The sequence below is a fragment of the Pipistrellus kuhlii genome, unplaced genomic scaffold, assembly GCF_014108245.1.
Source record: "Pipistrellus kuhlii isolate mPipKuh1 unplaced genomic scaffold, mPipKuh1.p scaffold_m20_p_2, whole genome shotgun sequence".
In the NCBI taxonomy this organism is placed as follows: Eukaryota; Metazoa; Chordata; class Mammalia; order Chiroptera; family Vespertilionidae; genus Pipistrellus; species Pipistrellus kuhlii.
In genome coordinates this window covers 171,044,530-171,113,926 of record NW_023425515.1, presented here as the reverse complement: position 1 = coordinate 171,113,926, position 69,397 = coordinate 171,044,530, and the positions used below count along the sequence as shown (strand labels likewise).

General features: G+C 52.2%; 2 protein-coding genes and 2 long non-coding RNA genes across 6 annotated transcripts; all 4 read right to left on the bottom strand.

Moving 5' to 3' along the window:
• Nucleotides 1–13,402: 13,402 nt before the first annotated feature.
• LOC123652731 lies at nucleotides 13,403–18,628 on the bottom strand. The gene is made up of 2 exons (XR_006742209.1): nucleotides 16,817–18,628; nucleotides 13,403–16,744 (listed from the first exon to the last, which is right to left on the bottom strand). It is a non-coding gene; the product is annotated as an uncharacterized LOC123652731 (long non-coding RNA).
• A 583-nt stretch (nucleotides 18,629–19,211) lies between these two features.
• Nucleotides 19,212–34,181, bottom strand: NT5C1A (5'-nucleotidase, cytosolic IA). Its single transcript, XM_036446930.2, is given in 7 exon segments — nucleotides 19,212–19,724; nucleotides 21,187–21,371; nucleotides 23,826–23,948; nucleotides 25,933–26,062; nucleotides 26,487–26,654; nucleotides 34,042–34,154; nucleotides 34,157–34,181. Coding segments are annotated over 7 exon segments (1,110 nt in total). The 3' UTR covers nucleotides 19,212–19,358.
• A 5,050-nt stretch (nucleotides 34,182–39,231) lies between these two features.
• On the bottom strand, nucleotides 39,232–50,211 carry HPCAL4 (hippocalcin like 4). 3 transcript variants are annotated; one of them, XM_045584812.1, is made up of 4 exons: nucleotides 50,059–50,211; nucleotides 44,362–44,567; nucleotides 43,999–44,214; nucleotides 39,232–43,191 (listed from the first exon to the last, which is right to left on the bottom strand). In XM_045584812.1, exons 2-4 carry the CDS (start codon nucleotides 44,521–44,523, stop codon nucleotides 42,994–42,996), a joined length of 576 nt encoding a protein of 191 aa, XP_045440768.1. In that variant the 5' UTR covers nucleotides 44,524–44,567; nucleotides 50,059–50,211; the 3' UTR covers nucleotides 39,232–42,993. The 3 variants fall into 3 exon arrangements, with proteins under 3 accessions (XP_045440768.1, XP_036302828.1, XP_045440769.1); XM_036446935.2 differs by having other exon boundaries at nucleotides 44,362–44,531; XM_045584813.1 differs by lacking the exon at nucleotides 50,059–50,211 and adding an exon at nucleotides 47,164–47,248 and having other exon boundaries at nucleotides 44,362–44,531.
• A 2,639-nt stretch (nucleotides 50,212–52,850) lies between these two features.
• On the bottom strand, nucleotides 52,851–64,611 carry LOC118724056. The gene is made up of 3 exons (XR_004989468.1): nucleotides 64,259–64,611; nucleotides 62,496–62,498; nucleotides 52,851–52,863 (listed from the first exon to the last, which is right to left on the bottom strand). It is a non-coding gene; the product is annotated as an uncharacterized LOC118724056 (long non-coding RNA).
• Between the last annotated feature and the right edge of the window lie 4,786 nt (nucleotides 64,612–69,397).

Sequence of the window (69,397 nt, the reverse complement as noted above, 5' to 3'; positions counted from 1 at the left end):
GCTCTCGGGTTCCATCCCGGGTCAAGGACATGTACCTTGGTTGCGGGTTTGCTCCCCACCCCAGATTGGGGTTCTGGTGGGAGGCAACCAGTCAATGTGTCTCTCACACATGGATGTTTCTCTCCCCGCCCCCCTCCCTTCCTTTCATTCTCTCTCTGAAAAGCAATGGGAAAAAATATCCTCGGGTGAGGATTAACAAAAATGAAATTTTTTTTTTTAAATGTCTCTAGTCTAGATCATACTAAACGTTCCCTGGGGGAGAAACCGCCTCTGTTGAGAATCACTAGTCCAGAGAAACAGGGAGATTGGGACACTGAGCAGAAGAGAGAGCTGGGAGAGGAGACGGGGAAGGAGCAGCCAGGGAGGTGGAGGGGAGAAGAGGGGGCGGGTGTTACCGGAGCCAGAAGAGTACTCGGTCATTATCCTTTACAGCGCCCGTCAGATCATGTCACTTCTTGCTTAGAACCATCTACAGGCTCCCATCATACGGAGCCCAGAATGTCCACTGCTTCCCATGGCCTGTGTGTGTGGGGGGTGGCTATACAGCTTATCATCGAAACCTGGGACGGCTTTGAAAGCGAAAGGAGGGATACTGATGACTGTGCTGGGGCAGTTCAGAGTGCACTGCTGCCTGGCCCTGCCCTGCCCGCTCACTCAGCCACGAGAGCCCTCCTGCCTTTCCAGTGGTTGGTGCGTTTGCTGTTCCTTCTCCCGGGAATCCTCTTCGGACGCTCGCTGCTTCAGCAGGACGTACGCAAACACCGGATCCTCTCCCCCAGATCTTCTCGGATTGTCTCAGGCCATGCCAGTCTTTGCTCAAATAGAACATCCTCAGTGAGAACTCTCTCTCTCTCTCTCTCTCTCTCTCTCTTTCTCTCTCTCTCTCTCTGCAGATTTTCATTGATTTCGCAGAGAAAGGGAGAGGGAACGAGAGAGAGATAGAAGCATCAGTGGTGAGAGAGAATCATGTCTCCTGCACATCCTCTACTGGGAATAAAGCCCGAAACCCAAGCATGTGCCCTTGGCTGGAATCGAACCTGGGACCTTTCAGTCCACAGGCTGACGCTCTTATCCACTGAGCCAAGCCAGCCAGGGCAACTCTTTTGACTCCCTATCTAAAAGAGCCACCAATTCCCCCAGTCACTCTGTCCCCCACCTCACTTTATCTCACCATGCAGCACTGGCACTATCGCTGATATTACGCATGTTGATGTAGTTGGTTCTTGTCCCTATCCCCTGGTTAGAGTCCTTTCTGTTCCCTGCCGACTCCCCAGCAGCAGCACAGCGCCTGGCAGGTAGCAGGTGTGCAATAGACATGCTGGCAGAATGAACTCATTTGAGAAGCTTGCCTGATGGACAGGCGCACCATGAGAATGGCTGGAGGGAGAAGTGGAGTCCAGGCTGTGTTTGCTTTTGCTCGGTTTCATTTTTAAGGTGGGGAAGAGCGGGGCATCGATCAAACACCAGGAAACCGCTCCATGGGGCTCTTGGGAAAGGCTTCCACATGGGCTGTGATGCTCTGTGTGTGTGTGGGGGGGGGGGGGGGCACAGTGGCGGGCGTTGGGCAGGAATCACTTTTGTTGCTCATTATTATGTCCCTTAGTGCCTAGCAAAGTGTCTAGTACAGAGTAAGCACTTAAAATGTTTGTGAAATACATAAATCAATAACACAAAAATAAAATTTGATGGCACTTACCATGTACCAGGCACAGTACTATTGGATATACATCTGTTTGTTTTTCTTATTAATACAGCATTTATCTGCCTTCCTCCTGTCAAACCCTGAGCCAGCCGCTCTCCCCAGGCTGCCTGAGGACGTATAGGAAAGGCACCTACGGGGCAGACAAGACATGGGAGAAAGCAGGATGGGGGTGGAGGCAGCTCCCGCAGCGGAAGAGGGTGAGAAAGGCCACCAGCAGGCAGAGGAGCCCAGGGCCTCTGAGAGGGCAGAGCCCAGAGGGCGCAGGAGAGCTGTTGCTTCAGAGCAGGGTTCCTGGCATAATCGGTGCAGAGGCTCCCAAACACAGTCCCAGGTCCAGCCCCAGAGCCTGCCCCCTCCTGTGGCAGCCCAGCCCCAAGGAGCGAGGCTGCTGTGTCCATGGCCCTTAAAAAGGCGCTGGTTTGGAAGCTGCGGCTAGAAATAAGCGCGGTCAGGGGACCCGGGCTGCCAAGCAGTGAGGCTCTCCCTGCCGGCAGCACCGCTGCAGGCAGTGACCACTGCACAGTGACCGCAGCAGACAGTGGCCGCTGCATACAGTGGCCGCTGCAGGCAGTGACCGCTGCACAGTGACCGCAGCAGACAGTGGCCGCTGCACAGTGACCGCAGCAGACAGTGGCCACTGCACACAGTGGCCGCTGCACAGTGACCGCAGCAGACAGTGACCGCTGCACACAGTGACCACTGCAGAGTGACCACTGCAGATAGTGGCCGCCGCAGACAGTGGCCGCTGCAGACAGTGACCGCTGCACACAGTGACCGCTGCACACAGTGACCGCTGCACACAGTGACCACTGCAGAGTGACCGCTGCAGATAGTGGCCGCCGCAGACAGTGGCCGCTGCAGACAGTGACCGCTGCACACAGTGACCACTGCAGAGTGACCGCTGCAGATAGTGGCCGCCGCAGACAGTGGCCGCTGCAGACAGTGACCGCTGCACACAGTGACCACTGCAGTGACCGCTGCACACAGTGGCCACTGCAGAGTGACCGCCGCAGACAGTGGCCGCCGCAGACAGTAGCCGCTGCAGGCAGTGACCGGTGCACACAGTGACCGCTGCAGAGTGACCGCTGCACACAGTGGCCGCTGCACACAGTGACCGCTGCAGACAGTGACCACTGCAGAGTGACCGCCGCAGACAGTGGCCGCCGCAGGCAGTGGCCGCTGCAGGCAGTGACCGGTGCAGGCAGTGACCGGTGCACACAGTGACCGCTGCAGAGTGACCGCTGCACACAGTGACCGCTGCAGGCAGTGACCGCTGCAGACAGTGGCCAGTGCAGTGACCGCTGCACACAGTGGCCGCTGCACACAGTGACTGCTACAGAGTGACCGCTGCAGGCAGTGGCCGTGACCGGCTCCCTGAGGCGCCCTCACCTGGAGGGGTGGAGACACACGGTGCAGGCACTCATTGTCAGAGGGTGAGGGGGCTGCGCCAGTGCAGAGAAGACAGCACATTAAAGCATTTAAATCTCACAACAACCTATTATTATTATTATTATTATTATCATCTTGTTTAATGAGACATAGGGAAGTTAAGTAACATACCAAGATGGCACAGCCAGTAAGTGGTAGAACAGGGACTCTAACCAGGCGGGTGGCCCCTGGATTCATGCTGGAAGCCCCTGCAGCATGCATTCGATCAGGACACTCATGCAAACAGCCAGGCGTGTGGGGCTCCTGCAGACGGGGTGAAGAGGGAACAGGTCCCAGTCACGCTGGGGGTCCTGTCTGGGTGACTGAGTGGGCGCAGGTGACAGGGTCAGTGGGAGACACAGCAGAGGGTGGCCATGGTGTTTGTGAGACCCAGGGCACACCCAGGAGGAGAACCCGGAGCGGCCGGGGCTGCAGCAGACATCGGGTGGCTGGGAGCTGAAGCCACCGGAACATGGAAGAGCACAGGGAGCTAGCACAGAGCAGGAAGGAGGACCCAGCGGAGAGCCTGGGAACAGCAGCCAGAGGCACTGGGAAGGAGGCGGGAACGCAGGGAGGACGGAGCACCAGGGCCCAGGCGGAGAAGGCCAAGAATAAGGGCTCCGAGAAGAAGGTGTCCAATGAGGAGGTCACAGAACCTCGGCATACACGGAGGAGGCAGAAGCGGGTCTGATCCCTGGATGAGGAGTGTCTGAGGGAGGTGGAGAAGCAGGATGAGGAGTGTCTGAGGGAGGTGGAGAAGCAGGATGAGGAGTGTCTGAGGGAGGTGGAGCAGCAGGATGGAGAAGGGGCAGGTAAATGAGAGGGGGCACAGAGGCAGCTCCAGAGGCCAGCGCGTCTCGGGGGATTCGTTTGCCGATGAGAGGGGGTAGAAGTAGGCAGAGGGGAGCCCAGAAGGGGCAGTCAGCCTCAGTCCAAAGGGAGGGAGGCAGAGAGGGAACCTCTTCCCATCCCCCAGCCCTGGATCTGAGCGAGCAGGAAGAGATTTTCAAGGGCAAGTTTCAACTACAGCGAACTTTCTCAACCCCTGGCTCCCACACTAGGTCACCCCCTGTCTTCCCTCGGGGCTGGTATTCACATGACTGCACTGACAGGACCTGGGCTCAAATGGCTGGGCTGCTTGTGGGCTGAATGCTGAGTCTGGCCTCTGCCAGGCCAGGCACTGAGCCTCTGCCTGCTGGGTGGTCCCAGAGGAGAAGGTGGTTGGCACAGAGAAGCTGGGCCGTGGCTGGCAGGCACTAACTGTGCGATCACTTCGTCTGTCTCTAGCACGCAAAGGCAGGAACCAGGCCAGCCTGGTTCATCGTCGTGTCCTCTGTGCCTAGCAGTTTCGGGCTCAGAGTAGCTGTTTGACAAATATTGACCAAGTGACTGTGAAAGGGAGGGGAGCTGGGGGCCTGCACAGGCCTCTACCTTCCCTGTGGAGGATGTGGTGCCTGACCCCCAGGCAAACAGTCACAGAGTCCTCCTCGGTACTAGCCTGGGGTTGGGGGGGGGGAGGCTGGAGCTGCTGGGGCCACTCCGCCTCCCCTCTGCAGAGCCTTGGTCCTCCCTTTGTCCTGGGGACACAGACCCAAAGAGGGACAGACACAGCCCTGGAGCCCCACAGTGAGGAAGGAGGTGAGCCAGAATAAGAGGCCTTTCTAGCCCTAGCCACTGAGCCAAACCAGTATTGTCCAGTTTGGCTCAGTGGATAGAGCATTGGCCTGCGGGCTGAGGGGTCCCAGGTTCGATTCTGGTCAAGGGCATGTACCTTGGTTGGGGGCACATCCCCAGTGGGGGGTGTGCAGGAGGCAGCTGATCGATGATTCTTTTTCTTTTACATATATATATATATATATATATATATTCAATATATATATATATATATATATATAATTTTTTTTTAAGAGAGGAAGAGAGAGGGATAGAAAGTTAGAAACATCGATGAGAGAGACACATTGATCTGCTTCTTGCACACCCCCTCCTGGGGATGTGCCTGCAACCAAGGTACATGCCCTTGACCGGAATCAAACCTGGGACCTTTCAGTCCGCAGCCAACGCTCTATCCACTGAGCCAAACCAGTTCTGGCTGATCAATGTTTCTAACTCTCTATCCCTCTCCCTTCTTCTCTGTAAAAAATCAATAAAAAAAAATTTTTTTTTAAATAAAAGGGTGATATTGCTTTAAAAAGAGAGAGAGGCCTTTCCCTGCCGCGGTTTTCTCACTGGTGAAATGTGCTAATAACAAATCTCACCCCGTGGGCTTGTGGGGATTGAATGAGGTAAGACGCACAGAGCGGTGCCTGCTGGTTAGTGCAGCGCGCGTTGGACTGAGCCTGTTTCCATGCATTTTCTCCTCAGAGCTGCAGCTGCTCCCATGGCCGCGCCTGTTCTCAGCCACCGATCCCCACATTTACACCTCCAACACAGGCCCTCTTTTCTGAGCTTTGGGCCCATATATTCAACTGCCCAGCATTTCTTCCCACACCTATGTGGGCCCAACTACGTGCCCCCACCCGGCCCGGGTGTGTGGGCTGGTCCCAGAACACCCCCACCCCCACCCCAGCCGCCTGCGCCTGCCAGCATCCGCAGGCTCCAGATGTCAGGCATCCCATCACCACGCTCCCTCCCGCTGGGCGTTGTATCCTGAGAACAGTCTCAGCCTCCTTTCCTCACCCCCTCCCTGACCCCTGCTCTCCCAGGCCCTCTGTCCTCCCCTTGCCCTCCTCCCGGCTCCCCTGGGGCCCATAGCGCTCACTCCCCACCTCCCCAGCTGCCACCACAGCTGGCCTCTGGCGGAATGTGCAGCTGCTGTGAGCCACATGTGATGAACAGGCGGTGCGCAGCCGCCCCGGGGCCCCCTGGGTGGGGGTGGGACCATCTGTCTGTGTCTGTTTGTCTGGCTGTCCCCTCTCCCCCCACCAGCACACACACCCTCCTGAGCGCCTTCTCTGGGAAGGTGGTGGACAATTCCGGTTCGGTCCCCTTCTCCATCCCTGGGCTCAGCGTTCGTGAGGGCCATGCTCCCCCTTTGGGGGTCGGGGGCCCCAGCTCAGGGCCCTGAGAGCAGGCTGGCTGGCTGGCCCCGCTGCTGCGATGCACACACACTCCTGTGCGCAGGCAGCGCCGCCCGCATTGCTGCTCAGGCTCAGAGCCTCCCTCCCTCGCTCTCCCAGGCCCGGGGTGGGGGTGGGGGCTGCGTGGAGGGAACCGGCGGCCGCAGACACATTCCAGGGCCCCCTTGGCAGCGCCAGCAGCATCTGCCCGGTTCCCACACTCTGGCCTCTCCGGAATCTCACAGATTTCTCCTCTGTGCACATGACGTCAGCGCAGACAAGGACACGGATGGAGGGGGGAGAGGGGCTGAGGAAGCCATGCTCACTGATGTCAGATGGCCGTGGGGAGGGGGCGAGGGGAGAGGAGAGGGCTGGGGATGGGAGGAAAAGGGGAGGGGGAGGGGAGGAAAAAGGGGGGAGGGGAGAAGAGTGGAAGAGGAGGAGAGGGGGAGGGGAGAGGAGAGAAAGCGGTAGGTAGGAGAGAGGAAGTGAAGGAGCTGAGGAAGCCATGCTGGCTGATGTCAGATGGCCATGGGGAGAGGGAAAGGGGAGGAGTAAGAAGAGGGGGAGGGGAGAGAAAGGAGGGGAAGGGTCTGTTCTTGGCATCGCACACTCAGTGAGAAGAGGACTTGGCCTCTGAGGTTAACCAGGTCCTGCACTGCCCTTTGCACTCCTGTCAGAGCCCCTCTCCACCTCTCAGGCCTCTCAGAGCAGCATCCACCTCCTACCTGTGACAGTGAAGCTGTAGCATCTTCACCTCGTTAGAGAGCCTTCAAGGTCTGGGCACAGCCCACCTCTCGCCATTCCCCATCTCCACCCTGGCCCTCCATTTCTCACACATTTTTAGGTCACACAGCAGAGGCTCTCGCTTCTGAGTCTGTATTCAGTCCGCCTTGAAAGTCCTTATCTGGAAAACTCCTACTCAGCCTGCAAAGCCCAAAACCAAAGTCCCTCTCTAGGAAGCCTGCCCAGACTCCCTCGGGTACTAGTTCTGCCTCATTATTTCCTCTAGAGTGGCCTGACCTCGACACCCTGCTATCCCTGCTCACCTCCCCTGACTGTGGTCCCCAGGCAACCGTCCTTCCTGGGGCTGATGGCCACTCTGAGGAGCCCAGGCACAGCACCCATAACCTGTGGTGTCCAAGCATAATCAGGATGTGGCTTTAGGCCTGGCCCTGCCCTCATACTGTCACGTGAGTGTCTCACCAGGTCTGGTCTTTTTTTAAAATACGTTTTTATTTATTTTTTTAGAGAGAGAGGAAAGGAGAGGGATAGAGAGATGGGAACATCAATATGAGAGAAATATCGGTCGGCCCCTGCACACCCCCTACTAGGAATTGAACCTGAAACCTGGGCATGTGCCCTGACTGGGAATTGAACCAGTGACCTCTTGGTTCATGGATTGATGCTCCCACCTCCCATTCATGCCCCCACCCACCCCCATTGTCTGTGTCAACCAGGTCTGGTCTTAACAGGCAGACAAAGTAGCTTACCAGCTGCCAAGGTATTTAAAACAAACAAACAAACAAACAAACAAACAAACGCCATAATCTCCCTTCTCCCACCCAGACCAACCCAGCCAAAGCCCCACTGCACAGATGGGGAAACTGAAGCCCAGAGAAGGGAAGTCAGAGGTAGAAACCAGACTGAACTCAGGGCTCTTCCCCTAGTCCAAGGCTCTGCGGCCCTTTCCCCTCTTGGGTGGAGGGTTCAGAAGCTGGGAACTGATCCTGGGCTGGAGACAGGGCACGGTTGGGTGGGAGCCCTGGATTGAGAAGCAGCCGCCCCGTGCCTCTGGCTCTGCTGGAAGTGGCTTGCACCCTGACCCTGGTGCTGAGAGGGAATCACACCCCTATGCACACTTAGTGATGAAGGGGAGTGGTGAGACCATTAGGCACAAGCTCTCCGAGGGGGCAAATGGCTGTGGGCCCCATGGCCCAGAGAGGGTCTGTGTGTCAGGTCTCAAGGACAGATGCTGCCAAGACGCCTTCAGACTGAAAGGTCCCAGGTTCGATTCCGGTCAGGGGCATGTACCTTGGTTACGGGCACATCCCCAGTGGGGAGTGTGCAGGGGGCAGCTGATCGATGGCTCTCCCTCATCGATGTTTCTAACTCTCTATCCCTCTACCTTCCTCTCTGTAAAAATCAATAAAATATATATTTTTTAAAAAATAGAAGACAGATGCTAAGGCCAATGAGAGGTGTAAGAGATTCATTGAGGAAGCTGCTCTCAGGATAAAGGGAGGGAGCTAGCGTAAACAGGAAGAGCCTTTGGATCACGATGGAGGTGGACACCCATCTTCAGAGGGAGATGGAAGGACGGACAGAAAGGGCCTCAAGCTGCAGTGCCGCTCTGAGAAAGTCTTGGTCAGGCCCAGAGTCAAGACTGCCCATTAGCGGAGCCCGGTGGAGGGCAGAAATAGCCTGGCGCCACGTCCCCACTGCGCCCAGGCCGCGGTGGGAAAACATGCTATCTTCGGATCTGAAGGGGCAGCAGCTGGAGGCCGTTGGCTAATGACAGTCCTAGCAGCTGGCTCCCTTGAAGGCAACTATGAGTAATGTGCCTCCTGGCAGCTGCACAGGATGTGTTTCGCAAGGTCACCCAGCCCAGCAAGCAGGTGACAAGTTCGCACCCTTGGGCTGTGGCTGCTCCGTGCTGGCACCGGGCAAGCTGGAACCACCAGAACTTCACAGGCTCCTGCGGGGACTTTGCCAGGGGAACGAGAGAGAAGATTCCGATGAAGTCAGGTGGAATGAGGTGTTTCAGAGGGAAGAGTGCCGAGTTTGGAGCAATACCCTGATATTAAATCTCTTTCTGCATCTACTAGTGTGTGTGCTCAGACAAGCGGCTTCTGCTCTCTATGGCTTGGTGTTCGCCATGGCAAGATGTGGGTGAGAATGCCTCACGCAGGCCTTCACCGCCCAGATCCAAAAGCAGTGGGATGAGGGGTACCAGTCTTCTGGTCCCTGGGAAGATGGCCCTGCTTCCTGTAGAGGCAGCCATTAAAAACCAAACTGCCTCCAAACGGCAGGAAATTACTTGTACTACCCTTAAGGATCAGGAGGACAGAGCAGAGTCTAAATTATGCTTAATGTAAGCTCACATTCTCTTATGTGTGTTTTATCTTAAAAACATACATGGCCCAGCCGGTGTGGCTCAGAGGTTGAGCATCGGCCTGTGATCCAGGAGTTCATGGTTCAATTCCCAGGTTGTGAGCATGATACCCAGTGGGGGTGTGCAGGAGGCAGATGATCAATGATTCTCTCTCTTCATTGATGTTTCTCTCTCTGAAATCAATAATACATACATATACATAGACATATACATTACATATATTATATATACATGAAAGAGTCAGTATAGTGTAGCATTTAAGATATATTGTACATTCTAGACCCTAACAACTTGATTTTAAATCAAGCCATGCAACTTACTAGCGATGGACCTTAGGTGAGGTACTTTATCTCTCTGGACCTCAGTTTTCTCATCTCTAAAATGGGAATAATAATAGTACCTACTTCATAAAGTTATTGTGAGAATTAAATGATTTGTATAAAGTGTTTAGAAAAAAAAATCTATTCTACTCACCGTTATGTGAATTTGTCATTTTATCCTTGAATTATCTGTTATAAAACTTTTTTTTTAATATATATTTTATTGATTTTGTACAGAGAGGAAGGGAGAGAGATAGAGAGTTAGAAACATCGATGAGAGAGCCTCTTGCATACTCCCCACTGGGGATATGCCCGCAACCAAGGCACATGCCCTTGACCGGAATCGAATCCAGGACCCTTCAGTCTCCAAGCCGACGCTCTATCTATTGAGCCAAACCGGTTTCGGCAGTTATAAAACTTTTAAATGACTTATTGGCAAGTAAAACTGACCAGTAATAAGCAAAAGAAAAGAAGGGAGGGCACAATTTCTGCATCCCAGCGCTCCAAGCCACAGTCCCATCTCTGCCAGGCTGAGGGGGTTCTGCTCCCAGATACAGTCCAAGGCCACGCCAGGAAGTAGAGGATTTGGCTGTGGCGCAGGAGACCTGGGCAGGAGAGGTGCTGCCACCACCCCTCCCATCGCCCCTCCTTCCGCCCCTGCCCTCTCCCTCACCTTAGACATGGTCCACTGGCTACGGACCAGTGTAAGCAGCTTCGGTTCCGCTGGCCTTTGGACATTGTAAAAACTCACATCGAAACTAAGACATCGCAGAACTCAAAGTTTCCATGACGTTCCCAAGTAGGTGACCTCAGGCCCCGAAAGAATCTGCTGGACAGGGGGTAGGAGAAAGGAGATGGATGTGGACTCATATTTCTTCTTATTCCTCGTGCCTGGATGGAAGGTGGAGGACTTCAGGTCAGATCATCAAGGAGGCACATTTTAAAATATATTTTTATTAATTTCAGAGCTGAAGGAAGAGGGAGAGAGAGACAGAAACATCAACGATGAGAGATCATTGATTGGCTGCCTCCTGCACGCCCCGTACTGGGGATCAAACCCGCAACCCAGCCACGTGCCCTTGACCGGAATCGAACCATGGACCCTTCAGTTCACAGGCCAACACTCTATCCACTGAGCCAAACTGGCTAGGCCTGGGTCTCAGACTGACTGGAGGCAGGGGAACGGGTAAGATAAACGTGGATAAGTTGTGCCAAGCTGGTAGGGGTATAATAATATGTAGGCGCCAACCTCCAAGATGACCTCTGATTAGCTCTACTGCCTGGGGCTCACATCTGTGTGTGTAGTCCCCTCCCATAGAGTATCAGGCTGGTCTGTGTGATCAATAGAATAAGGTAGAAGTGATGTAACATCACCTCCAAGGCAGGGTCATAAAAGACAGTTTTTAAAAGTAAGTTTGGTCGAAGCTGGTTTGGCTCAGAGGTAGAGCGTCAGTCTGCGGACTGAAAGGTCCCAGGTTCAATTCCGGTCAAGGGCATGCACCTTGGTTGTGGGGGGGGGGGTGTGTGTGTGTGCAAGAGGCAGCTGGTTGATGTTTCTCTCTCATCGACATTTCTAACTCTTTGTTCCTCTCAATTCCTTTCTGTGTAAAATCAATAAAATATATTAAAAGAAAAAAAAAAAAGTAAGTTTGCCTGCTTGTTCTTGGATTGCTCCAGGGAAGCCAAGAGCTACGTCACAAGGACACTCAGGCAACCCCGTGGCGAGGCACCGAGGCCGCCTGCCACCAGCGACGTGAGCGCGCCCTCTCGGAGGCAGGTCCTGCAGCCCCAGTCAAACCTTCAGATGCCTGCAGCCCCCGCTGACAGCTTAACAACCACCTCAGGAGAGTGAGCAAGAACCACCCAGCTCAGCTACTCCTGGATTCCCAGGCCACAGAGTCTGTGACATAATAAACATTTATTGTTTTAAGTTGCTAACTATCGGGGTAATTCATCACACGGCCACAGATAACTAAGACTCCCATGCCTTTGGCTTTTCCACCCAAATAGGCCACAGGGGACTCTTGGGTGATCTTTTCAGGAAAGATATGCAAAATATTTTTACAATATTGCTCAGAATGACAGCTCTGCAATGACATTGGCCGCAAAGAGCTGACCCAATCCCATCCGCCTGGATTCAGTCATTCCGTTACAGGCACAGTTATGGGCGGTAGGGCTGGGGGACACTGAAATGAAATTGGAGATGCTCCTTCGGGCTATGGGAGAAAGATCATGGACCTACAGATTGCTCAAGGGAGGAAATGATCTCATGATACCGGGAATGTTGAGGGAGCCTCGCTGAGGAAGTGGTGTTTGAGATGCTCCCTGACAGGCCTCAGCGGGTGGAGGGGGAGGGGGTGACAGGAGATATGTGGCCGTGGACAGGTGGGCGTGGACACACTGGCTCTAGGTTGAGTGGGCTACGGAGGGGGCTGTCAGGCAGGAAGAAGGATTATGTGAGAGCTGAGGCTGGAATCTGAGTCACCCTCTTCCTCCTCCATCTCGCCTCCTTTTTTTGCTCCTCTTCTTCCCACTCCAACCCCCCACCTTGGTAGGTCCAGACAGGGACTTAGAGTCCTCGCCGAGAGCACTGCTGGGGGAGCTTGTCTTCTGATGGGCTCAGACTGCCATCCACCATGGAACCTCCCCTCAGGGTACTCTTCATGTGGGGCAAGCGGTCTGCAGAGAGACACTGGCACCCATGGATGGAACTCATCTCCGCCTGCTCACTCTGTGTGTCCCCATTGGCATGTCTTGAGGGGACCATAACCATAAGCCAGTCTGGGAACACAGTTGTAAAGGGAAAAACAAGACAATGGATGTTTCTTTTCAATGTCTTCTGTTTATTTGAATGGCTTTGAAGAAGCAGAAGCCCATGTTGTAAAATTAAGATCTAGAACAAGCGTGAGGAGTGAGAGGGATCCACACTGACAAGCACATAGCACCCTTTATCATGTGACCATGTGACCAGGAAAGTGCAGCGGGGCCAGACCTAGCTGGGGGCTGGGGACGGCACAGTGGGCCAAGGCGCAAAGCTGGGCAGGTGTGAGCAGTCTCACCCAGACTCAGGCAAGGGAAGGCCCACAGATGAAGAAGCATGCGCTCCAGCTGCTTACGGAGGCACTTAGGAGGTGGGCCATAAAAAGCGACCCAAGGAGGTCAGCTTAGAAGGAAGACCAGGAGGTCAGCTTAGAAAGGAAGACCAGGAGGTCAGCTTAGAAGGAAGACCAGGAGGTCAGCTTAGAAGGAAGACCAGGGAAGCTCAGATTTGCAAAAGATAGAGGTAGAGCTGCCATTAAGCAAATGGTATAAAATAGGGCTTCTGACAAATAGATACAAACACACCACCTATAGAGGCTTCATTTTAAATCTTGCTCTGAATTGGGGGTGCTGAGATGCTTTTAAGTAGAAAACTGGGAGCTGATTATATGTATGTCATTAAGTTAATAAAGAAGTTTGTATGTTCACAGTTTCAAACACACAGGGATGAACTAGGTTATCTCTCAGGTCTCTTAAATGTCCCAAACTCTGTGAGTCTGAGTGTAATATCCTTACGCTCAGTTACTCGGTTGTGAAAAAAGCATTTCACTGGGCCTGAGCCAGAGGGTGCTAACTGAAGGGCCAGATTTAGCTTACAAGGTCTGTTTTATTTGGTTGCACACTTAAAAGTCCAGATTTGTAGCTCTACTTGAAAAATGGGGAAAAATACCCGGCAACACCAGCCCACAGGCAGTAGCCATGTCAGACAGAGTGTGTGCTCTCCGTTTCACCAAAGACCCTGCCTGCCTAGTCCTCTTTGCTCATTTTCGTTTCCTGCCTGGCCCTTGGAGGCATCGGGTTTGGGACGTGGCCCGGGCATCCCGTCTGTGGTGATGTCCTGATTTTCTATTTAGTGGCAGCTGTCCTTCTGGCCCCGAGGCCTTTACCCTAACTCCTCAGCAGACCCATCTTATCAGTTGGCCCATGAAGGCCAGGAGTGTGGGAGTCAGTGACTCCAGGCTGCTGAGCTTCGGTTTGCCTCACAGATGAGTAACTGAAACGTGGCCAGCCATATTTCACTTTCATAAACGGAGTCCCAGAGGCCTCTGAGGGATGGCCCGTCAGGGAGGTGCTTCCTGACCGAGGTCCAGGGTAAGTGACTTCTGGGCCAGATGAGAACACCCAAGCAGAGGGAGGAATCCCCGCCTCGGCTGTGTGTGTGTGTGTGGGGGGGGATCGGGGTGCAGTGCCGAAGGCAGCTGTTCGACCCATGGCATTGAGATGAGCAGGGCAGCTGTGCACAGCAGGTCGTGCAGGTGCCGAGGAGGTGCCCCTCATGTCAGAGTGTGAACGGCTCCATCTGGATTTGTGCACAGTTTTACCCCTATACATGTTAGCCCTGGCCTGTCAGGGGGAGGGGAAACAGGGAGAGATGGTAAGGCAGGTGTAGCCGAAAGGAGTTCTCGAGGCTGAAGAGGGGAGGGGTGAGAAGCAGAGTGTTAGGAGCCGAGACCTTGTTGGCCAGAGCGGGGAAGCGAGAAAGAGAAAAGGCCTGGCCCCAGCAAATGCCCATGAGATGACAGGAATAGTCAGAACTAGTCTCAGGAAGCAGTCCTGGCCATCAGGATGTGGATTCCAGGACATTTAGTCAGCAGATAATCATCCTGTACACACACACACACACACACACACATATGCCGTCAGCAGAGATATCTGATCCATTACACACATCTACATATTGAGTGTGTCCATACACACAATCACAGCGGTTGTTGGTAAAAGCAATGAGCTCATCAGGCAGCTACATTTTAACACGTTTTCAGAGCACCTAAAGCACATTTTGGCTAAGCTACCTGCCAGAATTCAGCACAGCACCAAAAACCATGGAAGGAGAGAAAAATAACCAGCAGATAAAACCACTGTTACTGCCACAAGCAGCTGAGTGCCGGCCTGCAGTGCCACCTGCTGGCGGGAGGGGTGTTTGCACTTGGCTCGAAGAAGGTGAAACCAAGGACACTGCGTCTCTGACACACCTAAGAAGCCACCAACTACAGGCAGCCATTCTCCCTCTTTGTATTCTGCCCTTTGTGTCTCAGCGCTGAACTACAATATCTGAAAATAAGCATTCAGGGCCTCGCATGTCCCATCCAAAGCAATATCCAATGGGAATGGCAAAATATGTTTTCAACTTTCATGCCCACTCCAACCCCCTGGTCGCTATACTGCCAGGCATGCTGGGTTGAGAAGGATTCTGAATCTGGGCTTAGCAGAGAAGAGCGTCATGATGGAACAGCGACCAAAAAACATGGCTTCCACACTGTCATTCTTGCCATGGATCCTGGAACATCGGTAAATCCCTACATCTGCAGGTTTCTCCCGCAACACAATCCCATGATGAGGGTATGAGTGTTTCTTGCCCACACCTCACTGCACAGGAACACTGCCATTCCAAACGTCACTGGAGTTTATCTCTCGCTTGATCAGTAACTCCTGAGCCAGCTAAAGCCCTCACTGGGACGGTCCTTGGGAAGAGCATGCTCTTACTTCCACGGAGAGCATGGGATGACCTGTTTGATCTGAGCACTGAGTCAGCATGGGGCACTTCCCTTTACCCAGAATTCATATTGAGCTCAGGCCCAGCCATCTTCCGGCACTGATCATTCCCAAGGAGCCCCATGAGGACAATAACAAGTCAAGAACAACAAAACTACCCTGAGCAGATGCTGGACAGCCAGCTGGACTTAGCCCTAGACGGGGGCGCTGCTCCTGCCCCTCACCCATCAGCTTGGGAGGGCACACTCCACTCAAATCTGCACCTCAACCACATTTTGAATTACAAAGGGCGCTGGGTCACTTGAAAATCGTCAAAACTTGAAATCCTGATGTCTCAGATGACAAGGATCTGCATCGAGGTACTTAGTCAGTACCCATGAGACTCCACAGCCCCAACAATTCCCACTGGTGGGCGCATATGCCCTCATGCTTTCCCCTCGGCAGCAGAGCCAGCCTCTGCCTCCGAGTGCTTAGGGGTATGAGAGCAGGTCCTTCCCACCGGAGGGCAGGCTGGGCATGCTCGCCTTAGCCTGGGGGGGGTCCGCAAACTTTTTGAGTAAAAGGCCAGAAAAATATTTTCAGGGCCTCGCTCTCTGTTGAAGTAACTCAGATCTGCTGCTGCAGTGTGAAAGCAGCCACACGTACACATAAGCAAATAGAAATGGCCGTGCTCCAGGAAAAGGTTTAAAAAAACAAACAGGTAGTGGGCCCAAGGAGCCATGGTTTCCCAAACCCGCATTAGCCCAGTTCAGGATCTTCAAACTGGGTTCCTCAGAGCCCGGGGATTATCCGAGGGCTCTGCAAATGGTTGGCCTTCATATAGATTCTCCTTAGCTATTTAGGAAGCTATGGCCAAAATGTACCCACACAAGTGTATTGAGATTTTAACATGACCAATATGTTGAAGGACTGTCGGGGGAAGGAAGCTTCTATTGCCTTCTCTAGGCACATGTCTGGGTCCTACGGCAAAATGGCTAAGAGCCTGCGCTCCCAGGTCAGCCCGAGTCCCCGTGCTGCCACTTACCAGCTCTGGGACTGGGCAAGTGGCTTTGCCTCCCTAAACCAGCACGGCCACCCCAAAGGGCGCCCCCTGGCCATCGCGCTGGAGCGGCCGCCCGGAGCCTGCTAAGAAGCCCCTTTTGCTGGATCGTGGGAACGGGGAGCGGTCACAGCGTGGGGGCGCTCAGGGACCAGGCCAGAGCTGTGTACCATCAGGTATTTCTGTATTTTAAGCACCAGTCTGTCTGGACCGGCGCATCCCAGCTGAATGTCATTGCAATGCCAGATCCATCTTGGATTTGAACTCCTCGCTGGTTCTGGTGTCTTCTGGCATTTTTGGCTATGTTCACACCTTCTGATTGGGCTCTCGGGGGAAGGGGAGGGGGCTGTCTGGCAATGATCTTAGCAGTCTCAGTGCTTAGTGACAGGGCTTCTGTTTTTCTACTACGTGGCCGTTCCCACCGGGCCTGGGGTTTTGTTGGCCGGCGTTTGCCGGGGCGAGTTCTGCAGGACTTGCTGGGCTGCGGTGCTTTCGGCTCCAGGGGTCCAGCCTGCCGGGAGCTGCGCCCCTGAGCCCCTGCTGCAGAACAGGCTGGTTTAGGGAAGGAAAGCCACTTGCCCGGTCCCATAGCTAGTAAGCGGCAGCACGGGGACTCGGGCTGACATGGGAGTCAGCTTTGGTGCGCACCTGGCTTTTTAGTTTGTCTGCTGAATGCTTCTCCTTGCCCCTTTAAACAGTCTGGTGTGTCTAGCCGCTGCCCCAGCCTGCCCTCAGGACATCTGGCCTTTTATTCCAGCCTCGAGAAGCGCTCTCGCCGGCCTGAGACGCTCATGTCTGGTGGCACTAATAGAATTTGGACCTGACTGTCTCTCTCTGCCCAGGGCGTGTCTATGTCTATTAATGGTGGCTCCAGTGAAACCCAGGCTTTGACTGCACCTTATCTTTCTGCTTCCTGACAGGCCCAGAAGAATCACTGGTGTTTATGGTTAGGTCCTGGGGGCAGGACTTCTTGGCTCCCAGAATGCCTTGGGTTTATCTTAATTAGGTGACATCTGGTGCTGTCTTCACATGTCCACCCTGGGGCCCTGGAGGCTCAAACCAGGGGGAGATTCTGACGGGGGTAGGGGGGGGGGGGGGGGGGGGGGGGAGCAGATGTTTCTGTGGTTCAGCCAAGATCAAAGGTGACTTGGGCTGAGCTCTCTGACCCCCTCCTTCCGTCTTAGATCTCACGGTATCTCTGGCTGGGCTTGGGGTCTGGGTAGGGGAAGAAGCTCAAAACCAAACGGTCTGCCCTGAGGCCTCCTCTGTTGCCCAAAAGATCCCGACTGGATGGGAACGGACTCGTGCAAAGACATTGTCATCCCCGCCCTTCCCCTGGTAAGGCGGTCAGTGGGGGCCTCTGCCCTGGCACCCGGCACAGCCCGGCCCTTCCCCCACGGGATCAGCCTCTAGGAGCTCAGAGCAAAGGCTCAGCCGAGCACTTCAATTCTGGCCCAAACTGTTGCTCCAATGCAGAACTCCCTGTGTGTGCTCACTCTTTCCTCCTTCCTGGCGACCCTTCTGTAGCGACTGCCCTGCCCCGCATTGCCCAGAACCTGCGCCCGTTCAGATCGCGAGCTGGGCCCTCAAAAGGACAAAGGGCAGGCCCCCGATGGCTCTCCACTCCTTCCTCCTGTCCCCAGGAGTGCTCCGGCTCTCACACACACCCCTCCGGGCTCCTGCCCGCGCTGCCAATACCTTCGGCTTTCTCCACAAAGTGCTGCTCACAGCGAGGATTGCCTCCCAGGAGCCAGGCAACCAGCACCCCCACCCCGTTGTCTGCTCACACCTCCGGGCCTTCCTGAGGGACCACCCATTGGTGCCACCACCCCTGCAGAGAGCATGGCTGGTCACAACGGAGGGGGCTGTCAGCAGGCAGTGAGGACGGGAGGGGCTGGCTGCAGGGCTCCTGCACGGGTGGAGGTCCATAGGTGTACGCGGAGGGCATCCCTCCCACAGCGTCCCAGGGACGGGAGCTCATCACCTCCACGCGATTCCCACAGCTGGGAATCTTCCTCTCTCACTGGTACTGCTGCAGACCAGGCCGCCCTGCCCAGCCCACATCACCTCCGCCTGGACAGCCTCCCCCTTGGGCCCCTGAGCTCTCTTCCCCTCGGCCCACAGCAGTAAACCCCAGTACTCCGCTGCTTTCCCCACTGGCAGGGCTGCTTGGCGACACAGCAGGATACAATAGACGAGGGAGGGAGGGTTGAGGTGAAGGGGTTGGCAGGTGGGAACAACTGAACTTTGGCTAAGAGCAAAAGCAACGGAAGCAGTGGGCAGGCTGCTACCAAAGTGGCTCCCCAGGAAGTGCCCGCAGTGCCCCCTGGTGGCTACACTAGAGTTTGCATGCAGGTTTAATTCACTCCCTCATTCCTTTCCCAGACGGGGCAGGCCTGGCAGCCGACCCCGAAGACTCAGATGAGAGGTTTCCAAATGAGTAAAAGTATATATAGGTCGGGTTGCTACGGACGACTGTGCGTTTTGCCCGGTTGACAAAGGCCTCCGGGCTGAGGAGCCAGTGGGGGCTGACCTCCCCCTACATCCTGCTAACCTGACTGTGCCCCCCGCGGGGTGTGGCCAGCCCTGAGGAAGGGCCTTCTTTCCGTAAGTCATTCCGTAACCTGCGCAGAGGGGCCGGGTAGACCAGTGGCAGCCCTGGCACAGAATGCGTCCTTTGAAGAGGGGAACCTTACAACGCCAAGCTCTATAGCTAAATGCGGGCTTGGAAACCACCCCAAAGACGGGGACGCGGAGCCCCAGGAAAGGGAGGGACTCGCTCTACGCTAATGCGGGCATCGAGCTTAGAGGCCGGATCTCTTCGCCCTCAAAGCAGTGCTCTGGGCACGCCCCGCACCTGGATTCACCCCGAAGCCGTGGTGAGGCGTCCCTGCTCCTCGGACCCTCCGCCCGCAGTCCCACCGACTCCCCCTGACGTCCAGCCACGGCCTGCCTTTCCCAGCCGGCATCACGGCACAGTGCCGGCCCCACAGGAGGCTGGTGAGATGCCGGCCCACCCCGCATGGCTGCGCACCAGCGCCTCACTCCCAGGGATGGGGGCAGACATGCAGCAAGGCAGTGCGGTGGGGCGAGCAGGGTCCAGGGGAGGGTGGCAGGGCGGGCGCTGTGCCTGAGCACTGGGGGGGCCGGTGAGGCTGGGGCGCAGCTACTGTGCAGCCGGGGCCTGCGTGGCAGGCGCCGTCCGCCGGGGAGTCTGCGCCACGCCGTAAGGCACGTGGGCGGCCACGGTGCCCATCTCCTGAGCCCCGGCCACGTGGAACATCTGGTCGTCGAAGTAGATGTGCGGGCGGATCTTCTCCAGGAGGGGGCCCTTGGGCGCGCCCGCGAGGAACAGGGCTTCGTCCGTCTCCAGGCCCCAGCTGCGCAGGGTCTTGAGGGCCCGGGCCCCGGAGCTGGCTGCGCTGCGGGCCGTCACCAGGTAGGTGCGGATCGGGCACTCCAGCCGCAGGCCCTTGGAGTAGAACTTCTTCTGCAGCCTCCCCAGGGCCTCCAGAAAGCCCTTGAGGGGTCCCTGAGGGAAGAAGGCAAGGGGAGACTGTGAGCTCACCCCTCTCCCAGACAGGCGCCCCCTCTCCCGCTGGGGCGGGACAGCTTCTCAAGGTCCCCACAGCTCTCCGTCCTGCCCGCTCTGCCTGCTCAGGTCACTCACTGCGCACCGATGGCGCTGCAGGTACCCATGGCCGTGTGGGTCCCTGTGCCGCTGTGATTGGGGGTGTCTGTGTCAGAAACGCGTGCCGAGAGACCCGTTCCTGTGTCTGTCCTTCTCTGTGCCCCTCGGGTGCATGGGCGTCTGGCCTACAGCTTCGTAGTATGACCTTCTGTGCTCACCAGCAGGGAGGATATTAAAAATATGTAGAAGCCGCCACAGCCAGGGCAGCCTCCAGGCAGAATGGAGCCCGGCTGCAAACAACGCGGACAGACAGACCGACGTGCAGCTGGCTCAGGGCGCCCCGCTCTGTGTCTCCAGGGTCAGGAGAGGAAGTGCTCTCTGCACTGCCGGGAGCGGTGATGAGGACGGCGACTAGAGAGCCAGAGGGTGGCAAAGAAGAAAAGCACAACCGCAGCTGGAAGTGAGGAGAGGGGGGCTGCCAGTCTTGGGAGGCTGGAGCGAGCCGCGGTCTGTCGGCTCTGCCTGTGACTGGGCGGGAAGACTGTCCTGCCCTGACGCCCCAGGGTTCCGGGGGGGAACTCGTGAGAATGGAAGCGGCGTGAATGTCCAGGGGCCACGGCGGAAGCCTGCGGAGCGGCTGGAGGGAGGGGCGCCGGGATGATGTGGGTTTTTGTTAAAAGTACAAACAGGAGCTCCCAGGACAACAGGAGAATCCTCACAGCTCCGGCCCCAAGGAATTCCAACCAGGCTCCAGGGCCCCTTCTGCTCTCGGGGAGACACCTGAGCAGTCAGTGGGTGAGGGTCCCTGAGCCCCTTGCCAAGGGATGGAGGGAGGAGGGGGTTAGGGCTGCTGCAGACGGGCCCAGGGCATCTCCCTGGCCCAGTCCAGCTGTCTCTTTCCTCCAGTGAGGGGTGTAGGGGAGCCTGCTCCGAGGGGCGGGGGGACCTCAGAGAGGGAGTGAGGGCTCCAGAGGGAGGACGGCGGAGTCAGAGGGAGAGGTGGGGCTTTCCAGGTGTGATGGGGCCTTTGGAGGGGGGATGGAGACCTCAGAGAGGCGACGGGGACTTCCAGAAGGGGCTGAAAACCTCAGCTACGAGCAGCTAAGGAGAGGTAGGGGCTTCCGGAGGGGCTCAGAGAGAGGGTGGGAGCTTCAGAGGGAGGATGGGACTGCCGTGAGGGGGACAGGGGCTCAGTGGAGGGGCAGGAGCTCACTGAGGGGCACCAGGGCTCAGGGGAGAGGGATGAAGGCTGGAGGCTGGGTGAGGGGACCTGGCTGGGTTCTGGGCCAAGCTCAGCATCCGGTTCCAGCCGAGGGCAGGTTCTGGGGGGCCCCCGAGGGACTCTGGGGAGTGTGTGGAGCACCTGGGCCAGGGGTTTGTTCTCATGGGCCTTCTCGTGCTCGAAGAACCTGTCCAGACCATGGGCCTTGACAATGCGCTCCGACTCGTCCGAGAAGAGCACAGCGTCCCCGTCGAAGGCCACGCGCAGCTGACTCTGGGACACAGCCACGTCCCTGCTGGGGCTGAAGATGGTGGCGGCTGCGATCCCTGGGCAGAGAGAGGCAAAGGTTGTCTACCTTTACCCTGGCAAGAGGGGCCCCCTGACGCCTGCCTCAGCTGCCTGGGGCCAGGGGAGGGCTAGATCGGGCTATTCTTTAAAATAGATAGATAGATAGATAGATTTCAGAGAGGAAGGGAGAGGGACAGAGATAGAAACTTCAATGATGAGCCGAAGCCGGTTTGGCTCAGTGGTAGAGCGTCGGTCTGCGGACTGAAGGGTCCCAGGTTGGATTCCGGTCAAGGGCATGTACATTGGTTGTGGGCATATCCCCAGTGGGGGGTGTGCAAGAGGCAGCTGGTCGATGTTTCTCTCTCATCGATATTTCTGGCTCTCTATCCCTCTCCTTTCCTCTCTGTAAAAAATCAATAAAATATATTTAAAAAAGAAAGAAAGAAAGAAAGAAAGAAAGAAACATCAATGATGAGAGGGAGTCACCAATCAGCTGCCTCCTGCACGCCCCCTACTGGGGATGGAGCCTGTAACCCAGGCATGTGCCCCTGACCAGAATCGAACCTGGGACCCTTCAGTCTGCAGGTGGATGCTTTATCCACGGAGCCTAACCAGCTAGGGCAGCTCGGCCTATTCTTGCCCCACCTGCCTCTCCCAGGACTCGGAGCAAAGCTAATGCACATTCAGAACACTTAACACCTGGCCAATGAGAATGGATGGCGGCCTTGCTCTGAGGCCCTGGCCCGAGGTTCCCTTTAGCTGCTGCTTTGTGGGAAGGTCTGGGGGAGTCCCAGGAAGCAGGGTGGGGCACGAGAGGACTCAGGACAAAAGCCTTTTATCAATCAGTGTGGAGGGATGGCAATGCTTTATTATCTACAATAGTAAGGTCATGCTGGTATGGACCATCGGAATGTCCTTGCTGGAAGGGAGGGTCCCCCAGGATTGATATCCTTCCCGGAGTTATTCCCAGCCCCTAATATAGACCTACAGGGGGGCTGGGAAAGGGCCCTGCCCCTGGCTTGGCCTCGCTCTCTTGCTGTTGATTCCGGCAAAGCCTCTCACCTGCTCTGAGCCAAGGGAAAATGAGGGTTTCAGCTCTGCCTGGGGCTGAGACCCCAGGCTGCCTCTGGGGTGGAGTCGGGGTGGGCACCCAGGTATGCCACTTCTTGAGGCAGCCTGGTTAATCAGGGTCCCTTGAAGCAACGTGGGTGGCCATGAGAGGCAGCAATAATTCCAGTGACTGTGGCACAGACTCTGCAACCCTGGGCCTCTCCAGAGGTCAAGGGTGCCTGTGGGAGACCCAGGCTAGAGCTACACTGGACAAGAGAGCCGGTGCTGATGGCTGGAGACCTGGTCAGCAGCTCAGCCCATTCCTTCTTCTTCATCTCTTCCAAGGCCCTGCTCTTCCGGAGTCTGGGGTCACAGGGCGGGGCTTAGGCAGACATTTGGGAGAGGTGAGCAGTGTCAACTTTGCTGGCCTGAGGACGTTATTTGTAGGACCAGGCCCCGGGCATCAGGCCAGGCACCTTCTCAGCTCTGCCAACGATGGAGCCAAGATGAACCCGAACCACCTGGCCCTGGGCAGGGCCTGCCCCTGCCACCCCTTGCTCTCCAGCCTGAGCTCAAATTGCAGACATATAGAGGCACACATGCAGGCCAGTGCCAAGCCCCGAACAGAGGGGTGGCATCGTGTAGGGAAATAGCTTCTGGCTCAGTGGTTAAAGATAGCCTGCCAGAGGCCCAAGCAGCTCAGAGAGGCATCGGGGAGAGAGAGGCCAAGCTTCCAGGCAGGAGACAGCATGCCGCAGAAAAGCGAACACACCGCTGACTGATAAACCTTCCACTGGTGCTGAGCCTGAGGAGCCCTCTCAGGAAAAAGGGCCTGTCCGCCTGTTTTCTTCTGTGTGCAATAGGAATACAGACCCTGTTGGAGGACCACGGCTGGGTCTACCACCCACAACTGACCCCTGAGAGAGACAAGGGCAATTTTCTGTGTCCGTACTTGTGGCCGGGCCTCCTAACCTCACCTCCGCTGCTGGAATGCTGGCCACTTCCCAGACCCCACTCATTGCCCATGCTGGACTGGATACTTATCTTTCTCCCCATTGGCCCAGACAGGGACAGAAGCTGCCCATGGTCACACTGGAATCAGAACTCCTACTGACCTGGAGGATGCCTAGAAGGGAGTAGCTTTCTGGGCTGAAAGGAGGGTTTCCATGGAAACAGAAGCCTGGGTGATGGTGATGAGTAAAAGCATCCTTAAGATGGCAGGGCAGGGGGTGGGAGAGTGGATTAGATGGGCAATAATGAATAGCGGGGGCGGGGGGGCTTGTTCTCAGATTTATTGGACAGGTCATAGGAATTAGGAAAGGCACCCCTCTTCCAGTTACCATGGCAACCCCTAGCACCTGCTCAGAGCTTTGGGACCAGGCCTCTCCTTCTGGGACCCCTTTGCCAGACTCCCCATATTCTCCCTCCCTAGTTTGACTCACCTTGATCAATGGCTTCTCGAACTTTTTCTGCATCCGCTGACAAGTAGAGGTTGGTGTGATAGGCCTTGAGGTAGCAGATGGGGCTGTTCCCTCCTGTCATGCAGAACCTCTCGATGAACAGGTCTGGGGAGGAGGCAGAGAATACTCTGGTGATGCCTGGGTCAACTCTTAGGGCCTCAGAGTGGTCCCTCCATCTCCAATAGACACCATCTTGGTTCTGAGTGACGGTGGGACAGTGGGGTGACGCTCTGAGTGATTTTAGTTCAGGAGCCCCCTCTCTAAGCCCCTCCCTCCTTCATCCATGAAATGAGGATGATCACCTCTGGAGCAACTGCCTGGCTCACAGTAACATCCTCTTGTCACAGTACTACACAAGGTGGATCCCTAGCCAGGAGGGGCTCTCTTGGCCATAGCTGATTGGATAGAAACAGACACATGATCCAAGCCGAGCCAGTCAGATTCTCTCACAGCTTGGGCTGATAGTCACCTAGTACCCATGCCTGCACAGGTTGTAAAATATTTGCTGGTTGGTCAATGGCCGTTGCTCTGAGCCCACTGCGTTAGCACAACACTACCCCACCCCTCGTGCAGAACAATCACAGTGAGGGGTAATGTGGGGCTTCTGGAAGGACTCTGGCACTGTAGGTGCTGTCTGTACTCCGTGAATACATCACAGGTGGTTAACTTTTGTTGTTGTTGTTAACCCTTGCCCAAGGATATTTTCCCACTGATTTTTTAGAGAGTGGAAGAGAGAGGGAAAGGCAGAGAAACATACATGGTAACACATCAGTTGGTTGCCTCCTGCACAGGATCAGGGCCTGGGCCGGGGAGGAGCCTGCAACCAAGGTACATACCCTTGACCGAAATCGACCTGGGACCCTTTGGTCCGCAGGCCAACACTCTATCCGCCGAGCAAAACCGGCTAGGCCTATGGTGGTTAAATATTTTGAAGATCATTCCTGCTCCCAGAAATTTGAAATTAGGATTTAAAAATGCCAAGTGGTCTGGCTGGTGTGGCTCAGTTGGTTGGGTATCGTCCCATGCCCTGAAAGGTTGCCGGTTTGATTCCCGGTTGGGCACATGCCTGGTTGCAGGCTTGATCCCTGGTGGGAGTGTGTAGGAGGCAATTGATTGATATTGCAATCTCACATTGATGTTTCTCTTTCTCTCTAAAAAAAAAAAAAAAAAAAAAAAAAAAAAAAAAAAAATTCAATAAAAATAATCTTTTTTAAAATGCCAACTGGACTCTCTTGGTTTCCTAAAACAAGGACTTGTAAACTTATAAATTTTGGCTATGTTCAGGAAAAGCAGAGAAGCCTCATTTGGGGAGAAAAAGAGATAGGAGAGAGGGGGAAAAAAGAAGAACAACAAAGTGAAGAAGCAGACTTGCTGAGAGAAGCTGATAGGGCTCATGTGGCCCAGAGAGCAAAGGAGCCCAAGAGAGATTTCCAGTTCTTGGATGCAGGCCTTTCTGGTCCAATTTACTTCCTGTCCCGTGGTTCACAGAGACACTCCTTTAACCCAATAAACATTCTTTTCAACTTAAACAATCTGAGGAGGGTCAATTGCTTTCCATTAAGAATTAGAGGGGCGTGGGTGTGGGCTAGAAGGGGTCAATGTGGGGAGAGGGGGACATCTGTAATACTTTCAACAATGAAGATTGTTTAAGAAGAATTTTAATTAAGCCCCATTCTCTCTGAGGACTGCATGTTTCTCCCAGCAGCCTTGTGAGGCCTGTTAGCCCCACTGCAGAGAGAGAAACTGAGGCTTGGGGGCAGCAGTGCCCTGCCGGGTCACATGGGGGGTGGGGCCCAGGCGGTGGTATGCTGGAGCTTATATTGGCTTGCAAGAACTGGATGTTAAACATCCTGGGATTTTTTTTTTAGCCAGTTAGATTGTTCAACTGCTGGTAGCTGGAAATAAGTCACAGTAAATGGGAATGTTTATATCCTGAAAATGGCAAAGCTACGTTTCTTTTTAAAGAGCCAATTTACCAGTACACCACTGGGTCTGGGGTCCTAATTGGTATACCCTTACCCTGCAGAGGTATGGCCCCATCCCCAGGTGTCTGGCAGGGGTGTCCCATGGCCAGACCCCTCATGCTTACCATAGTGGTTGATGCTGTTGATGAGACGGACACCCACTTGAGCGTGGTTGTTGGTTACAAGGACGATGTCAAAGATGTCCTCGCTGTCGGGGTACAGATCCCGAAGCTGCTTGTTCACTGCCTCCAGAGCCTGGACGGGAGAGGGGGGGCCTCCAGCTCAGACCCCCAGGCATTAGCTGGAGCTGGTAGCCAGGGTTGGGGAGGACGATGGGAGAGGAGAGGAGGTCAGGGGCCAGAGTTTGTGTGAGATCAGTGGACACGGACTCTCTCCGCCTAGTCCCTGCCGTTGTGATTATTGCTCAGGGCTGCCTCACTGGAAGCGCGAGTGGAGGCTGAAACCCAGCCCGTGCTCCACTCACCAAGATGGCTCACTATCTGGCGTGGGGCTGCAGGAGCCCAGAGTCCGGGGTGGCCTCTTCCCACAGTGGCTTTGTCCCTAGCCAAGCCGTGCTCCTGTGGGGTAGCATGTTCCCAGAGGGTCCTTTCCCTTTGCTCAAACACCCACGCAAGTGCCTTTTGCTAACACCCGCCTCCAGGAGCGGACTGCCGCTCACCTTCACGAAGGGGAAGGCCGGCCCGGGGCTGAACGGCTCGTTCTCGTGTTGCAGCTGGTAGCGCACGTACTCCTCCACGCCCTGCTCCATGTAGATCCGCTGCTCCTCGTCCATGCGGAACAGGGCGCGGGAGGACACGGCGATGGTGACTGCGTTCTGAGGCTTGGGCTGCAGAGGAGCAGGAGAAGGGCCATCACTTCCACTTCCCTGAGGTGGGTCTCCTGGGCCAGCCCCTCTGAGCTCTGGGGCAGGGAGGAGAAGGCCAGGCCCAGCCTCTGCTAGGAGGCTTGGAATTGGGCAGGGGCAGGGGCAGACCCAGGAGAGGACCTCCTCTGTGAAGGACCCAGCGGGGGACTGAGCGAGATGAAGGCGCCCCACCAAGAAGCAGGGACATGCCCTTGGGGAGTCTGCAATCTAGCCAGCCACCTGGACACAACAGATGAATGAATACAGTGTATGGAGCCAGAGTACGGCCAAGATGGTCTTCAGATATTTTCCATTATAAAATGAGAGCTACATGCCCTCAGGAGAAAATGGTACTTAGAAACATGACGACCACAGAAGAACATTTATCTCCAGCCCAGATCTTCCTCCAGCTCCAGACTCATGTATCTAACTGTCCAGGCTGACTAACCAGACACTCAGACTCAACATGCCCAAAGCTGAATTCCCACTACGGTCTCCACCCCTAAACCTGGACTCCTCCCTTCTTTCTCATCTCACTGCTGAGCACCACCATGCACTCATCACCTCAACCAGAAGCCCACAATTCAATGCCAGTCTTCCCTCTTCCTCGACTCCCTTTCCCCGCCAACAGCCCCACTAGAATCCATCCACCGTTGTCTTCCCCACCATAGTCCAGTCCATCAATATCTCTCATCTCCTCCCATCTGTCATCCATATGGTCGTCATGGGATTTTTCTCAAGTTCAGATCTGATCAAGTCCCCCTCCCCTTCAGCGTGCCCACTTTTCTCAGACTCCAGTTGTTAGCCTTTGGTATGGAGTAGGAAGCTCTTCATGACAGACCCCTACCTCGCTCTCCGCGCTCACCTTCCCATGGCCCCGCTCGGCTCAGGCTGAACTTCCTCGTGTGTGAGCACACCTTCCATGCTTTCTCTGACCCTCTGCACAAGCTGTTTCCCTTCCTCATCTACTCTTTCCCTGACTCTCCATCCAACCTTTGGGTCTCAAAAGATGTGTAACCTCTAGGAAGCTTTCCTTCACCCTTAGTCATGGGTTTGCCACCTCTTCTATTTCTTTTTTCTTCCCTTTTTTTCCCTACTTCCTTTTAGTAACATTTAACAATAAATTGTAATTGCTTATTTCTACTTCTAGACAAAGTTCTAGAGAGGAAGTAGGAACAATGCCTAAGTTCTGAGGGAAGAGGAACGATGTGACTATCTTGCTCATTTATTGTATTTCTAGTGCTTGGAACTGTACCTAGCACATAGTAGGTGCCCAGTAAATGTTTAATGCTTCTAAACTTTTTAAATATATTTTATTTATTTTGTACAGAGAGGAAGGGAGATAGATAGAGAGTTAGAAACATCGATGAGAGAGAGTCATCGATCAGCTGCCTCTTGCACACCCCCTACTGGGGATATGCCCGCAACCAAGGTACATGCCCTTGACCAGAATCGAACCCGGGACCCTTCAGTCTCCAAGCCGACGCTCTATCCATTGAGCCAAACTGGTCTCAGCATAATGCTTCTAAACTTTTAAATAATAACATATTTTGTTGGGAAACATTATTTTCCATGACAAAATTTAACATGAACCAGAAACTTCAGTTCAGTGCCCTAATCAGTTCAGCTTGCTCGATATAGTAGGTACTCAGAGAATATTTTTTTGATTGATGCCTATTTGGTGAAGATTTGCTGGTTCTTTATGCCAGGCACCTGGGCTCTGCCTGGGGGTGGTCCTGGTAAAGACTTGGCTGCTGTCCTCAGAGCTCACAGGCTGGTAGGAGAGGAAGTCAGGTAAACAGAGATGTAAAAGGGATCGAAATGAGTGACAGAATACAGGTGAAAAGCAAAGCATTGATGACAATTCACAGGAAGTTGTCATGGGAGAGGAGGAGGAGTGTGAAGTAAGAAGAGGTGAGCACACACATGGTGGTGCATCCACAAAGGGGAGCAGAGCCCAGGACATGGGGGTCTGAGTACAGGTGAGCCCAGAGGAGTAGGAAGGTGCTAGACTAGAGGGCCTCCTCTCAGAGCCGCAGGAGGATCTCAGAACTCCTTCACCGTCTCCAGCAGAGTGGAGCCAGGGCCCTGCCATCAGCAGCAGCTGGGCCCTTTACAATCCCTGGGGATCAGGATGTGGGCTCCCCAGGGGCTCACAGACACCAGGAGTCCCACTACATCTCTGTGACCCGAGCATGATTCCCTCTTTATACCTGAGGGGCTCAAGTTGGGGGCAAGATTCATAAAGGGACCTGGTGCCTGGTCAGCGTGACTCAGTGGTTGAACGCTGACCTATGAACAAGGAGGTCATGGTTTAATTCCCAATCAAGGAATTATATGCCTGGTTTGCAGGTTCAATTCCCAGTAGGGGGCATGCAGGAGACAGCTGATCAATGTTTCTCTTTCTTTCTTTTTTATTTTATTTTTTGCTATTAAAAATATATATTTTATTGATTTTGTACAGAGAGGAAGGGAGAGGGATAGAGAGTTAGAAACATTGGTGAGAGAGAAACATTGATCAGCCTCCCCCTGCACAGCTCCTACTGGGGATGTGCCTGCAACCAAGGTACATGCCCTTGACCGTAATGGAATCTGGGGCCTTTCAATCATAGACCGATGCTCCATCCACTGAGCCAAACAAGTTAGGGCCAATGTTTCTCTTCCATCATTGATGTTTCTATCTCTTCTTCCCTCTCTGAAACCAATAAAAATATTTGTATTTTTAAAAATTAAAAATTAATAAAGGGACCTTGCTTTCTGGCCTGCTCCTGCTAGCCCTGCAGGTCACGCACTGGCTTCGCTGCTTCTCTCTGGAGTCAAGCCTGGGTTTCAATCAGTTGACAACATGGAGTGATTACCATGTGACAGGCACTGGTGCTGGGGACATGGCAGAAAACAAGACAGGTGTGATCTCCGCCCCCATGGAGTTTATGGCCTGTTCGTGCCATCCTTCACAAGGGCACCGTCCAATAGAACATTCTGTGATAATAGAAATGTCCAGAGCTGTCCTTGTGGCTATGGAGTAACTTGAAAAAAAAATGTCAGAGGGATGGCCAGGGATGGTAAGAGTGGGGTTGAGGGAGTTGGGAGATCCACTCTCATTAGCCCAGGAAGCCTGATGGCTTACTGCCCCGGGGACAGGGCCCATCATCCCTTCAAGGACAGAGAATCAGCTGCCCTCCCAGCCCTTCAGGCAGGTTCCCAAGCCAGTCACTCCAGCCCAGGCAGCCAGCCAAGGACTCACTCTTCACTCTCTATCCCACAGGCCCTGCCAGGCTGCCATGTTCTGGGTCCCCTCTGGCTGACCTGCCCAGACCCCACCCCATCCCACTTGAGCAACTGCAGGAAAACTCTCCCAGCTGCCTTGACTCTGTGAGTCTCCACTTTTTTCTTTTAAATATGGGGAAAGGGCCCTGGCTGGCTTGGCTCAGTGGAAAGAGCATCGGCTTGGGGACTGATGGGACCCGGGTTTGATTTTGGTCAAGGGCATATGACTGACTGGGTTGCAGGGTCGGTCCCCAGTGGGGAGTGTGTTCAGGAGGCAGCTGATCAATGATTCTCTCTCATCATTGTCGTTTCTAGCTCTCTCTCCCTCTCTCTTCTCTGAAATCAATAAAAATAAATTTAAATATATATATATATATATATATATATATATATATATATATATATATATGGAAAGAGGCTCAGAGAGGGACAGAAATTTACTCTAGGTCACACAGCGAAGTCAACACAGTGGTGGGTAAGATCCCAAGTCTCTGGCCTCTGTCCACACAGCAGCACTCCCCATATGTCCCACCTCAATAACTCCCAGAAGACCCCAACCCCTGCCACTTCCCTGGGACATGTCCCACACACAGCACTTTCCTTCCCAGGTTTGGAAGAAATGGTGAGGGGCACAGAGCTCTCTCAGCGAGGACTCTAAAAGCAGGGCTCTCTTTGCTCTCAGAATGGAGGTTCCAAGGGCAGGACCCTGCCTCCCCACTCAGCCTGCTCTGACGCAGGGCCAAGCGGGCAGAAGCTGCTGCAGGAAACCGGGATCCCGGCTGCAGAGATGAGCAGCCCAGGCTCCCAGCTGGGAGAGATGAGGACTCCAGGTGGAGTTGAGGGAACAGGTGAAAGGAGTTGTGCAGAGCCGGGAGGAGCGAGCACGTGGAGACCCTCCTGCACCTAGCTGCAGAGGGAGGCCACCCTGTCATGTGCTGTCAGGTGACCCTCCAGAAGTCAGAAGGAAGTCCGGATTCCAGATTGGGTGGGCTAGAAAGACCCTTACTCTAGACTAGAACTCAGCCTGAGAGCACTGGCCTCCAGGGAGCCAGGGTCCTGCCAGCTCTCTCTGCCTTCTCCCAGGGCTTGGGGCCAGGCTGGTGTCCCCCTACTGGCTTGGGGGTGGGATGGACGAGGGGTGGAGGGATAATGGAGGCCAGTCCAATGCCACTCAGCCTGTCTGAGGAGCTCTCATTTGGCTGATATAATTCTGCCTGTTGGGACCAAGATAGGAACATGGCCAAAAGCTGTTATTTCTAGAAGGACTTAGAAGGAGAAGGGCTGCTGGAGGAGAGACAGATAGGTCTGCAATGAGGAAGTCCTCTGACCCCATGAGGTGAGGGATCTCAGGGCTTAAATACGTCACTCAGGCTCTTGGGAAGGAGAAGGACAGGCCTGATGGGATGCATGAGGCCTGAAGCCCCCAATACAGCTGGTGGGAGGAGAGGCTATGGCAGGAAGGAGTAGAGGCCAGGAAGCCACCAGGCAGCTTGTCTCTCAAAACTGTGAGGTTCAAAGGCTCCCAGAGAGGTCATGACTGGCAGCTGGGCCTGAGTTCCCTGGTTCCTTGGTGCTTGGGGAGGAAATAAGTTTGTGAGCTCCACTCACCACCCTAATCCCCCATGTCCATTCCCTTCTCTCCATCCCCAGACCATGACAGCTTGCTCCTCAGACAGGGACCAGCCTCCTTACTGGTATGCCTGCTGCCAGACGCACTCCCTTCAATCTATTCACCACTGCCCAGGGTGATCTTTCTAAAATGACAATGGAACCAAATTAATCCCTTGCAAAAAAAATAAAAAATAAAAAAATCCCGCATAATTCCATAATAATTTTATGTTTTTTAAAAATATATATTTTTATTGATTTCAGAGAGGAAGGGAAAGGAAGAGAGAGAGAAACATCAATGATGAGAGAATCACTGATTGGCTGCTTTCTGCACGCCCTCTACTGGGAATCGAACCCACAACCAGGGCATGTGGCCTTGACCAAAATTGAACCTGGAACCCTTCAGTCTGCAGGCCGGAACTCTATCCACTCAGTCAAAGAAGCTAGGGCTGGTTTTCACGGTTTTTGAAAAAGTAGGTTGATCTTTTATTCAAATGAACTCTTGGGGGAAACCCCAATATGTAAACCAGATATTACCATATCATATTGGTATACATTTGTCGTACAAATTCAAATATGTTACATGTACATAAAGTATTTATTATAATGTCAACTAATACATTATAATCACACAGTTGTCTGGGTGATGACAAATTTGAAACTGGGAGTTAGGATGCCAGTGCAGACTTAAGCTCCATCATCCAGTCAATTTGTTTCTGCATTGGCTGTTTTGCAGTATTGAGAAAGCCCCAATTCACACCATTAAGTGGTTGCAAATGCCTTGTTTTGTTTTAAACTACAAGCCTCAAGAGACTCAGCAATAATTGTCGGCAATCTCAAGATACTCTTCTATTAGACAGATCTCAGGGATCTCAGCGGTTTGCTTTAAAAAAAAAAAATCAATCCGCAGCATAAATTAATACGTTGGTCATCTCCAAGGCGGGAAAACATCCACAAAACACATCTGAGGGAGTTGACTTTTATTATACCTTTTTAACGGTTTAAAACATACTTGGAAGAAGAAGAAAAATTAATTGGGTTCACGGGGCTCATGGAACCTGGTTTTAAAACCCCTAACCTCACCCAGCTGGCATGGCTCAGTGCTTGAGAGTCAACCTATGAATCAGGGGTCATGGTTCATTTCCTGGTCAGGGCGTATGCCTGGTTGCAGGCTCAATCCCCAGTGTGGGGCGTACAGGAGGCAGCCAACCAATGATTCTCTCTCATCATTGATGTTTGATAGATTTCTCCCTCTTTCTTCCTCTCTGAAATCAGTTTAAATTATGTTAATTAATGAAACCCCTAACTTCACTGAATAAGGTCCCGGCTCCTTCACATGGTACTCAAGGCCCTCCATGGGCCTCTGGCATCCCTCCAACTTCTCCCGAAGATCCTGCCTTCTCCCATTCAGTTGCCATCTGCCTGCCTTTTGCCCATCCTGTTTCTCTCTGTTTGGCAAAACCACTTTAAGATGAGCGCAAAGGCCACTTCTTCAAAGCCTGCCTTAGTGGGCAGTCACTCCTCCCTGCACCCTCTGCACTGGCAGGTCTTACACCTGCGCGCTCGCCACCTGCAGGGTCCCCCCTCAGGGCAGTGAGGGCGCTGAGGCAGGGTCAGCCTCCCTCACTTCTCAGCCGCCCTGTTGCTCAGGGGGCCTGGCAGGTGCTGCAGGAAGGACATGACTGTTGACAGGGGGGCCTCCTGGGGGAGGGTCTATGGGAGGAAGGAGCAGGACACACTAAGGTGAGGCTGGAGCTCTGTTTTGGAGGATGCTCTGAGCCAGCCTCAGTGCTCAGTCCCCTCCGCAAGCACTGATGTCTGGAAAGCAGGAACTAGCCAGGCCTGGGGGCCAACCAGGGCATCAGGACTTGTGGGACTGGAAGAGGACCTCTTCCCTCTACGTGCGTCCCGGAGGGCTGAGACCACCACGGAGGAGGTAGCAGGGGTGTGATGCCCACTGCGAAGGGAGCCGAGTGCAGAGCCCAGCGTCCATGCCCAGAACCAGGGGCGCAGAGGCCTGGGCGCACCCTCAGGACGCGGGGAGCACAGCGCCCCAGCCTAGGGCGCATGGCCCTGAGCCAGACCCCAAAGTGCATAGACTCGAGCCCAAAGCCCAGTACCCGGATGGCAGAAATCCCAGCACACAGCCGGGAGGAGGCGGTTTCCAGATCGGGTTTCTGCGGTCGGTCCGGGTGGCTTCCGCGGGCTCCACCAGCGCTGCCCGTGCGCCCCGGTAGGGGCTGGCCCCGGGGCCGGAGCTGGGCCCCACGGGCTGCATGGGGGAGGGGGTCCTGGCGGGGAACCCGAGCCCGGGGGGAAAACACGGAGCAGAGCTCCCAAAATAAACCCGCGCCCGCGCCAGCTCCGGGCGCGCTCCGGGCTCGGGAGCCGCGCTCCCTCCCGGAGCTGCGCCACGGGTCCCGCTGCGGGCGGCCTGCGACCCCTCCCCGTGACCTTCCCCTCCCGCCCGCCCGGAGCACCGGCCCGCGGTTACCGATTTGGGCTTCTTCTTGGGCGTGAGGTTCCCGCAGAAAGTGTTGGCTTCCTCCCAGCGCGTGGCCGTGGCCGCGGCGCTCTCGGCCCCCAGCCCGGGCTCGCGCGGCTCCCGGGCTCCCGGGGCTCCCCGGCGTCCATCTCCGGCCGCGACCCCGCGGGGCCCGGGCGGGCGGCGGAGGCGCGGGGCTCGCGGGGCTGAGCGGCGGGCGCGGGGAGGCAGCGGGCGGCGGGCGGGGAGGGCGCGCGAGGCGGCCGGAGGGCGGGGTGGGGGCGGGGGTGCCAGCCTCGCCCTCTCGGTGGCCCGCGCGTCCCCGCGGTCTGGGCGTGCGGATCCGAGGGCAGCTGGGCGGACCTCCCTCCCCGGCCGCCCCTCTCCCGAGGGGAATGGGGTGCGGGTGGGGGGCTGGCCTCCCCGGCTCTCAGGGGAAGGGGGCTTGCGGATTGGGGATGGGGGAGCCAGGGGAGGCCTGACAACTTATTTCCCAGGATGATGGGTCCCAAAGGAAAAAATAATAATAATAAAATAAAATAAAAAGGAAAAGAAAGAAAAGCTAGCTGTCCCCCGCCCCCAAGCTAACCTTGTCTCCCCCTCCGTGGCAAGGACCCCGGGGGCCCCCTGAGCAGCGCCCCCTTCCCTCGAACCCTAGTCCGTTCCGCGGGGAGCGGGGAGGCAGTGAGTGGGTGGACAGCTCCGTCTGCCAGCGGAGCCCGCCTCTGGCCGGGCGCACGGGGCAGACCCAGCCCGGCAGCTCTTCTCCATGGGGCAGAAGGGACCAGGCTCTCTGCCTGCGGGGGGCCCAGATCTGAGAGACTCCCAGGGATTCTGTCTCAAGACCCGAGTTCTTGCTGGGCCCTCAATCGCCAGCAGGGGGCGCGCACTCCCAGGCCCCACCTACCCAGCTTGGGTTGATTAGTGAAGGGCTCTGAAGTGGCTGGATGGAGGGTGGGTGGAAGACTTTGGAAGGTGTTGGAATCAAAGACTCCTGAACCACCATCCTGGAGTTTCACGGTGAGCCTAGACGTGGGCACAGATGGGTGGAAGCAGCAGGAAAAAATACTGGCGTGGCCTGGAGGGCATCTGCCTGGGACGGGGTACAGAATGGAGGGACCTGGACAGACTCTGCCATCCTGGGAGGAGCTAACCAAGCTCTGTGTGGCAGGAAAGGGGAAATAATAGCAACACAAAGTTTTAGGCTTAGGGAGGTATGTGTTCACTTGCCCTACTCCAGGCTTGGTAGATTGTTTCCAGAGATGAGGCCAAAGTCTCCCATCCTGCCTGCCCTTTGGCAATGTGACTTGGACATTTCTCCCATCCGGAGGGGGGTGCTGAATCTGAGTTGACCCGGGGTCTTGCTCTGACTGATGCTGTAGATGTGATGTTGTACAGTTCCCAAGCTTAAGTCTTCAGAGGCTTTGCAGATTCCATGTTTGCCCTCTCAGGAGCCAATACGAGAGAAGTCTGGACTGTCCTGCGGGAAAGTCCGCGTGGCAAGGCAGAGCGGCCCTGGAGGAGAAGCAGCCAGGAGAACAGTAGTTTCCCTGAGACTGTCAGCATCAATTGCCAGAAATATGAGTGGGCCATCTGAGCTGTTTCAGCTCCAGCTCAGCTCCAGTGGGATGCTGCTGGATGAGTGGCCCCAGCCATGAAGCAGGAAAACCTCCCAGTTGAGCCCACAGAGTCATAAAAAATAAATAAATAAATTGTTGTTTTGAGCACTAAGTTTTGGGGGGCTTGTTACACAACAATAAATAATGAGCCGAAGCCGGTTTGGCTCAGTGGTAGAGCGTCGGTCTGCGGACTGAAAGGTCCCAGGTTCGATTCCGGTCAAGAGCATGTACATTGGTTGCGGGCACATCCTCGGTAGGGGGAGTGCAAGAGGCAACTGGTCGATGTTTCTCTCTCATCGACGTTTCTAGCTCTCTATCTCTCTCCCTTCCTCTCTGTAAAAAATCAATAAAATATATTTAAACAACAACAACAAAAAACCAAAAACAATAAATAATGAAACTCTAGGAAGGGGTCAATTATTCTCAGGTGCCTCATGGAGGAGGAAGACGAGGAGGAGAAGGAGGAGGAGGAGGAGGAGGAAGAGGAGGAATAAATCACTTAGGAGATCATACAGGTGGTTACTTGGGTGGGAGTGAGCACTTGACCCAAAGGTGAGCCATCCCCATGCTGTCCAGTGAACTTTGACCTGTGTGGTCTGGGTTGAAAAATTGATCTGGGCCAGATTCCTCTTTTTCAAGAATTTGGAATTGGGAAACAGGGGCTGGAAAGTCAAGCATGGAAGCCAAGGATGCTGGGAAATGCAGTTGGCTTCCAAGAGACCTGCATGAGCCTCAGTGAGCCGTGAGCAGTGTGAGCGGTCAGCAGATAAGATGGGAGAAGGTGTGCAGAAGGGAGGAGAGAGCCTACAAAGGAGGAGCCATGCTGCCCAAGAGGGAGCCACCTCGGTCCTGGCAGTTTCTCAAGTCCCAGGTGAGGCTCTGGCTAAAGTGCCCATCTCTAAATGTCCATATTCTGCCCCTCACTTCAACAAATGCCTCCCTAAAAAGGTGGCTATTGAGCTGAAACCGGTTTGGCTCAGTGGTAGAGCGTCGGTCTGCGGACTGAAGGGTCCCGGGTTCGGTTTCGGTCAGGGGCATGTACACTGGTTGCGGGCAGCTCTCTCCCTTCCTCTCTGTAAAAAATCAATAAAAACATATTAAAAAAAAAAAAGTGGCTATTGATTTGTGTTTTTTTGTGTTTTTTAAAAATATATATTTTTTTATTGATTTTTTTTACAGAAAGGAAGGGAGAGGGATAGAGAGCTAGAAACATGAATGAGAGAGAAATATCAATCAGTTGCCTCTTGCACAACCCCCACTGGGGATGTTCACCCAACCAATGTGCGTGTCCTTGACCGGAATCGAACCTGGGACCCTTCAGTCTGCAGGCCGACACTTTATCTACTGAGCCAAACCAGTTTCAGCTGATGTGTGTGTGTGTGTGTGTGTGTGTGTGTGTGTGTTTAATGTTTTTATTGATTTTTAGAGAGAGAGGAAGGGAGAAGGATGGAGAGAGAGACATTCTGCTGCCTCCTGCACATCCCCTACATGTGCTCTGACCAGGAATCGAACAGGTGACCTCTTGGTTCCTGGGTGGATGCTCAACTGCTGAGCCACACCAGAGGGAGGTTGATACTGAGGGCAGGGAGAGACTTCTGAGGAGCTGACATGGTCAGATGTGTGGTTTCGGGAGATCACTCTGGTTTCTTTGGGGCAGGCAGATGGTGCGGAGAGCAAGCCTGAGAGCAGGAGGTGGACTCACCTGGGCTAGCGATGATGAGGGTTTAGGGGACGTTTTACGGAGATGGTAATCCAGGGCCTGTGCACTCCCAGACAGGAAGGAGGCAGGACTCCCATCCCCCCGTGTGGCGTCAGCCAGGAACAGCGGCCCCAGCTCTCAGACTTCTGAGTCACCTCCTTAGGTTCACGGTTGCCCTGAGGCCAGGTCAGCCTCCTTCCTCCGTCCTAATTGCTTCCTGCCAAGGCAGCTGGCCCACTGCGAGCGTCCTTGAGAAAGCCCTTGTGAAAGCAATTGAGCATTTCAGAAGGAAGCAGGCACCCGCGGCTGCCACTATCCCCAACCCCAGGCAGGGAACAGCGTCTCCCTGACTATTGAGGGGTCTTCTGAGAGGAACCCTTCACCAACAACTCCCACCCCCAATCCTTACCACATCCGGGTCAGCGTAGGGGGTCTCAGGGCTTTGGGCGGGGCTCCTGTGGATGCTATAACAAACAAGTTATGCCGAAACAGGTTTGGCTCAGTGGATAGAGCCTCGGTCTGCGGACTGAAAGGTCCCAGGTTCGATTCCGGTCAAGAGCATGTACATTGGTTGTGGGCACATCCCCAGTAGGGGGTGTGCAGGAGGCAGCTGGTCGATGTTTCTCTCTCATCGACGTTTCTAGCTATCTCTCTCCCTTCCTCTCTGTAAAAAATCAATAAAATATATTTTTTAAAAAAAAAGTTTCGCTCTACTCAATGCTCTGACCACACTCCACATGTCAACTGCATATGGCAGGACAAGGCTGTGTCTGTTCAGAAGAAGGGGTGTATTTTCCCAATTAGCCCGAAGGTGCCCCCCTGGTCTGGCTGCATCCTCATAGGGATGCTTCCACTCAGAGGGGATCCCTCCTCCTCCTGAGTCCACAGGCACCACATGGACCATTGTGATCCTGGCTCATAGCCTCTCCCCCCACTGCCCGCTCTCTGCTCATTCGTGCTTTAATGATGCCTTCCACTGGGCAGAGGGAGAAGCTGAGCCCCACTACCTGCTGCCACTAGCTTCCTTCTGGGGGGAACTGCTCTGCCTGAAGACCCCACAGATCAGCACTGGTTTGGCCATAGGTGACTGGACCAAGGGGTCCCACCAAAAGCTAGGCTGAACCGATCAGATTCTTTTGCTTGAGACACAGAGGGGCATTGTCATCGCTGGTGAGTGTTGATAGAGAGATGCAGCCACCTTGTGTAGGGAAACCCAGGAAGTCTGGAAGAGAAACCAAGAAAAAGATGCAGCCTTAACTGATTTGGCTCAGTGGATAGAGCATTGGCCTTTGGACACAAGGGTCCCAGGTTCGATTCCGGTCAAGGGCATGTACCTTGGTTGCGGGCATATCCCCAGTGGGGGGTATGTAGGAGGCAGCTGGTTGATGGTTCCCTCTCATAGTTGTTTCTAACCCTCTATCCCTCTCCCTTCCTCTCTGTAAAAAATCAATAAAAAGAAAAAGATGCAAATATTGCCAAGGGGATAAGAACCTGTGAGGCCACTCTGGGGAAGGAGGGTATGTATGGGAGGGGGGGGGCAATGTTAAAATATGTACACAGATAATAATTTAATAAAAAATTAAATTAAATAAAAAAAAAAAAAGAACCTGTGAGGCCCAGAGAAAAGAGAGAGAGGCCCATTCTTAGTTCTAGTTCACGAAGTCCCGGTCATTCTTGATTTTCCATCTTTATGGTCCCTTGTAACCTGCTCACTCCTTTCTTTGAGCCATGAAGTGGGTCTCTGTTTCATGTTACCAGCACCTTCGCTGGAATAAGGACCTCAGCCTGAGGAGTTGCTGAGGTGCTCCCACGGTGTGCGCTCCCCGTTCCCCCCACCCCAGCGCTATCCTGGCTTAGAGACGAGCAGGAAGGAGCCCTCGGCACAGTCACACCTTTTATTCACGGTCAGTGAGAATACACACGCACCACAGCACAGGGTTTGCACAGGGAGGACAGTCACTGTGGGCACAGCCAGGAGCAGCACATCCATAGGGGGCCGGGCCAGAGCGGTGAAGGAGTTGGGAGCACCCCTGTGCCACCCCCCGCTCCTGCCCCAGGCCTCCACACTCCCAGAGCCTCCGCTCTGGAAGGGCCAGACACCCTGGGAGGCCCGGTCCTGCCCCCACACTGTGGCACAGGGACAAGAAAACCCTGAAAATCTCAGAGAGAAAAAGCCCATATTTTTCTGAGACTTCTCAATTGCAGGATTTGAATTTTTTCAACACTGATGAATAAAATATGTAGAAAATAAATTCTTGCCCCCACAGCGATCTCTAAAGTCAGCATGAAGCCTCACCAGGGTGGGTCTTCAGGAAATGTTTGCTGCTTTAGTAAATTTCTGCATAAAAATGTACAGTGTCAGCTTACTACCTTGCCTAGAAACCCCAGGTATTCTCTCCTCCTCCCCGCCCCCGCCCCTCTCTCTCTAGCAAAATGCATTTCTACCCCTAGGGACTCTGCCATTGTCAGAAAAAGATAAAGTGCCTTTGCTTATGGGCTTCCTTTTCCTTAACTTTTGATTTAAGGCAGGTTATGTAATCCTGACTGGAGTGGCCATCTGAAGTAGCCCTTGGTGATGATTTTTATAGAGATAAGAAGGAGCTCATCAGTTGGACCGAAGATTGAATGAGGACAGAATACAGTTAGAAGATAGATTTGGAATCGTGCAGTTCAGAGTTGCTGCAAGAAGATACAGAACTTCAAAGGAGAATCCGGATATATCAACGCTGTGACTGTCTGTGTATTTTTGAGTCTCTGTGAGTCATACTTCAATCTCTGCTAACCCTGTGCTCTGGGACAAGTCCCGCTCGGCTGGGGCAGAGATGGCAGGACTGTCTGTCCTCTCACACAGGGCCATGGCTCTACCACGGGAGCTCCCAAGCAGCGTCAGGAGCATGTGGGAGCAAGGCCTGGCCTGTCTGTGGCTCCTCCCATTAGCAAGATGGTGATCCGGGTCCCTGGCCTGGCATTATGTATTCAACGCGGCTGGGTCTTTGGCCTCACCAGCAAATATCAGCCAGGGATATGTGTCCAAAAGTGTGGCATGATCAAACTTGCCCTCACAGGTAGGACTTGCTGGGGAAAAACCAAAGCAAGGAAGGAAGTTGATGCTAGAGACAGTGCAAGATGCTTCCAGGGTTCCGAATCAGAGCCTCCGAGGACAGCATTGATTTGCTAGCAGAGCTGCCCAGAACAGAAAGCAAGAAGCTCGAAAATGTGGGGACTTCAACCAAGCTCCTGTTTCTTTTTGGAAGACCACCGCGTCAGGATCCTCTTAGCAGGAAGCTTGTAAAAGACCGGACTAACTTAGCTTGCCCCACAGTCAACCTCTGTACAACTCAGAGCCAGATAAATGCGCAGGGGACAGACTCTGGAGGGAAGAACCTGCTTCGAGTCTTGGGTTCAAGTCTTGGCGCTGTGCCACCTCCTGACTCTGCCTGTTTGCACAAGAGACTCCCTCTCTCTGAGCCTCGGTCTCCAAGTCCGGAGAAAGGAAATGGAAAATGAAATCCCCATTTTCCTAGGCTGTGAGCATAGAATGAGATGGGGCAGATGGCAAGCCTTGGAAAGCCATGAAGTTCTGTGTGATGGGGAGTTGCGTTGGATTCAACATTTGTGGGATGGGAACCCCACTTTGTAAAAAGCCTTCCATTGGAAGTGTCAGCTGAGCCAGGCTATTGAGTATCCGGGGTGCTGACTGACAGCGCAAGATACATCGAATGGCCAGCTCCTGAGAGCAATGGAACATCCTTTGAGGCATTACTGGATAAAAGCCTACTGGTTACTGCCCGGGGATGTGAATCCCCTAGCCTTGATAACAGGCAGGTCATAGGCAGGACAGAAAGAGGTGGCAACCCAGTGGCCTTGCTCCCTCCAAGGGCAGCCGGTAGGAAGGTCCCGTAGAGTTCTGGACCAAAGATCCACATCCCCAGAGCTTCCTCCTGCAGAGAGAGAGGACCGGTGAACCCTCCGAAGTAACAGACAAGCTTCCCTGCTTCTCTGAAGGTACAATCTGCACCCCCAACTCAGCAGCCATTCCGTCCCCACCCTGGGCTGATAGCACCCGTGTACGAGACTGTTCTCACCAGCAGCTCAAGAGGAAATCAACTGTCACTGCATAGGAAAGCCAATTTCTGATCACAAGTATGGGAGAAAGTAAGTGAAAGACCTAAAGAAGCGAGATGAATTCTCCAGCTGTCAAAGCATGCAGCGGTATAGCTCACGGATCCAAACCCGGAGAGCCGACATTGGAAAGCAAAGCCAGTGCCCTTGGGAGATGATGAGTTGTCTGCCTGATTTGGGATTTGGGGTTAGAACAAGCTTTTCCAGGGGAGCATGCCCAGCAAGCACATTTTAGGCATTTGGTCCATAAATTCAGCCTGACGCCTAAACAGAGGCCAGGGGGGCCTCCTCCTCTAGCTCCTGCCACGTCTGTAGCAGTGAAAGAACACGCCATCCTTGAAACCAGACCGAATCCAGAAAGAAACTACCAAGACGTGGGAAATACACAGTCTCACTCTCAGTGAACCTTGATTTTCTGTTTCTGAAGGCAGCACCTGACCAGAGTAAGTATACAACAGAATTGCTCACTGAATTGAAAAAGATCGGTAAAACGGAAGCAGAAGAAGCTGTTGACGGCAACAGCTCAAGATTTAGCTTGATAAGAAAAAGTGTTTTCTGGTGAGTGTGGTGGTATTTCCCTCTTCTTTTTTCCCTCTCTCAGCTCTTTTTCCCCATGAAAATGAGCATTTCTGTATTCATTTGATTGTTTTATAAGAAATCAAGTAATATAAAGTATGTTTTAATACCCTACACTAATAAAATCACATTAGCTCCTTTGAAGGGTACTAAAAATATAGGTAGGTATTGCATAAATTTCAACTTCCCTTAAAACTTCCACGTACATGGTTCCCAGACTCCCAAACACTTCATTTATCCTTCTGCGGCTCTGTACAGAACGGAGTGGAAAGGTTTAACAGTTCCTCTCTGACTAGCCTGCCTCACCCGCTCCGTGCTCAGCTGTGTTCCACGTCTCTGACCACCGGAAGTCTGCCTCCCTGTGAACTTCCGGAGGGCACAGGATGTGCCTTGTAGACTGCCATATCCTTAGCACCCGGAGGTGCCTGACATTGAACAGGTGCTCAGTAACTGTTAGCTGAAGAAAGGGCTGGATGAACGCTCCAAAGACAGGAGCCAAAAGGGCCGGGGAGAGGGGGAGGGAACAGGGCAGAGACCGCCTTTAAGGGATCTGGGTCTTTAATAAAGAACTGACCCAATTTGGCCCTTTCACTGGGTGTAAGTGGAATCACATCTTATAAAATATAATCCCAGGAAGAACGGACTTTCAAAGCAGAACCCCAGCCTCCCTCCTTAACCCTGCCAGTAGGGGCAAAGGCCAACTCCCCTTTGCCCAGTGGGATGTTGGTTCTGGGCCGAGACCACAGGCTACCTGAGGATCTCTCTTTTTCCCCCAAAGATCTTGACTGAGGGGAGCAAGGGCCTGGGCAGAGGGGTGGGTGGGCCAGAGAGTGAGGCTAGAGTACCTCTCCCGCTAGGGAAGGGCCAGCCAGCGAGAGATCACGGGGTTGGGAGGTGGCCATGCTCCTCCTGGCCAGGGCCCTGCCCCTCACCAGCCTTGGCTCCCTACTTCTGCATGTCACACTGCAGCAGCAGCACAATGGAGGGGTCACTCTTGGCTGCCTCCTTGAACTCCTCCAGGGTAATCTGGTCATCCTTGTCCTGGTCCATCTTCTTGAAGATCTTGTCCACACGCTGCTGGGGCGTGAGCCCGTCCTGGTTCATGCGCATCATGATCACGGTGCCCACCATCTTGTAGATAGCCTGGTGAGGAGCAGGGGCGGGAGGACCGGGGGTGAGTGGAGGGGGGTTGGGAGTGGGCAGGGAGAACCCTGGGAAATGGTGAGGATGCTGGAAGGTGATGTGATGTAGGATGGTTAAAACTGGCTATTGAGTGAGCATCTCACACCTAACATGTCTAAAACCCAACTCTTCCCTGTCAACCTGCTCCTCCCCAGGCATTCATTTCCTGTCTCAGGAAATAGCAAATTCATTCTTCTAGTTGTTCAAAAACCTTGGCACTGTACTCGACTCTCCTTCTCTCATTCCCACATCCAATCCTTCGGTGAATCTCGTCAGCCCTAATTTGGCAGTATTAATGAATCCCATGTCCAACCACTTCCACTGACTGCTCCTCCGTGGCTGTCACTCCCATCCCGTCCTGGCTGGGCTCCTGCAGAGGTCTCCTAGCTAGTCTCCTCGCTTCCCATGGAAGCAGGAACTCTGAGCAGAGCTGGCACATGACAGGCATTCAGCACACATTTGTTGAAAGAACAACGAGCTAAGAGAACTTGGGTTCCGGAGTCAGACTCCCTGGATTTGAATCATGAACCACCACTTGCTCATCTGTAAAACGGGGTTTCTGACAGTACCTACCCTCTAGGGTTGTTGGGTAAAGGACTTAGCACAAGGCCTATCCAACCCATGCCAGGGGGCCTGGGAAGCGGGGTGGGGAGAGAGGTGGGCGCAGAGAGAAGCTGGCTAGAGAGGGCGGTGCCAGAGACGGGCCTGGCACCTAAGACAGGGGGCGCCACCCCGCACACCCCCGCCTCTCGGGTCGCCCCAGCGCACCTCGATGATCTCCAGCATCTCCAAGCGCGTGATGCGCCCGTCGCCGTCCAGGTCATACATCTCGAAGGCCCAGTTGAGTTTCTGCTCGAAGCTGCCGCGGGAAGTGACCGAGAGGGCGCAGATGAACTCCCGAAAGTCGATGGTGCCGTCGCCGTTCTTGTCGAAGGTGCGGAAAGCGTGCTGCGCAAACTTGGAGGCGTCGCCGTAGGGGAAGAACTGAGGGGGGAGCGCAGGGAGGGAGTTGGGGCGTTGCGACTGCCTGGCCTCTATCGGTCCGTCCGCCCCGGGGTCTCTGGCCCCGCCCCCAGTATCTGGCCCCGCCCCGGGTGGCTGGCCCCGCCCCGACACCCCGGGCCCGCCCACCTTGATGTAGAGCTGCTGGAACTCCTCGAGGTTGAGGATGCCGCTGGGGCAGTCCTTCAGGAAGCCTTTGTACCACTGCTTCAGCTCCTGCTCGCTGAACTCGGTGTTCTGGACCAAGTCCTCCAGCACCTCCGGGGCCAGCTTGCTGTTGGTCTTCCCCATGGCGGGGCCTGGGGGACAGGCGCAAGCGGCGGTCCTCCAAGTCCCCGTAAAACAGGGTTCCCCGTCTCTACAACAGCTCCCTCCCATAACAAACCCACATTTCCACTGCCAGATCCCTCCTTCCACAGCTGGTGGGTGTCCCTCCTCTCACCACCACCACCACCAAGCCCCATCTTTCTACCCCTGGGCTCCACCCTTCCCACAGGAGCTCCTACCGCCCCTCCCCGCCCCTCCCCAACCCTCCCCCAAAAAACTGGGTGCAGGTTTCCAGGATTTCTAGCCTTTCAGGTCTCCGCTCCCCTCTTTTCACTGACAGGTGCTGCATGCCACAACCTTCATCCTCTCTTCTCCTGTTTACACCTCTCATAGCTCCCACACCCATAGAATCTAGTCTCAATCCTCTCCTTGCCATTCAGAGCTTTCACACTCAGCCCTACCTGCTTCTGCTGGCTCCTCTCCTACCAGGGACGGGAGGCCGGCTCCTCCTGTGTCCCCCTGTACCACCTCCCAACTTCCTCAAGGCCTTCCAGGCTGTCCCAGCAGCAAGTGTCTCTCCCTCTTTCTTCTGTACAAATAGAAGTCCTAGCTAGTAGCACTGAAGACCCTGATTAGATTCTGCTTTTCCTCATTCATTCCCTGGGCATTTATTGAGGCTGATTGTGTGCCAGGCCCTGTGCTAGTCATGGGGATGAAGCAGACACAAGCCAACTTTCCATTCATAATTAGGTCAAAGAGGTAGGTAGCAGCTGATTATAAAGGGCCTCCATCCATGTCAAGAAGTTCAGCCTTTATCTGGAGGGGTTTTAAAGCAAGAGCTAGGAACATAGCATTCCTTCCACCACCTTTACAGAATGCCTGCAGTATGGCAAGTCCTGAACTGGGAACCCAGGTGGAAGGGATGTGTTTCAGAATTTTTCCTTTGGTTGTGGTGTGCCAGATGACCTGGGTCAGGGAAGGTATGGAGAGCAGAGAGGGGCCTGCCGCATAGCTCAGATGAGAGAGGATGACACCAGAGTAAAGAATGTGAAGAGATGGGGAAGGACTGAGAACGGTCCGGAGCGGGCACTGGCAGGACTTGGGAGCTGAATGGATGTGAGGGGGACGGAGGAGTGTAGGCAGATGCTCCGATTTGGGCTTGAGTGGACGGAGATGATGTTGCTGAGAAGCAAGTCTGGGGCAGATGAAAGTCAGTCCTCAGCTGGACCGTGAGCCCCTTGGGGAGCCTGTGCCAGGAGGAGTGTTTGCAGAGCAGAGAGCAACCCTCTCCGGAAGCGTGGTCACAGCGATGCCCCACGGGGCCCTGGAGGAACACTCCTGTGGGAACTCCATGGGAGGAATGTCCCTCCGGAGCCTGGGAGGTGCCTTGGGCCTGCGTGGAGTCTGGAAGGGCACCAGAATCCAGTGGCGGGGTAGCCTGCCATGAAGATACTCTAGGAAAGGAAGCCCTCCGGCCAGAGAGAGGAATGCCCCTTTCACAGCCCACCCCAGGCCAGTGTGGCTTCTAAGCTTTCCTGCCGAGAGCACCACCAACAACAGAGGTTGGTCTGTTCATGTGCCCTCCTTGGCTGCCTGACCTCCGGTTAGTTACAAGATATCTCTGGGCCTCAGATTCCTCCCCTGGGGCAGGAGGAAGATCAAGGAGCAGTCGGGGTGGCTACATCCTCCCCTACCTACCACCCTCAGAGGCTGAGACATCCTGTATTCCCTCAGGAGGAGCCATGGAGGGGACGCAGGCCACCTGCAGAAACCTGGAATTGTGAGGTTCAAAATGGTTGCACTGGGGCAAGAGTTAAGGACACTTCTGGGGCACCATGGGCAGAAGGAGGCAGGCTCCTAACCCAGCTGCCCCCTCCTCAAGTCCAAAGTACACTGAAGACTCAGGGTAGAGTCAAGGAAGCTAGAGAACCCAGAGGTGGACGTGTCTGATGGGGGAGGCAGACATTCCGCTGTCTCCTGTGGAATGTGTCTGAGTGTCTGCATCAGGTGCAGGGTGTGGGTGGGAACATGCCAAGGTATGAGATTGCCAAGTCTGTCAGAGAGCACTGTCTGTGTGTGTGTCATAGTGTCTGTGTGCCTCTCACCGTCTGCCCCCTTTTCTCCTCCCTCCCACAACTCTGTGTCTCCCGGGCCAGACCTGTTCTTGGCCCCCATTTGGTCCCAGGCCCACCAAGGACTATGTCTTCAGCTCCTTTCTCCTTATCCCCTCTATTGCATTTAGATTGGTAGGACAAAACTGGCAGTGCCCTTTAAAATCGATCCCCTTATGTTAGTGAAAACCCAGAGAGAGGAGAAAACGAGCTTGAGTTACACAGCAGGTCAGGGGAAGAGCTCAGATGAGCACCTAAGCTGAACCCATGCTACTGCCTGAACCACTCCCTCCAAATCATGGCTACTCTTACCCAAGAGAAGCCTTCTCCACTCCTACCTGCCTTTTTGGGAAAACCATAGCTCTGACCTCCCTCTTAGCCTCAGTGGGACCATCTTACTGAGCTCCAGGTCACAGTATCTGATACCCTTTGGAGTGGCCCACCAGCACCTCTAACAGTACATCTACAGCCAGACTCATCTTCAACCTATACTGTCCTCTCTCCATCACTCCTTCCTTCCCTTGTCCCAGGGGGGGAATGCCATCTCAGTTACCTTTAGTTTTCCCTCTCCTTTTGCCCTAGGTGCAACTTGCCACTAAGTCTTATTGTTGCTGCTGCTTCTTCTTCTTCTTCTTCTTCTTTTAAAAATGTTTTTATTGATTTCAGACAGGAAGGGAGAGGGAGAAAGAGATAGAAATATCAATGATGAGAGAGAATCACTGATTGGCTGCCTCCTACACAGCCCCCACTGGGGATTGAGACTGCAACCTGGGCATGTGCCCTGACTGGGAATTGAACCAGAGCCTCCTGGTTCATAGGTTGACACTCAACCACTGAGCCACACTGGTTGGGCTATTGTTCCTTCTTTGGAAGTGCTCCTGGAAACTTCATTATGTCCTTTCTCTACCCTCAGTCATGGCCAGGGGCACAGCCAAGGGGGCTGAGAGCCAGCTGGGCACTGCTTGGCAAGCCATACCTATGGGCTCAGCTGCCTCAGAAGTGCCTTTCTTCTGATTCCTCTCCTCCGAGAGAATGTCTTCTCTGGTTTCACCCAGAACTTCAATACAGGCTGGGGGTCATGCCCACGTGTCCTCTAGAATCTGGTGCCAAGGTGCCCACCTGTCTAGCCTCACCTCCAATTCCTTTCCTCACAACTATATACTCCTTTCAAACCAAGCTTCTTACACCTTAGAACCTATTCCACCCATGGCTTAGCTGTTTTCCTCCCCCCTAATATCTTTCTCTCCTGGACTCACTCAGCTCTAATCCATCTGTAGGCCTGGCTCCAGCCCACTTCCTTATGCTCAGCCTCCCCACACAGGGATGGTGGACAATCAGCAGCGTGAGGGCAGCATGAGGCCATGAGTGGACCCTGTGAGGCGGGGGAGTTGAGCCCCACAAGTATGAGCTCTCTGCCCGTCACCTGATGGAGCCTGACGTAGGAGAGGCCTTTGCATTAAACCCTTGCCTGAGCCAGAAAAAACGTTCTCCAGGTCTTTCTGCTCCATGGCAAAGAGCGTACCCTCTCCCAGTCCACGTTGGAGAAGCTCAGAGAGTGAGAGAAGTGCTTTTCCTTTCGTTCCCGAGTTGGCCCTCTGGTAGCTGCCCCACACGGAATTCTCGCCCTGTCCCTCTGTGAGTGCACCTAAGCACCCGGCGGAGACCTGGGGGTGGTGCCTGGAACCCAGCGATGTTCCGGGAATGCTCCTTGGGGGATTACATGAGACGGGCAGAACCCACTTCTTCCTCTGAAGAATGGCCTCGGGCTCTTTTATCTGTGCTCTGCCATCACACCAACTTCAGAGGCGATGGAAGCCAGGCCTGACCATAGAAAGGGTTCGCCCAGAGTAAAGTAGAGCCTATCAGCAGCGAGGCAAAAGCCAGAATGCACTGGGGCTGGTTCTGTGGGTGCTGGAGCCCTGCTGCCTGCGCAGGCTCCTCTGCTCACCTCTTGCGGGCTGCCCTCCAGCTGCGGAGGAGCTGGCACAGGGCCCCGCACAAAGCTGCTGCTCCCTGTGCCCAGAGGCCTCTTCCAGAGGGCAGAGCTCAGGGCTGTGGGCTTCGGGTGGGAAGATGGCAGTAGGGTGGGAGGGACTGAGGGATGCAATAATCCCACACCCTCACCCAGCTTCAGAGAAACTGGTGCTGAGACGGTTGCCATGGTGACAACTGCTCCCTGGTCAGGAGATTTTTCTCTCTTCCCTCTCCTTCATTTGCTCTTCTCCAAGCAGCAGCCATAGAAGCAGCAGCTTCTCTCTCTCCTTGTTAATGAGAGGCAGGGGATGATAAACAAAGGATGACCACCTCTACCTTGGAGCTGTCCATGCATGTAGGCTGCTGGTCTAGGAGGGCCTCCTAACAGCAGAAAGGGGCCCAGGCCTTGTAGGCCTTGGTAAGAAGCAATGTCCCTCCTTCACTGAGAACTCACCCCTCCTGCTCAGGCCTCCTCTCTAAAACACCTCCATGGTTCAGGGAGAGAGAGAGAAGGTCCTGTTTGCTCCTAATCAGCCATAGAACCAGAGTGTGTCACTGTTGGGTGGCCATTCAAGATCATCTCATTCAGTCCACCCTCGGTCCTAACGCCTTCCCCACTTCACCAGGGTCAGCGAGGGAAGTGACTTGGCCAAAGTCAGACAGCCGTGAGTCAGACAAGATCTGAACCAGCTCTCCTGCCCTCCAGGCTCAGGCCACCTTAGGAAAAGGAGCGACAAGGTCCTCAAGGAGCTTTGGCACAGTCCCCGCAGAGCAGCAGGAAGACAGGACTCAGGGGGAGGCCAGGGAGGGTACAAACTGGACAGATATTTGAGAGGAAGACCGAGAGGACTTGGTGCTTCGGCTGTAAGGGGTGAGGGGAATGGAGGAGGCTGGGACCTCGGTTGCAGTGACTGATAGGTAGGTAGGGGTGGTCTGCTGGGGATTGGAGTTCCTGGTTCGCCTCCAACCAGAAGGAAAAGAGCAAACATGGGGCCTCCGCCTAGCCCTGAGGCCTTGGTGAGGAGGCACTGTTGAAAGTGCTGTGAAGAGAAAGGGGGCGGGAGTCTGGGTGTTTTGGGGAGGAGGGCTGAGCTGCTGGTGGGGCTGGGTGCTACGGATGGAGGTTATCCATGGAGGTGGGCGGTTGCCAGGGGACTGGGTGGACTACCTGTCTCCAAAGGAGGGAGGTTGACTGGTGCCAACAACACTGCACCGCAGGTGTGCGTGTGAGTGTTGGGGGCCAGAGCAGAGGTTGTTTTTACCTGAACTGGGGATGAGGAAGCAGCTCTGCCTCCTTTCCTGGGACCCATGGGGCCTGGACTTGGGGAGAGAGGTCCCCCCTCCCTCCAGACGCTGCCGCCTATGGCAGAACCTGCGGCCAGGGAAATGAATCAGAGAGGGCAGGAAACGAGATTGGGAGCGGAGAGTGGAGGGGGAGGGGACCAGGGCCTCCGCCCAGCCCCGCCCGCGTTACCTGAGGCCGCTCGCCGGGTCGCCGGGTGGCTCGGAGCCTCAGCTGGACTCGGGGATCGAGACTGGCTCGCGGGTGGGCGGCCGGGCTCCCCAGGATCCGCGCCGAAGCCGCCTCCCAGCTCTGGAATCACTGGTGCCTCCCGGAGGCGGCCCGATTTGCATAAGACCCGCCTCCCCCGGCGCGGAGCGGGCATGATTGGCTGCGCAGGGGCGGAGTGGCAGGCGCGGCTTCAGGTGGGGACCGGGCGGCCGGCGAGGCCCGGCGGCTGGAGCGCACGCTGCCCGTCCGCCCGCGCTGACCTTCCCGGGCGCCGCGAGGAGGGCGAGGGCTGTGCCCCATCCTCACCGCTCCCGAGGCTCAGACCCCGGGCCACAATCTGGGGTGAAAAGTGCGGATGATCGAAGCGGATTCGCAAAAACAAAAACAAACAAACAAAAAAAACCAACCGCACGGTTGCTATGGAAACGGGAGAGCACAGCGGAGTTCCTAAACCTTCCCTTCCTGGGGCCCCAGCGGGGGTGGGTGGAAGAGGGGGTGAGGCACAGTATGTGACCCCCTCCGTGGCCCACCCGGACCTGGAGGAGGGCGCCCCGGGCGGATGGGGAAGGGGAGAGGCAGATGGCGGTCAGCAGCTCACCATCACCCCTGCAGCACGCATCCCCTCCCGCGGTGGGACTGGACGGGGCGCGGTGGGCGCGGAGAACACAGTCCAAATGGCCAAGCACGTGGGCTCCCTAATCCCAAACCCTGCCCTGACAGCCTTCCTCATTCTCACGCATCCCTCCTGCACCAAAGGCCTCCCGGGAATCTTCCCCCAAAGGATCCCTCTTCATAGCCCAAAGACCCCCCTGCACCCCCACCCTCCCGTCTTGTCTTCCCGTCCCTGGGTCGGAGCCGGTCCCCAGCCGCCGCCAGGCTCCAGCCTCGGATGTTGACACAAGCCCAGGGCGGTTTACACTGAGCGGGTCTGGAAGGTTTCAAGGCTCCAGAAAACACCGCTTCCCAGCACTTGGGGTCCCCCCTAAGCCTGGCCGGGCCGCCCAACTGCACTGGCGGCTGAGAACTCCCCATCCAAGGCTGTGGGAAAGAACCCCTTTTTCCTAAATTGGGGCGGATGGGGAGCAGAGAGCCTCCAGCTGGGCCACGTGCGAGGAAGGGATTTCTAGGCATCAGTCACAGTGGGGCGAGGCGTCTGGGGTGGGTCCAATGGGAGCGGCTATAGAGTTGCAGGTGGGGCGGGAGGGGGACGATAGGGGGGTTGAAGAGCTGCAGGCTGAGAGTGGAGGGAAAGCTTTTCTGGCTGGCCCTGGAAACTCCCAGTTCAGGCTCACTTGGGGGCAACCAGTGGTGATACCTCTCTCTCTCTCTCTCTCTCTCTCTCTCTCTCTCTCTCTCTCTCTCTCTCTCTCTCTCTCTCTCCATTCCTCCTTGATCACGTTTTGCTGGCTGCAGGCTGTCTTTTCTCTGAGTCCTTGGCATCAACAGAGCCCTAGCTGGGGCTCCTGTTAGCAGGCACATTCCTGTTTGGTTGGGGACTCACAGGCACCGGTGAGCACCTCTCTACTCTGGGCTCTGGGGACCCTAGGGGTGGCCAGAACTCGCCCCTGCTCACAGACAGCCGTACCCCAAGGCCTAGGGAAGTGGGAGAGGCAGAGGGGATGCTGAAAGTGGCATCTGAAACTCCTTGGGTCCCATCTTTGCCAATGACCCACCACACAGACCATGGGCGAGATGCTTCTCTCTGTCTCTCTGGGCCTCCCAGTCTGTAAAATGTGGAAGCGGGCCCAGGGGTCCCCGAGGAGCAGAGAGAGAGTTCCAACTAGCAAGGCGGATTAGGACTGTCGCCCTAAACAGAATTATGTGGACGTGGATCTGAGTGTTCCACTACACTTGTGAGCTCCTTAACAATAACTAACATAACCGAGAGTGTCCTTTGTGTCAGGAGTTATCCTAACACTTTATACATATTACTTAATTGTTTTCCTCTTAAGGACTCTGTGAAGCAGGTACTATTATTACTCCCCTTAGACAGATGAGGAAATTGAGGCTCAGAGGAGTTAAGTGACTAGCCCAAGTTCACATAGCTAGTAAAGCTCATAGCTGGGATTTTTTTTTTTAATATTTGTTTTAATTGCCCTAACCGGTTTGGCTCGGTGGATAGAGCGTCGGCCTGTGGACCGAAGGGTCCCAGGTTTGATTCCGGTCAAGGGCATGTTCCTTGATTGTGGGCACATCCCCAGTAGGGGGTGTGCTGGAGGCAGCTCTTCGATGTTTCTTTCTCATTGAGGTTTCTAGATCTCTATTCCTCTCTGTAAAAAAAACAAACAAAATCAAAATATATATTATACATATATATTTTATATATACCATATATTTTTATTTTTTAAATATATTTTATTGATTTTTTTACAGAGAGGAAGGGAGAGGGATAGAAAGCTAGAAACATTGATTTGAGAGAAACACCAACCAGCTGCCTCTTGCACACCCCCTACTGGAGATATTCCTGCAACCAATGTACATGCCCTTGACTGGAATCAAACCTGGGACCCTTCAGTCCACAGACCGATGCTTTATCCCTGAGCCAAACCAGTTTCGGCTATTTTTATTATTTTTTAAATATATTTTATTGATTTTTTACAGAGAGGAAGGGAGAGGGATAGAGAGCTAGAAACGTCGATGAGAAACATTGACCAGCTGCCTCTTGCACACCCCCCACCGGGGATGTGCCCACAACTAATATACATGCCCTTGACCGGAATTGAATTGAACCCAGGACCTTTCAGTCTGCAGACCGACGCTCTGCCGCTGAGCCAAACCAGTTTTGGCTACTATATATATATATATTGATTTCAAAGAAGAAGGGAGGAGAGAGTGAAAGATCAATGATGAGAGAGAATCACTGATTGGCTGCGTCCTGCACGTCACCTACTGGGGACCTAGCCAACAATCTGGGCATGTGTCCTTGACCAGAATGGAACTCAGGATCCTTCAGTCTACAGGCTGACACTCTCTCCACGGAGCCAAACCAGCTAGGGCAGAGCTGGGACTGGAGCCCAAGTAGTCTGGCTCCAGAGCTTACAACCCTAGCCAGGACATATACTGCCTTCAAGTCCTTATGGGAAGGGACCTTGGCTTGGAATACTCGCTGATTCTCCAAGGCATTCGAAAGGCACAGTCCAGGCTCCTGGGAGCAGCTGCTCTGTCTCAGCCAACAAGGCATGGGATCCCAGCAGTGCAGTGGAGCTGGTAGCAGGGAACACAGGGAGACGCGCTCCTGACCTGGGTGCTAGTGTGTGGCTTCTCCTGTCAACCGCACCCTGGCCTTGGAATCTCACTTGGGACCCAGGACTCCCAGGTAAGCAGGGACAGCTGGTGATGCAGGATATATTGGTCCTACTCTTACTACTTATTTTTAAAAATATATATTTTATTTATTTATTTATTTATTTATTTATTTTATTTTTTTTAGAGAGAGAGAGAGTTAGAAACATCGATGAGAGAGAATCATTGATAAGCTGCTTCTTGCACACCCCCTACTGGGAATGTGCCTGCAACCAATGCACATGCCCTTGACCGGAATCGAACTGGGGACCTTTCAGTCCACAGGCCGATGCTCTATCCACTGAGCCAAACCGGTTTCAGCCTGCTCTGACTCTTAAACCAGGCAGGACCACCCATGGCCTGTGACTGTTTCTGAGCTGCCAGTTATAACTCACCTTCACCTGCTCATGATACCTGAGACCCCACTCCTGCCTCTGCTCTTTAGGTTTGATGTTTACTGCAATAACGGCTGACACTGACTGAGCTGCTTCACTATGTACCAGACTCTCTGCCAAGTCCTTTTTCTGCAGCAGCTCAGTCCCAGAGATGACCACTGCCAGGGGTGAAATTAAAAATATCTAACAGCCTTCTCCAGGCATGGCATTCCCGAATGCCTGGCCTTAGGGCTAGGTAAAGGACTTAGCATGCCTCTGATTTGCCAAGAGGTACATTTTGGTTATTGGATCAAGGGAAGCAGATAGGAGAAAAGCTAGGGAGATAGAGGGCCCATGGGCTACTAATAGCTGTTCACTAGTCGATTGGGAAGTATTTTGATGTTTTAGCAACCAGTTCAGCCGTTCCCGTGCCTGGGGCCCGATTTGCAGCCCTGGTATCATTACGTCATTTCCCAGCAGAGGATGGAGGCTCAGAGAGGTTAGAGAGCTTGTGCATAGCAACAGAGTTGGGATGCCAACCCGGCTCTGACTCTAAACCACTGACTGACCTATGATGCTGAGCAGAGGCAGTGTCCTAGGACAGAGCTTGGGTTTCCACTTTCCTGCAGCTAATGGCTGAGCCAGAGGAAAGAGGTTTGCGTTCTGGAGCTCTGCTGTGGCCTAGTTGTTCTCAGACTTGGAGCTCTGGCAACATCTGCCTCACACTGTGGAAGGAGCAGGCCCTGCAGAGTGAGGGCAGAGTAGGCTGCAGGAAAGAAGGAACAGCGTAGCCGTGTGGGTGGCCCTAAGCAGGTGCAGGAAGGGAATGGAGCCCAGTGGGGTTTTCTCTGAGGGCAGAGGTCTGCAGTCAGAGGCTCCTTCAATTTGCTCCAACAAAGTGCAAGCATTCCTTCTCTTGTTGGTCCCAAATTGTGTCTTGATGATGGATAATGCCTTCCTGACCCCCTCCCTGGGTTTCCTCAGCCATCGCTAGTGCAGTCTGGTGACAGCTGGAATTCCCCTGGTTCCTAGATATTTCACAGTCTTTTTGGAGTCTGTGAGAGAGGGAGATCACCAGTTTTGGGCTCCTTTTCTTTTTCTTATTGGCTAAGCAGGATTTAAAAAAATTTTTTCCCCCAGAATATAAATCTCTCTATTATCTGTAGAGAGCCACCTAAGAAGGCACATGGACATTCTTTTAATTCTTATCAGCTGAGCCCGAGGGCACTGGCAGAATCCTGTTGTCAGTACTGATTTCTTATCTTTATCCATGTGCTTGGATGGAGGAACAAATAGGACCTTGACTTACCCAGGTCTTTTTTTTTTTTTTTAATAAATTTTTATTGTTCATATTATTACAAATGTTCCTTCCCCCCCCCCTCCATTGCTCTCCTCCACCAGGATCCCACCCCACCTTCTGCCCCTTTCCCCACCCCCCACTGTCCTCATCCATAGGTGCACAGTTTATGTTCAGTCTCTTCCCACATCCCTCTCTCCCCTTTTCCCCAAGAATCATCAGTTCACTCCCCTTCCATACCTCTGATTCTATTATATTCAACAGTTAATATTGTTCATCAGATTTTTTTAAATTTCCTTGGTTTTTAGATTCACTTGTTAATAGTTACGTATTTGTTGTTCATAATTTTTATCTTTATTTACTTTCTCTTCTGAAAGAACCCTCTTCAGCAATTCATATAATTCTGGTTTGGTGGTGATGAACTACTTTAGCTTTTTTTTTATTAGGGAAGCTCTTATCTGACCTTCGATTCTGAGTGATAGCTTTGCTAGGTAGATTATCTTTGGCTGTAGGTTCTTACTATTCATCACCTTGAATATTTCTTGCCATTCCCGTCTGGCCTGCATGGTTTCTGTTGAGAAATCAGCTGACAATCGTATAGGTGCTCCTATACAATAACTCAAATGCAGTAGAAGTCTACATATAGGTAACTACCTTCTTTGCTCTTGCTGCTTTTGATATTCTCTCTTTGTCTTTTGCTCTTGGAATTTTAATTATGATTTGTCTTGGTGTGGTCCTCTTTGGATTCCTTTTGTTTGGAGTTCTGTGCGCTTCCTGGACTTGTAAGTCTAATTCTTTCACCAGGTGGGGGAAGTTTTCTGTCACTATTTCTTTCAGTTTGTTTTTGATATTTTGCTCTCTCTCATCTTCTGGGACCCCCATAATTCTGATGTTGGTTCGCTTGAAGTTGTCCCAGAGGTTTCTTACATTGTCTTCAATTTTCTGGATTCTCTTGTCTTCTTGCTTCTGCAGAGGAGTGTCTTCTGGCTCTTTATGTTCCAAATCTTTGACTTGATTCTTGCGATCTTCCATTCTGTTTTTTAGGACTCTGTATAATATTTTTTATTTCAGACAATGTATTCTTTATTTCTTATTGATCCCTTTTCATATCCTCATAGGTCTTATCAATCTTTTCTAGGAAATTCTTGAAAAACCTTATAAGCATAGATTTGAACTCTATATCCAGTTGCTTTTTGTCCTCCATTTCTTTCGTTTGTGATCTATTTCATTGTCTTGGCATTTTCACAGCTTCCCTGTTTCAGGGTGGAACCTACAGCCTTGGCTTCGGTCAGCCCCGCCCTATGTGGTTCCTGAGTCTCAGTAATCCCCAGGGTCCTTCAGTACTCATTGCAAGCAGCTCTGAGAGAAAGGTGCCCTCGATTTTCGCCTACCAAACAGTCTAGGCTCTCCCCCAATGAGCCTGGAACTGGGGTTCAGTTCAGTTGGAAGTGGAGTTGGAGATGGTGTTCAGAGCAGTCTGGAGCCCCTGTCTCCTTCCCTCCATGGCAATCCTGTGGCACAGCCATCCGTCCCTTCTCTGAGCGTAATGTGCCCACCTCTGGGACCTCCTTTTGCCGCTCCCCTGGGGTTCCGCCTTAAAGCCCAGCTCCCTATGGATGAGCCTGGGTCTCCGGGGTCTGGCCTAGAACTGGGGTTCAGAGCAGTGGGAACTGGGGCCCAGCATGGTTGGAGCTTTTATCTCCTTTCCACTAGGGAATGCCAGCTGGGCACTCAGCCACCCCGCCCCGCCTCTCCGGCTCCGTCCTCTCCGCGCGCCGCGTGTCTCCGTACCTTAGGCTTTTCCAGCTCCTCCGCACCTCCTTCTGGTTTTCTCCTTGCTTCTCATTGTAGAATTTCCAGTCAGTTGACTTTCCTGTAGTTCTGGGTAATGTCCATTTTATATTTCAGTTGTATTTTATTGAAATTGTTGTGCACTGCTGCGGCTAGGTGTTTACCTGTGCAGCCATCTTGGATTCTCCCAACTTACCCAAGTCTTGATGTGATAAATCTCGTCCTTGTACCAAAAAATGAGGAACTTACCCAGGTCTTGATGAATAGGACCTGGGCACACCCAAAACTCCTTTTGACCTTAAACTTCCCCTTTGGAAATCAATAAATGTGCTGTTGTCTGTGGTGGGTGAGACTGCCTTTCCATCAGAGAGGTAGCGCCCACCTAGCGCCCAGCTTGATGAATCTATTTCTGCCTCTTGTCTCTTTCTTTCTCCAATTTCTTAATCCCCAGCTCCTCCACTCAGGAACCTGTCGTTTTCCGTGAGGGATGCGAAAAACAGAGAAAATGCCCACCACAATTATCTTTTTTGTTTGATTGTTTGGTTGGTCAATATATGGTGGCTAAAAAGAAAAATTATAGAGTAGAAGTTCCCCAGAATTCCTCCCTTGAGCATCACCTGCAGAGGACCTGTGCCTTTATCTGCCCTGCCTTCTGCTACTGCTGCTGAAGCCTAGCATGTAGCAGGGTCAGTGCACAGACTCTGGAGCCAGGCTGCCTGGCTTTGCATCCAGCAACAGGCAGGTTACTTTACCTCTCCGTGTCTCAATTTCATCCTGTGCAAAATAAGGAGGATAGTGTGTGTTTTAATATTTTTATTGATTTCAGAGAGGAAGGCAGAGGGGAGAGAAATAGAAACATCAATGAGAAATAGAAACAGAGAGAATCATTGACCGGCTGCCTCCTGCACACCCCTCACTGGGGATCTTACTCACATGTGCCCTGAATGGGAGTCAAACTGTGACCTCCTGGTCCATCGGTCATGCTCAGCTACTGAGCTACACCAGCTGGGCTCCAAACGCTACTTTGAACTCTATTATCTATCTATCTGTCTATCTAACATCTATCTAGTTATATACACCCACATTACATATATGTATATAAAAAAAAAGATCAATCTAGTATATATCCAAGTGCACAGATTTTCAAGTTAGACAGCCATGGACAAGTTCGTTAACATCTTACCAATTCCGTTTCCTAGTTGGTCAATGGGAATAATAAAAATAATTACTTGTTATGTGAGGATTCAATGAGGATAAAGTGCTTAGCAGGGTGCCTAGCACAAGTAGCACTGTTTTCACAAAAATATTGTATATGTCATGATTAAGGCGCTCTGATAGCTGGGGCAAAAGCTAAGCTGCTGTAACAAATAGATACAAACATACAATAACTCAAATGCAGTAGAAGTCTATTTCTTGTTTATGTATTTCCAAGCCGGTGTCAGGTTGATGGATGGCTCTCCTTCTTACCAGGACTTGGGACTGAGGCTCTTTCTACCTTGTGGTTCTGTCATTCCCTAGGGGCTCCAGCCAGTGACAAGGAATTGAGTGGAAGAAGCTGTAAGTGGCTCACACCACTTCCTTTCACACACCAGGGAAAACAAAACTCATTCTAGTATTTCAAAGGAGGAATTTAATATGAGAGATGAAACACAAAGCTGGTAAAAGGACTAAAAAAACAAAACACAGGGAGGTTACCCAGATATTTCTCATTATTGGAGGAAGCCTCTACCACCCCAAGGTTGGAGGGGCCAAAGGGACAAGGATACAGCCAGAGCCCATGCTCATTGCATTGCTAAATCCATGGGAGCACCTGCTGCCTCCACGAGAACCACCACCTCTGCTGCCCCCAGGAAGCCAGGAGCTCCCACTCTTGCTCCAGTCTGGAAGCCTGAAGTCACGTGGGCCTGTTGTTGTCACCGCCAGCGCCGGAGTTCATGACTGCCATGCTGCTGAGGTTGCTATAGTAACTGCCATGGCTCCTACTCTGGGAGAGTACTGCTTGGGCAGGAACCCAGGAGCCTGCACTCACCCATTGTTTCTGCTTTTCCCACTTCTGGAAAAAAGGGGAAAAGGCTTCTCCCTCTGCCTCCCAAAGTCCCACCCGTGCCTCTCATTGGCAAAACCTATTGGGAGGCCCATGGACAAAGAAATCTGAGAAAAGCTTCCAGCCCCTTGCTATACAGAGGACAGCATGACAGGATGAGAATAGAGCTGAGAATGTAGAGGGCCACCTGAGAAGGCACATGGACATTCTTTAAATTGTTAGCTGAGCCCGAGGCACTGGCAGAGTACCTTTGTCCAGGTGTCAGCAGGGGCCGGTCTAGATATGTAAATCCAGTAATGTTAGGGCCTAGTTAAGTATGCAAATAAGCTCCTTTGACCTTATAAATAAACCTGCATGGCCTGGGGGGTCGCCTTGCTGCCTCTCCATCAGAGAGATGGGGCCCACCTAGCTCCCAGCTTGATGAATCTATTTCTGCCTCCATGTCTTTTTTTTTCTTTCTCTAATTTCTTAATCCCCAGCTCCTCCACTCAGGAACCTGTCATTTTCCGTGATGGACACGAAAAACAGAGAAACAGCCCCCCGCAGGAGAACAAGCAGGTAAGTGACTGGCACTGTAAACTCAGAGCGCTGAAGATTGTAGTTTCAGCCACCTTTCTGCAGTGTTTGCTGAAAAAGGCTCAAATTCAGAACTAGCTCAATCTCTGCTCACCCACTAGGTTTCTATAAAGAGGATGGAGACAGGAAAAACACCATGACTGAAGAAGGAGACGCATTATCCTTGCCCCTCATTTCCTCTGGGTGTATTCCAGTGGTTCCCTTCCCAGAAGCTCTCCCCCAGGAATTAGCTCGTTACATTTTGAGGGATCCCCAGGAAGGGGAGTCTGACTCCTATTTCCCAGTTTGATCTCAGCTGACCCACGAGGTATGCTGATCTGCTTTGGGGCTGCAATAGCAGGGGTTGCACAGGGTAGGAAAAAGCATTGGGTAGAGAAGATGTGGTGGCAATGCCAACGAGAGAGAGGGTAAAGATTGTGCCCTTGAGTGGTCAATGCCTGAGAGCTGCAGGAGACAGATCCTACAGTTCAGCACTGACCAACAGCGCTTTTTGCAGTGATTGACATGTACTATATCCAGGCTATTCCACAGGATAGCTACTATCGCTTGTACAATAGATATTGAGCACTTGAAATGTGGCTAGTGTGCACAAAGAACTGAATTTTACATTTTCATCCATTTTCATTTAGAAATCACCCATAAGTTGTGCTTATTAGACTGGACAGCACAGGTATAGACCCTGAAGTTGGGGGTAAAGAGGCCAGAGAAGATCAGGAGCTGTAGGCTGGCTGGGACCACCAAAAAGGAGCATAGCATGTGGCCACATGGAAGCTGTTTCCTAATCCCTAGAAAACATTCTAGTTTCTGGCCTAGACGAGAGAGAGGGAGATGGGGCTGAGTGATCTGGGCTGGGTGTGCAGCCTCACTCACCCCCTGATTTGCAGATAGAGCTGGCTGCGTTGGGCCATCTGGTCCTAATGAGCGGGCTGGAGACCATGGTTCCAGAGCGGGAAGGCAGACGTAGCCTGGGGCCAGGGAAGGGTGCAGCTCAAAGTGCTCTGGAGACCATCACACTATCTCAAAACTGGGAGCTCTGGGGCGTCCACTAGGACTCTGCATGTTGTGTACATTAAAGTTGGAGGATTACTGACTTGTCCATCTTATTTAAGTTCAGGGAACCTGGAGGCCAAAAAGGGAGAAGTAAAAGCAGGGTCGTGGGTGCACTTGGGTGAGGAGCCTTGGGTGGGAAAGAAAGGGTCCCCAGAAAAGTACCCACTTCCGGCTGTACTATCAACACCGCAGGCTGTCAGGTACCGCACGGTGACTATAGGTAATAGTACTGTATTCACATTTGAAAGTGTCTAAAAGAGTAGCCGAAGCCGGTTTGGCTCAGTGGTAGAGCGTCGGTCTGCGGACTGAAAGGTCTCAGGTTTGATTCCGGTCAAGGGCATGTACATTGGTTGCGGGCACATCCCCGGTAGGGGTTGTGCAAGAAGCAGCTGGTCTATGTTTCTCTCTCATCGACATTTCTAGCTCTCTATCTCTCTCCCTTCCTCTCTGTAAAAAAAATCAATAAAATATATATTTTTTTAAAGAAAGTGTCTAAAAGAATAAATTTTAGCCCTCGCCAGTCTGGCTCAGTGGACAGAGTGTTGGCCTGCGGACCGAAAGGTCCCAGGTTTGGGCACGTGCCTGGGCTGCAGGCTCCTCCCCAGCCTGGCCCTGGCCAGGGCTCATGCAGGAGGCAACCAATAGATGTATCTTTCTGTCTTTCCCTCTCCCTTCCACTCACCCTAAAAATCACTGGGAAAATATCCTCAGGTGAGGATTAACCAAAATAAAAAATAATGAAATTTAAGAGTTCTTATCACAAGAAAAAAAAATTCTCTAACTATGTGTGGTCATTTTGTAATGTGTATAAATATTGACTCATGTTGTACAGCTGAAAATAATAGAATGCTGAATATCATTTATACCTCAATTAATACACATATAAATGGATTTTTAAAAAGAGGAAGGACCCCAGAATGAGGACACAGGGTTTGGCTGCCTAAGGAAAATTTTGTTGTTGTTGTTTTATTTTTTATTTTTATTTTTTATTGTTTGAAGCATTACAAATAGGAAAATGTGTGGGGCTTTTTTTTTTTTCTGTTTAAAAGAACAAACAAAACACTTCTACAACTTGAATTCTGAGAGGGAAATTTGCAGGTAGGGAAAGACCTCTCACTAGATCACCCGACTGGTCCCACCTTCCACCCCCAGGCACGGCAGTAAACAGGCCTGCTAACCGGGTGGGCATGCACCGTTAGGATGGGGACGCTTGATAAAATATTGACATGCCGGGTGTACTAGTAGACAAATGGCACGTAGCAACTGCAATCAATAGCACAATTAATTGTTTGGAAATGTAATTTAAACTCATCAGTTCCCTGGATGCCGTTGTGAACATTGATACATGGGCCTCCTGAAATAGCCTCTCCGAAGAGCACAGAGGACACGGTCTGCCTCTTCCCCCGTCTCTGCAGACGGCACACCCTGCGCTGCTCATTCTTCATGAAGCACACTTTGCTTAGAGGAATCATCAGTTTATCTTTATCCACTTAGTAGGTGCCTCTAAATAGTGTACCCTTTAGCTGTAACTGGTTTGGTTCAGTGGATAGATGGTCAGCCTGCGAACTCAAGGGTCCCAGGTTTGATTCCAGTCAAGGGCATGTACCGTGGTGGCAGGCACCTACCAGTAAGGAGTGTGCAGGAGGCAGCTGATTGATGTTTCTAGCTCTCTATTCCTCTCTCTTCCTCTCTGTAAAAAAATCAATAAAATATATATATTTTAAAAATAGTGTACCCATTGGTGTGTTAGAATATTTGTATAAGTAGTAAATGGGCAGGGTTTTGCTTTCATAAAATATCCAGAACTTAAAGATGAATACTCAAGATAAAGAGACAATGGTGTTGGGATAGTGTTTCTTTTAAATATCAGAGATGAAAACCTCCCGAATCTGGGAGAGACATTTAAAAATATATTAATAGCTGAAACCAGTTTGGCTCAGTGGTAGAGCCAAACTGGTTTGACATATACCTTGGTTGCAGGCACATCCTCGGTAGGGGATGTGCAAGAGGCAGCTGTTCGATGTTTTTCTCTCATCGACGATGTTTCTAGCTCTCTATCTCTCTCCCTTCCTCTCTGTAAAAAATCAATAAAATACCATATATTTTTTTTAAAAAATAAAAATATATTAATAATTGAAGGTGCTTAACTTGTGTGGCACTTGTACCACTCAGATTGGCAATTATGTCCTGTTAAAGTTCATGGTATAATATATAGCAGTTAGGGTTGGATCAGACAAGCATAAACACTATGAATAATATAGAAAAAAGGAATTATCAAGGGATTAGAATTTATGTAATTGTAGGGATTCTTTCAGGGCATAGCAGAGGCAGCTTATCTCTGTTCCTTGATGTCTGGGCTTCACCTGGGAAAATTTGACAGTTGAGGGCTAATGTCTTCTGGAGACTTCTTCATATATATATATATATATATATATATATATATATATATTTTTTTTTTTTTTTTACAGAGAGGAAGGGAGAGAGATAGAGAGCTAGAAACATCGATGAGAGAGAGACATCAACTAGCTGCCTCCTACACATCCCCTACCGGGGATGTGCCCGCAACCAATGTACATGCCCTTGACCAGAATCGAACCCGGGACCCTTCAGTCCGCAGGCCGATGCTCTATCCACTCTGCCAAACCGGTTTCGGCATTCTGGAGACTTCTTTACACACATGTCAGGTGCTTAATGCTGGTGTTGGTGGGGACCTCAGCTGGGGCTCTTGAGGTATGGACAACAGAATGTGATTGGACCTCCTCCAGCCTGGCCATACCAAACTCCCATGCATGATCATGCATGATTCGTTCTCTTCTCCATGTGTCAGCGAATGCAGAGGACTTCATGGACCTAGAGGAAGGCACACGGTAAGGTGGAAGATGTCTGGGTCTGTGAATGGCTGCATAGAGCAAAGTCCTCACCAACCTGCATCAGACTGGGACATGAATGAGAAATAACTTTTATTAAGGTAAGCCAGCCATTTGCATTTTTTGAATTGTTTGCTACAGCAGCTCATGTTAATTGTCCTGAGCAATAACCATTTCCGGTCGTTATTGAAGTTACAAATGACTAGAGATAGTTACCTGGTAAGATCTGGAGTTGCAAACGTCATAACTGTTTCATAAGCCCTTTTTTAAAAAAATATGTATATTTTTTATTGATTTTTCTTACAGAGAGGGAGAGAGATAGAGAGCTAGAAATGTCAATGAGAGAGAAACATCAACCAGCTGCCTCTTGCACACTCCTACTGGGGATGTGCCCGCAACCAATGTACATGCCCTTGGCTGGAATCAAACCCGGGACCTTTCAGTCCGCAGACCGATGCTCTACCACTGAGCCAAACCAGTTTCAGCCATAAGCTCTTTTTATGGTTACGATGTCAAGGGTTGGTCTTGTAGCTCATATCGCCTACAGTGTGTAGGATGGACTTTTTTTCCCCCCCCCCAAGCCAAACTGTATCCAGCTTTATTAAAGATACTTTTCATAAGCAATCATGGTATTTCAGGCAGGTCATAGGCAGACACTTTCACACTCCCCTCTTCAATGAACTGCCAAAATCAGAAAGCCACTATACAACCCAATGAAGTCTTCATCAGATGCTCTGAACAGGGAACATGTAGAGTGAGGGTTGACGTTTCACATTGAGCATGCTGTTGAACAACTTTTCACAAGCCAACCCTGACTTTCAGGAAATGAATGAAAATGGCAGAGAATATCCATTGGTAGATCCACTACCTAAAAAGGAACTGCTGCTCTTTTGAAGGATGCATGCCATCTCCGTGGTGACACTGGAAAGTCCAGATTGTCCAACATACTGGAAATCAATTTTTTGGGGGGCCAGGTCCCAATAGGTCTCTGGGCTTAAGACAGCCAAAGTCTATGCTTAAAGTGGAGAGGGAGAAAAGGCCATAAAAAGGAATTTTAGTTTTTCCCACAAGACAAGGTGTTTGTGCCAAGATGGCTAATGTGTGTCAACACCAAGAGATCCCTCCTCCCAGGAACCAAGAGGAAGTTTCTCACAACTAGAAGGGAAAGGTATTTCCGCCCCCCCCCCCCCCCCTTTATGTCAGTCCAGCTTTGGAGACATTCTATTAGCACTATATGTCCTTCCCCCAAAAAATAACAATGAGCCGAAACCGGTTTGGCTCAGTGGATAGAGCGTCGGCCTGCAGACTGAGGGGTCCCAGGTTCGATTCTGGTCAAGGGCATGTACATTGGTTGCGGGCACAGCCCCAGTTGGGGGAAGGGGGGTGCAAGAGGCAGCTGGTCGATGTTTCTAACTCTCTGCCACTCTACCTTCCTTTCTGTGAAAAATCAATAAAATATATTTTTAAAAAAATAAATAACAATGAAGTGTTTTGTGGGCTAACAACATAGCCAAATAAATAAATAAATAAATAAAAATAAAATTCTGCATTTTTATAGAACTTGATAAATAATAGTATTTCAAACTGTACAGTCACCAGAAGTACACAGTTATCAAAAATGCACACGCTTCACTCGGCATTTCCAGCACTTTCGGCTTTCTGTCCTGGGCATCTCCATTTTCTGCAGGGTTACTCCCGTCTTTGCCAGCATCAGCTTTCCCCCTTTTCCCTTTTGGTACCTTCTCTCCCTCCTTTGCAGGGGCCTTTCTAGGCTTGGGCTCTGGCTTTGGAGGAGCGGGTTTAGCTGATACCCTGGCGTATCTTCTCTGTGGTTTGTCCTTCACCTAGGCTTTATCTCCTGTGCCATCCCGGTCAGCCTCTGTCTTGGGCACGATGGCGATAGAGGCGGGCGGGGAGGCAGCAGCACGGGCTTTGCTGTGTGCGGAGGGTGGATCTCGTCTCCTCTCAGTGCTCTGGATGGACTTTTGATGATCTCATATGTCCTTCTTGACCAGTGGTCATAACTCACGAGGTCATTTTATTGACATTTTGTGAGAAAAAAAGAACTTCATTGTCTTTCTATCACCAAGTTTACAAACCACTCATGTCTGTCTGAATCTCTCCTGCCCCCATGAAAATAGAGAAGTGTTCATCTCCCACCTAAAGGCAGCTTCCTGCAAGCCCTGCACTGGGGATCAAGCCTGCAACCTGGGCATGTGCCCTTGACTGGAATTGAACTTGGGACACTTCAGTCCGCAGGCCAATGCTCTATCCACTGAGCCAAACTGGCTAGGGTGCAGGTTGACTTTAGAAGCACATTTAACGACTTTGCTATAATTCATTCATGGAAAAGAAATTAGGGAGGAGGAGGATGAGGATGAGGAGGAGGAGGAGGAGGAGGAGGAGGAGGGAGGCTGAGAAAATAGTGTTTTAAGATCTAGGTTAAAATCCCAGATTTGCCTTATGCTACTTACAGCTACCATGAACTAAGCAAGTTTCACGTGAACTATGACTCAGTTTCATCATCTGTGAAACGTGAAAGTAATACATATCTAAATGGGCACTCATTTGATATACTTTAGGTTATGGTTTTTAAAATAGCATGTCTATTTATGATCCAAGATTGCCCCCCAGAGGTAAAATAAATTAAATACAATATCTCCCAAAGCCTTTTTCTTAAACTGTCCAGCCAAAAACTCAGTATTTGGAAAATCAAATGGCCTGGTAACAACTGATCTTTAGTGTCTCTGATGTCTTTGAATCATAAGATCAGGCTTCCTCAAAGGGAACCAGGAAGGCGTGGCCCAGTTGGTCATTACAGGGCCAAATGGCACCAATGAATTGATTCCTGGGAAAGACAAGTTTCTCACCACCACCAATAACAACACACACACACACACACACACACACACACACACACACACACCCCAGGAAGCCCAAATAGCTTTATAACTAAATTCTCTGCATTTAAAAATATATATATATTATTGATTTTTTTACAGAGAGGGAGATAGAGAGTTAAAAACATCAATGAGAGAGAAACATTGATCAGCTGCCTCTTGCACACCTTCTACTGGGGATATGCCTGCAATCAAGGTACATGCCCTTGACTGGAATCGAACCTGGGACCTTTCAGTCTGCAGGCCGACACTCTATCCACTGAGCCAAACTGTTCAGGACAGTTCTCCACATTTTAAGAAAACAAATTATCCCCTATATTATGCAAACTCCTTCAAATGACAGGGGGGGGGGGGGTGGAGGAAAAGCTGATCAGTTCATTTTATTAGGCTAACATAGGTTCACAGTCCCTTTTCTTAAGCATTTTGGGGGGTTTGGGAGTTTAGAAAGATCGTGCTGTGTGTAGCACCCCCTCCCCAGCACAGCTCGGACCAGCCTCCACAATCAAACACGTTCATATTTCTGCAGCAAAACATACTAAGTGGGATAAATAAAAACTGGGGATAACTTCATATCAGTTTAGATGATGTTTTGCTTCCAAATGAGTTTGCTCAATACATATCTCTCCATCCCCAGAAAACCCTATTGCTAGTTGTCAGCGCCTTCTAAAATTTGGGAATCACAGATAAGGATTGTGGGCCTATTAACCAATGCCAAACCAATCTCGGATGCTGAAATGAGAAAACAAAATTTACCTCAAAACTCGTGAGAATATTTGCAAAAAGCCTAACCTAAAAATACCAGCACACAGAATCCAGCAGTGTATGAAAATTACGTCCTGGCCACCGGAACAGAAGGTGCAATGCCACAGCTGTGATTACGGATTCCAGTTGGCAATCAGACCCAGGAGACGCAAATGATTTAAGGAGATAAGGCAGATGCTGTATTTTCATCTCACTGGGAGGCCTAGCAGCTACTCAAGTAGACAAGCTCTTTTGTCACTCAACACCTATGTACAGCGACCAAAGGAGAAAGCATAGGTGTTGGGGGGAGAGGGGGTTGGGGAGGGACAGAGTCACCTTGACTCAAAAGCTTTGGCCTCTATTTCCCACCAATATTTTATGTGATTCCGGTTGTGTAGGCCCACAGCCTATGGACCCCTTGACAACTCCTCTAAACGCATGCGCACAACAAAGGAGCCACACACAACATCCCCATTTATCTTCACTCTGCAGTTTCCAAAGAAGCAGTATTGTGGAAGACCAAGGTCAGTGTCAGGCAGGCATGCATCAACCAGGCCTGAAATTAATTTTCCCTGGGCTCACAGAAGGAAACTTTAACATTCATCTATCACTGTGATTTGCCAATTAATTGGTAAAGGAGAAAAATCATATGATCCTTTCAAAAAGCAGAAGTACAAAATGAAAGAAGGGTCATAATAACTCTCTCCCTTCCTCTCTGTAAAAATCAATAAAATATATATATTTTTAAAAAGAATTAGAAAGAAACAACAGTGTCTGTATTTGCAGGTTATATTACTGTCAATTTGGAAAAATCCAAGAAAATCTAGAGAAAAACTATTTGGACTAATAGACTTTGGCAGAGCCAGTAGGTACAAGGTCAACATACAAAAATCAACAGATTACTGTATGAAGAAATAAGAAACTAGAATATACCATTCTTAGTGTCAATTAAAACTATAAGATATCTAGGGATAGAGCTTATAAAAGATGTGCTAGACCTTACGAAGGAAAATACAAAATATTTTTAAAATATAAAAAGAATATTAAAGAATAAATGAAGAGATATAACATGTATATACATGGGAATACTCACTGTCAAAGAGATGTCACTTCTTGACCATCCAGTATGGCTCAGTGTTTGAGCACTGACTTATGAACAGGAAGTCATGGTTTGATTCCTGGTCTGGACACATGCTCCAGGTTGTGGTCTCAATCCCCAATAGGGGGCATGCAGGAGGCAGCCGATCAATGATTCTCATTATTGATGTTTCTATCTCACTTTCACTCTCACTCTCCCTTTCTCTCTGAAATAAATAAAAATATATTTAAAACCTCACTGCAGAAGAAAAGATAACTTGGAAAAGAAAAAATTACCTACAAAAGAAAAATCACTGTTTAAATGCAGGAATCTGTAGTAACAGAAGGGTTAAATACAAATTGTGCCCAAACTGAGTTTGAAGGAGCACAAACCATTCTGAACCAACAAGAACTTCTTCTCTAAATATTTGTATGTAGCTGAGTCTAAGTTTGTGGGGGACTGACTGCATAAATAAAGTCCAAAATTAGCTTTTATAGAGAATACAATATTTATAAAGGCTAAGTGATAAAAATCTGCTAATTTGAGCCATATTCAAGAGTAGTCACAGGACTTATTTCAACTTAGACAGTTGAAAGTTTTTTCCAGGAAGGGTTTTTTGTAGTTCCTATTGTTCAGAGTTGCCTGGACATGATGATGATGATGATGATGATGATGATGATGATGATATAACATGATCGATTTTTTAGTTGTCTTATTATTGCTTGGAAAAATTTTTATAGACAACACACCTCTTTATTGTTTGTACCCATAATAGATTGCTTATACAGCCCTGATCTTTTTTTTTTTTTTAGATTTAAAAATTTTTTTAATTGATTTCAAAAAGGAAGGGAGAGATAAAAATACCGATGACGAGAGAGAATCATTGATTGACTGCTTCCTGCACTTCCCCCTACTTGCAATCGAGCTGGCAACCCAGGCATGTGCCCTGGCAGGGAATTGAACCATGACCTCCTGGTTTATGGGTTGATGCTCAACCACTGAGCAACATGGTCCTGGCTGTACTGATATGTCATCACTTTTCTGGGGAAAAGTGGTACTCAAAGTGTGCCTCCCCAGCCAGCAGGCTGTGTCACTTGTTCCCAGTCCCACCCGGACCTACTAAATCAGCAACTCTGGGAGTGGAGGCCAGAAATCTATGTTTTAATAAGCCCACCAGGTGATTCTGATGCCTGCTCAAGTTCAGAGCCACTGAATGAGAATCTGGAACCTGCCATAGCTCGGGCTGGAGTCTAGGTCACTGGTGGATCCAGAGCTATGATAAGATGAGAGGGAAAGGCAG

Excerpts from the sequence above, each read along its gene's own strand:
- HPCAL4 (XM_045584812.1), bottom strand. The coding sequence starts at position 44,523 with ATGGGGAAGACCAACAGCAAGCTGGCCCCGGAGGTGCTGGAGGACTTG. Across the intron at positions 44,215-44,361 it reads TCCAGCAGCTCTACATCAAG|TTCTTCCCCTACGGCGACGC; the intron begins GTGGGCGGGCCC and ends CTCCCCCCTCAG. Across the intron at positions 43,192-43,998 it reads AGATGCTGGAGATCATCGAG|GCTATCTACAAGATGGTGGG; the intron begins GTGCGCTGGGGC and ends GCTCCTCACCAG.